The 57,484-nt window shown below is 41.6% G+C and overlaps 1 protein-coding gene across 1 annotated transcript; it reads left to right on the top strand.

The window, feature by feature from the left end:
* The first annotated feature begins 17,189 nt into the window (after positions 1 to 17,189).
* INPP5F (inositol polyphosphate-5-phosphatase F) lies at positions 17,190 to 56,989 on the top strand. Its single transcript, XM_084210194.1, has 20 exons — positions 17,190 to 17,359; positions 29,917 to 29,997; positions 36,476 to 36,612; positions 37,285 to 37,413; positions 37,972 to 38,139; positions 38,449 to 38,505; positions 39,731 to 39,929; positions 42,297 to 42,476; positions 42,848 to 42,915; positions 43,359 to 43,483; positions 44,784 to 44,861; positions 45,593 to 45,713; positions 47,611 to 47,739; positions 49,903 to 50,020; positions 50,406 to 50,604; positions 51,484 to 51,555; positions 51,653 to 51,726; positions 52,948 to 53,076; positions 53,805 to 53,892; positions 54,348 to 56,989. Exons 1-20 carry the CDS (start codon positions 17,263 to 17,265, stop codon positions 55,450 to 55,452), a joined length of 3,354 nt encoding a protein of 1,117 aa, XP_084066320.1. The 5' UTR covers positions 17,190 to 17,262; the 3' UTR covers positions 55,453 to 56,989.
* The last annotated feature ends 495 nt before the right edge of the window (positions 56,990 to 57,484 follow it).

Below are 57,484 nucleotides of genomic sequence, written 5' to 3' on the forward strand. Positions count from 1 at the left end.
CCTGTGCTTTGACCCTGGGTGACAGCTGGAAACTTGGCTTTGAAACTCAAATAGAAAGCACTCAGGAGTTTAAAGCCATAAGAATTATGGTACAATAATTCTCATTTACAGTTGTGCACAGCAAACAGCCACTGTGCTGTTGAATGCAAGGTTTTCAAATATACAGTGCATTTGCAGTAGCCATTTCAAAAAATTGAACAAATATCAAGAAATGCAATTTATTCAAAAGCAAATGATCCCCTGTCAGTGAAAGGCACTGATTCACCTCATTTGAAAGTAGCAGGAGGGATATGAAAAGTACATAGAACCACAGTAAAAGCTTAGGCTATTTTCTGATTGCACTATCTTGTCCAGCTAGTGCTATTTTAAATGCCAGTAGTGGCCTGTTCTCTATATTTAAACCTTCACAGCAGCAAGGCATTGTGTTTCCTGTAAATATAGCACTTTGACTATTTATTTACAGACTGCCAAACCCTGCCATGCCCCGAGGAAGGGGCAGCAGTTACAGTGCCCCCAGGAGCAGGGTGAGATAGGAGTTGGTGTCTAATTCCTCTCCAGAGGGAGGGACAAACCCTTTATCTGGGGTCTGTTTTGCTTTCAGCTTGATGTTGGCTCAGCTGTGTTTGCAGGCAGGGTGGGGAAGGAAAGGGGTACAAATCACACTTCACCCAGGAGGCAGGAAGGCAGCACAGCAGTTTGTAGAGGCAGATTCTGTCCCTGCACCTCAGGTCAAGGTAAGTCAAGGAAAGCCCTAATCCAGTGTCCTCAGTGAGGGTATCTCTTTTAAAAAATAATTTTAATAAAAAATTAGCTTCTGCTGGGTGGCACACAGCTGCTGAAGAGGACAAATCTCAGTCAAGGTATGCTTATGAGAAGGTTTTAATTTGCTACATTTTCAGCTTCCCTCCTTAAGTAATGTGCTTGTCTTGATCTTTTTAAAATCTCAGGTAATCAAATAGAAGGCACCACACCATTACTCAAATAAAACATACACAAACATGGGGGAAAATTGGCTTAGACAAAAGGCCTAGTAATTGGCAATAATTTTTCTTCTTTTGGTCTGTTGTGTCCAAGAAATAAAATGCAGATGTCCTAGAAATAAATCTTTGTGCTGTAAAAGTTGAATATCATAAAATTTTGGGTTTGTTACAAAAGCCAGCAGTAAAACAGTCTTTCTGACAAAAACAAATCCAGCCTTTCTGGGCCACTTGGGTAAAGGAGGCCTTCAGGAAAAACTAATCTGGGCTCAGCACTCTCTGTGGAATACAGATTGAAGCCAGAAGTTAACCATACAAAATACCATTTCCTGGAGCCTTACTGTAAATATTAAAACTCCAAAGCCAAACTTCTCTGGGCAGATATATACTGCTATTAATGAAATTTGAACACAATCATTTTAGCATTTAGCAAGTAGTGGTTTTATTGGCACTTTCACCTATTTATGTGCAATGGTACAGGAAAGCCAAATGAAGAAGTGTGTTTAAACTATTTTTTTCTTAAGATAAATATTTTGCTTAAAGATAAATGGGTGACACTGAGATCCATTGGCCTTTAAGACTGGATAATTTGGGTTCCTGAGCTCTGCCCAAAGAACCCATCTATAGGATTGTGCAGGGGATCAGTCCCTGTGCCTGTGAACCACGAAGGGACCATGGATGGTCTGTGACACTAGAGACCAATGTAACTGAATGCCAGCCCCTCTAATCCAGAGCAAGAGTTATTTTAAGATGGGCAAGAGGCTGGTTACAAATCAGGGGAACACACCAATTCCCATCAAACACCTTTCCAGGATCTATAAATATGCAGCTTAAAAGAATAAAGAGGCTAATTCAGTTGTTCCTGCTGGAATTTCCACTCCAGAAGTTGGAAATCTGCATGAAAGGAAGGAACAGGTCCAGCCAGCCTCTAGCTTCTGTATATCCCTGCACCAGCAAATGGCAGGGCAAGCAGAAGTGGAGGATCTTACATTAAATTTGAGACTGTAAGAATAAAAGCACATTTGCCACACGTATTTCAGAAAACAATTCCAAAGGGCATTGATCTCTAAGAACACAGAATTGTTTCAGAATTAAAAATGCAATCTGGTGTTCTTTATCCCTGGTTCTTTGCGTTTGACATCTATTCAAGGACTGTGCAATGTTCTCTGACGTGTGCCACAACAAACACAGAAATCACTGATAGGGTTTGCACTAAAGATAACGTTGTTGGAAGTCTTTGGAAAAAGGCTGGGGATAGAACAGAGATGAAAATAATTAACTATTTCTAGTTAATTGTTTCATTTCGAATGAAATATGGTGCCTATGTTAGGAATGAGGTGAGCAGGCAAGAAAATGTAACAAACTTTGAAATATTACTACTAAATCAGTGGATAGATGATCTGTCTGCTGTTCATCTGACTTCACAAGTATAAAATAAATCTTGAAAATGGGAGGTTAGCTGAGTTTTAAAACAGTAAAAGAAATACACTGAATTAAGCAACAAAGGCGTTATGGAACTGGCTTTTACTGCATTTCTGCAGCCCCTGACAGTGAACAGATGAGATTTGCAAAATCATCCACATGGGTTACTTGAAGCTCTGATTTATTGCTTTTCATCATTTTGTGAACTTTGAGTTCTCATCCATTTCTGTCTTGTCAGGAAAGCTCTGCTCCTTCCATTTGCAGAAATGAGCAGTGTCTGGAACAATTCCCTTGCGCGTTTCCCACAGGGCTGGCAGACAGATAATGTGGTTTTTTTCTGCAGCCCATACTGATCTGTGGCAAAGGAGTTGTCAGCACTCTGTCTCGCCACTCCAAGTGCACAGCTCAGATTGTAAATTCTGTTAGTGAGAGCCATAATGTTTAACCCAGTGAGCTTTCCTATTTTATTTAAATCAGGATGAGATGAAAGCAAGGAAAACCTAAAGCAGTTTTGCCCAGCAGCCAGCCATGCAGCAATTTTTACTTCCAAAGGAATGATGAAATGATAACACACATCCCCAGCTGGGTATTTCAGTAGGTGTTGGTGAGTACTTGGTCCCCAGGACCTTCCCTTGTGCCACAATTGATCTCATCTCCATTCCTGCTCTCCCCAGCTGCCTTTCCACAACTGCGAAATGTTTCTTTCCCTTGACCTATTACCACTAAGAAAAAAGAGCAAGACAGAGCATTTTTTTGAAGATTTTCTTTAAAAATTTAGAGAGTTTGGTCAAATAAAGTGCTGGGAGTTCAACTCTAACCTCTCTCATCAATTAAAAGTGATCTTGACCTTGAGCCAATAAACTCAAATGTTTATCAAGGTTTCTGCATGACTGCATACCCAGTATAAAGCCAGCTCTTAAGATGGAACATGCCTGGAAGAATGAAAACAAGGATTAAGGTAACTATAAATCAATACAAATTGGGCTTCTCTCCACCCTAGAGTGAAATCATCCAATTTGCTTCAAAACTTAGAAAATTTGCACTATGGCAGATGGAAGCATCTGCTGGTGCTGAAAGTGCACTGAGGCACTACCACATTTAAAATGGCCTTATTTGTTTCATTTAGTTCCTAAACTTGTTGACTAGCACCCTGACAAATATTAAATCTTGTACATCAGAGCTATCTTTTCATTCTAAAGAGTAGTTACTTCAATATGCTGCTCTGTGACAAATAAAAGTATCAGGACTGAAGTTTAGCTGTATGGATGTATTAGATTACACTGAATAAAGGATATAAGGTAGGGTTGGATAACAATATCATAAACAAATATTGCTGCCTAGAAACAGCAGGCATGGACACATTAAAATATTTAAGGTACCTTTAATATTAACTACCTAGCAACAAGTTCCTGATTACTTCAAGGAAAATAGGCACTACTGGAGAAGGCAGGAATTATAGCAATTATTATTGTTATACCTTTTTCCCCCCTCAGTAACAATTAGACACGTAACTCTTGTTGTGCAACACACAATTATCTGCGTAGGGAATCCCTGCCTTAAATAGTTTGTGCTTGACTATGCTAAGAAACAGACATGGTTGTGAAATTAGAGGATGTGGATTTGATAGAGCTGCATGAGAAGCTGCATGGCTGAGCTCTGTTTCTCCCGTGCCTCAGATTTACAGTGTGAGCCCAGCATCCCCCCTGTGTGCACATCCCTGGTTTGGGATTGCAGTCAGAGTCTCATGGATCCAGCTGTGGCACAGGAACCTGAGGCACCTCACAGGATGTCATTCGATGAGAGAACCAGGGCAGGGTGTAGGTCTTCATGCCTCAGGTTTATTTAGCTTTTCTATTTTTCAGATTCTGTGCTGCTTTAGTGTGTGGGTCTGGGTTCACATCAGGGGATGCTGAGCTCTGTGCACAGAGCAGGGAGACAAAACAATTCCTGCTCCAGCTGGGCACCAAGGACAAATGAGCCAAATCTCAGGCCAGGAGCACAAACCCCGTGGGCTGGAGAGAGAAAAACAAGCAGGGTGGGACTGCAGGGGCTAAAGCTGGGATGGGACAATGAACTGCAAGGTGCAAATGGAGCAGAACTGATCCCAGGGAGAGACCCCGTGCCCGGCCGGGCATTTTGGGGCCATTTTGCTCCACCTGGGGTGCGGCCCTGGCTGGGCTCTGGTGCTGCCCAGGGTGTGTCCATTGAGCCTTTCTAATAAATCCCTGCTTTATTCTTTAGCTCTGTCCAGCCTCTGTTCTAGGTCAGCTTTCACAAGGCATCAGTGTCACCTCCAGGGACGCTGCTGATGTCGCCTCACCCACCTGAGTGTCCCCGCGAGGGTCCCAGCGCGGCACTGCCGCCTCCCTGCTCACCAGGATTTCCTCCTGCCGTGCTGGAAGAGCAGAAGGACTGCCATGGAAAATGGTTTCCTGTAATAGTGAAGAGAACTTTCTCACCTTGCATGTGCCCACCGTGCTGGCAGGGTGCTCCCCAGCAGGGTGGGCAGGCTCTGGGGGATGCCTCCATTTCTAGGGTTTCTTTTCAAAGCTTATAAAAGGTGTCAGGTTTGCATTGGAGGCCTTGGGGTCCTGCAGTTCCACTTTTAACAAACAACATTGACATATCCAGCATTTTAACAGGGCATGCTTTCAGATTTGGCTTCCAAGCTGGGTTTTGTAGAACACTGCTTGCACATGACACTCTTGATCTTCACATAAAACCAATAAATATTTCCACTCTGGGATCTACATGAAGATAATTGCCCCAACACAGGAATTAGAGTTTGTTCAAGTTTATAAACCCCCAAAAAAGTCATTGGCTCATTTCTGCACCTCTTTATTCCATAACCCCAACTCTAATCCTCACTCCAAATCTCAGAATCATCCACAATCCTAATTCATCAATCTCGAATGAAATACAAACCTGCAGCTTCAGAAAGAACAAACCCAGAATTTTCCCAGCAGCTCTTCTGGAGTGAACACAAGCAGCAGCTCTTAATTTCCTGCAGGCTTGAAACTGAGCACAACCTAACTGAGGGAGAGGATGGTAAACTGAAGTGGAAAAAGCACAGGGGAAGGTGTGGTTTCAAATATCTTGCTCTCAGTGACACCTGCTTTTGAGATTAGTGAGCAGGTCAGCGTTGGTGTGATGGGCCTGGCTTTTCTACAGGACAGAATGAATCAGCCCTGTATCAATGCTCACCCAGAAAAAGTTTGCAAATTTTACTCACTCACTTAAATTTTTGGTTTTTATCAAGCAAGGAATGTAGAATTGAGACATATCTTAATTATTTGTGAGTGTGTATTGTACTTTCCTCTGATAAATCTGATAAAAGTTATTTCTTTACAATAAGGTTTAATTAAAATTAAACATGTGTTCTCAGATTTTTATAGAGAAGCTTAAAGCATTTTTCTTTATAATTTATTCCCATTTGGTACCATCCAAGCTACACTACTAAGAGGGTGAAGTTCTCTCAGCGTCACATGGTGATATTTTCACTTTTTGTCCCTCAGTTTTCCATTGGGAGCTTTGCATGAGTCCCCAGTAGTTGCTGCTGAAGCCTGATCCACCAGAGCAATCCCCTCCTGCTGCTTCTTTTCCTGTAACTCTCCTCTCAGGGGCAGGAGATTTAAGGAGCTTTTTGTGTTTACAATTTCCCCTGTCCTCCCTGGTGGATTTTCTGTCTCAAGGACTGGACAGCCAAAGCTGTTCAGAAGTTGGAACAGAGCCTGAGTATATTTCTGTAAATGACAGAGCAAGAAAAGACTCAATTTTCGTATTAGCTCAAATGGACATTTCCAGTGTGAGTCAAGCAGGTCATGTGCAGAAGGTGCAACAAAACAAAACCCCAAATTTAAAATCTCAACTCCTGAAGTTCCTTGGGTTGATCTGAGACACGCTCCTAACTAACATGTTTTGTTACATGATGCTTTGCTAAAGGCAAATCCACCCAGTGGAAGAACCTAACAGTGCCAGTGAGTGGTAATTAAACATTCATCATACACATTTTGAGATGGGGACATTCAGGTTAGATAGCAGAAGAATTTTTTTTCACTCTCTGGGTTCTCAGGCATTGGGAATTGGTTGCTCACAGAGATGGTGGAGTCACCATCCCCGGGGTGCTCAAGAGGAGCTGGGGGATGTGCTTTGGGGTTTAGGGGTGGACTGGATGATCCTGAAGGTCTCTCCCAGCCTTGACAATTCAGTGATTCTGTGACTCTGCGCAGGTGCACCGAGAAAATGGTCCATTAGAGCTCCACCAGCATTAACCCAGGAGGTGACAAAGCCACCTTGCCCAGGTCCCCCGAGGTTCGGCGCTGTGCGGGGACAGTCCCAGCCCCCCCCGCAGCACCTGGCTATGACGTCAGAGCCCCGTGACGTAGCGCGGGCGGCGGCCGGCAGGGGGCAGCAGCGCCCCGCGGATGGCTCGGACCCGAACCCGGCGGGTTTACAGCAAAACGGGGGTGACGTCACAACCGCACCGGGACCCGCCCCGGGGCAGGGACTGGCACCGAGCTCTGCACGGCGGGACAGACAGGGGAGCGCTTGTGTCGGTCTTAGGGCACATAAACATCGTTATGGCTCAGGTGTTGCTCTTAGAACCCTCCAAAACCTCAAAACTGCAAAATAAGAGCAGGATTTAAGTAGTCCCAATGCTTTGTATCAGTTATTTTTCCTTATACAGATTGGGAAGATGTACTGTGAGGAGCAGCAAGATATAAAATTTCAGCCTTGCTTTTACATAAAGTGCTGCCTGTAGTGAAAGGTTAGGCTAACAATCTCCAGAGGTCCCTGCTGACCAGCATTGGGATAGCTACACTTGTATTTCTGAAAAACCCATTTTGAAAAGTCAAGACATTAAAATCACAATTATCTATTCAGTAATTGTTTCTTTTGTTGAGGGTGCTCTTGGTCAAAGCCAGGCTGGGTCAGAATTCATATGAGCCACTGTTTCCCTGAGAGGAAGTGATTGCATGTCCCTTCAGAGTGATTTATGTCACCAAGAAAAGCTGCCAAGGAGCCACAAACCTCTGACTCTAAGGATTGCTCCAATCTTTATGCTTTGATAGCTGAGACAGCCTTCCCTTGAACAAATTGGGCTGCAAGAAGAGGACATGTAAAGTATAGAGCAAAAATTGTTCTTTGGATGACGGAGTAATGACCACACAAATGAATCCTATTATCACAGTTGTTGGGGATTATTTTTCACCTGATTTCCATCTCAGGGAACTTTGCATGCTCCTGTGTGTTCTTATGTAGTCTTTTAATTACCTGATTCCAAAGTGCTTTCCAGTCATGAAATACTCCATGGCATAGGTCATGTGCCCATTATTCCAGTTTACAAGTACCACAGGGAATTATTTGAGTGTCAGTTATAAAACCCAGTGGTGTTGATTCCCAGTGCTCCCCAAATCCTTTCCCCACAGGCATTATAAAGCTGTGGCAGGACATAAATTTTTCATTTTATCTTTCTTGAACTGAATCAAAAATATTAAACAAAACTGATATTTAAAATTACATACTCTGACTGAGAATCTATCCTATTACCATGGTTGGTTTTGTTAGTATTAAATTGTGTTTGCTTTTGGATGCTGTGTTTGATTAAGAGCAGGACAGGAGCTCCTATTTTTAGGATTGTTAGCAAATTTAACTGGAGTTTGTGTTTATTTTTTTCACTGTAATTAACATTGCAGCTTGAGGCAAACCAAATCAGCCAAACAGAACAATTGCTTGCGTGGTGCACCAGCTGGGCTCAGAAACATCATTTCAAACAGGTTTAGTTGAGCAGGAAAGTTATTTGGGGACTTGTTCATGTTTGCTTTCTCATTTTTTGGGGTGGGTTTCTTGGCATATTCAGGGCTGCTTTTTCTGCAAAGAGGTAAATATGTCTGAGGGGGGAGAAATGGAATTTTCCTCTCTTTTGTCCCTTCTTCCTTCCACAGCTTATAACAGCTGCCTAAGAAAAAATAAAAAAGCATTGATAAAAGTCACAGAAAGAAACAAAACTCTTATGAAGGAGGCTTTTTTTTCTTAATTAAAACAATAAATTGAGAAGCTGTGGCCCAAACCTTCTGGTGAAGTATCTACAGCCTTAGGGAAGTGCTTGAATCCACGGAATTGTGACAATTCTACAATTTCTCAAGTGGTTCTAGATGCCCAAGTTCAATTTGCACAATATTTATAATGGCCAGTGACCTCACAAGAGCTGCACACAGGACATGACATGAAGCCCATTGTTCCAAAGGCTCAGAACCCAGCAGGAAGAGGCACAGAAAGCAAAGAGAGTAGGATGGGTGTTGCAATTTCTTGCAGCTGGCAAGTATTTGCAGTTCTGTGGGATTGCTGCAGAAACGTCTACTGCTGCTTGACAGATTGGCAAAAACTTCTACTGCTGCTTGACAGATCCATGCATGAGACAAGAAAGACAGGGAATGGGGGAAAAGAAGGTTAAAGAAATTTGGAAATGGGCAAAGAGACTGAGATTCATAAAAATTAAGGGTGCAGCAAATCCTTGTAGGTTGTGACTAGGAAGAGATCACATTACCTCGTTCCTGTCTTGCCTAACCTGTTCTTAAACAACACCAGCAGTGGACAGTGCCCAGATAATGTCACTGAGCTCTCTATTCCCAGGCCTGTTTAGCCAAATGCTTTGTTTCTAACTCATTCTTTGTTTGTCTAACTCATTCTTCCTGTGGTTATGCTCAGTACTTGTATTTTCTGGAATAAGACTTGGGATTGTTTAGACTCAGAATGAAAAGACTCAGGGGGGAACATTTTCAATGTGTGTAAATGCCTGAAGGGGGGAAGAAAAGAAGATGGGGATGGATTTCCTGTGAAGAGGAAATGACTGCAAACTGAAATACAGGAAATTTCACTCAGAGTTAAGAATTTTTATTTTTCTGTGAGGGTGGTCAAACAGTGGCACAGATTGCCCAGTGTGAGGGTGGAGTCACTCTCTTTGGAGATACCCAAACCCCTCTGGATGTGAACCTGGACAACCTTCCCTGGCTGATCCTACTGAGAGCCGAGGGCTTGAACCACAGGTACCTTTCAGCCTCCACCATTCTATGGCTCAGCAACACTGGGCAAAGAAACCAGTTGTTCTTGTCCTCTTTCCAGCAATTCTTGTGTGTTTCAAAAGATTGTTTTCCTGTTTCCAATGAGAAACCAGTCCAAAAAATCCCTCTTCTTGAAATAATAAATCACAGCTTCGAAAGTTCAGATTACCCTTGATTTCCTTTGGCCTGTTTTCTATAGATAATTCTTAAAATGGTTGTATCAAACTGGATATAGAATTCCCACTGAGGTCTGACTCAGAGCAGAGTAAAAGGATTACTGCACAGGTCGTATGCATAATGCTCCTGTGTATTCATTGTAGTATAAATGGATTTCTTTTTCACTTTTTTGTTACCGGCTCCTCCATCAGTTTATGATCTAGGATTACCCCAGAACTCCTGATTAACCAACTGTTCCTGAGTTTGTATTTACACAGATGATTATTATTCTTGAAAATTTTTCCTCTTGCCAGGCATTTAATTCATTTCAGGTAATTTATTCAGCTTGCCACAATGAGCTCACGATGGAATTCTGATACACAGCAGGCTTTCTGACCCCTCCAGCCTGGTTTCCTAAGTGCAGTTGTTATTCCATTATTTGGGCCATTGGCAAAGGTCCAGAATAGCACCAAACTGGAGCGTGAACAGTTAGTAACCAGTCTCCAGGAGAAAATTCCCAAATGTTAGGACTGTGGAGGTGCCAGAAGGGGACCATATTTCCTTACGTAGTTACAGGGAAATCACAAGGAACAGGATCAAAAATCGTATAAAGTGCAGACACAACTATTGGCAAGGTCTGCTAAACTTCCATAAGAAGAAAGGATGTTGACTCAATCTCATGTTTATTATCTTAACTGTTCACACTTCGTTGTCATGCAGGTATTTGAAAGTACATACTTTGGGGTTTTTTTCTGTTCTTTCTTTTCATTTAAGAAAAGATCTAAAATTCTGTGACTCTTCCTACTTTCCCTTTGTTAGGATCAGGATGGTGGCACAGATTCCTCAATATATAGGAAGTTATAACTGCCCAGTGGTTTCACAGACATTGGGAAACAATAGGAAATTAGAAACCTGAATACTTTTCCTACTTTCTGGGGCCTCATCCTCTGTCAGTTTTCAAAGGTCAGCACTTACTTCTCCAAGCTGATTGTGTCTCCAGCTGGCTCTACCAGACTGATGACCTAGTGTCACTCCTGCAACAACAACACATGCTTGTCATTTTCCCTTCAGGAATCACTCAGGGATAGTTCTATTTCCTCCTACATGCTATATGGTGTAATGGTGTATATGGCCTTAATAAATAAAAGGGTGCCTTGCAATTCTTCATGTGTCTCTTCCCCCAAAGAGGCAATTGACCATTTGTAGGCAGTTTCTAGGATATTTTAAAATTTTGTTTAGGAATGCCTTTGGCCTTATCTCAGAAACATCAGGTGAAGCTGAGTCATTTGTGTAGCTCCATACCTGTCAAAGTGTTACAGCCCTCTGATTTATTACAAATGGCCATGGAGCCAGGGTAAAAACCTATTACAGAAATGCAGTATATAAATTGTTCAGATAGGTAGATGTTGGAATATAATTAAAATACCAAAGTGAAAAGCACATTGCCAAGTGTTTCATGTGACTCTTATTCCACTTTGCCCCACACCAATCTTGCTTCTCACTGGCAGTCCCCCCTGTAAATGCAGAACCTGACTGACTCCAACAAAAATACAGAACTTCCCTGATTTGGTTGAGGTATGACAATACATAAATTCTATTCTATTATTATTACCATAAAAGATAGACCTTGCTTTCATTTATCTGCATATAAATACGAATGTAAACTGTCGCCATGGCAATTTAAAACATTTTACACATATCAATATAGTCAGCCTATAAGACTTTTGCACAGTAGGAAACAAATGTTACCTTTAGTCATGAATGTAAAAGTGTGGTGCAAAGAACCTGCTATGTGTTCAAGGACAAGGACTCGCACTTTCTGATTTTCAATCCTCTTTTTCCCTCTCATGTCTATCTTCTTCCCTAGGTTTGACAATGACCTACATAGCATTGCACAAGGAAAGCAAAGCCAGCAATAAACACTTTTAGCCTGTGTATGATCATCTCTCCCAGTCACTCAAGTATAGAACATATAATCTCACAGGAAAATAAAGTTCTTTTAATCTTCTGGTTTTGTCCTTTGAGAGTCATAAGAATTCTAATTACCGGCACAGTACTTAACTGAGCATCAAGAGCTTGAGGATTGCCAGATCTATACAGGACTTTTTTATCCACATGCCACAGATGAAGGAAAAGCTGATAAGTGTTTTTTGACCTAAATTGTTGCATGGCAGCTAGAGATTCTGCTCTTGGAAGGAGAGGGTTGAGTGTCGCTTTCTGAACTTCACACGTCCCTACTCCTCTTAAACACTGAGGTGTATCTGCTGTGCAAATGCAGCATTATGGAGAGGCTGAGGTTCTGTAAATATGAGTTCTCTTGGAGACCCATGGATATGAGTGTCAGTGAGGTTTTTTATGGCTCCAAATTTCTGCCTGAGTAATTTCACTTTCAGTGTTAAAAGCAATCACCTCATCTGTGTTGGTGAATCTGTCTGAGATATAGCAAGGCTTCCAGAAGACCACTCTTACTGTTCCACCTCATGGCATTTGGGAAAGGTGATGGAGCTGAAAAAGCTCCTTTGGATAACACTCTCTGAGTCTCATCCCAGGGCTCTGCTGTTCCATATGTGAGTACATGAATTGAGTTCCTTAAGAGCTGCAACGCAAAACAGGAGATGTACTTCAGAACTGCCTCTGACAGGCTCCAGCTGCTGAGGGGTCTGTAGGACAAAACTAGATCTAATCTTAAATAAAGCCTCTGAAGTGTGCATGGTTCAGAAGGTGGATCCTCAGCAGCATGTGTCTAGTTCTCCAAACCCTTTCCAATTCTATGGCACTGCCTCCTAACCTCGGCATGGCTGGCATTAACACACCTATAGCATGGACATGATCTGATTCAGCTCAGTGGGACTCTGGCACTGTCTGAGGGACACTAAGGTAAGTGACCCCACAAAATCAGGCTCCTTCTGCTCAGTAAGGTCAGGTAAATTTGTTCTGACTTCAGTTACTGTGATATCCAGTTTCATAAATAATATTTAATAGGTTATTGTGTATCTGCAAATCCAGTTGACAATATGCTGCACAAATGCTTGTGGCTATCCAGCACAGGCATGGGACAGGAATAGAAACACACAGCTGGGAAGGAGGCAAGGATTATTTAAGCTGGCTTTAGCAGCATTCAGTATTGTTGGTGAATGTCACAGCATGTCAGACCTTACTCTGCAAAGTTCCCTCTGGAACAACTTCTGGGGTGAGGAAAGGAGAGTTTGACCCCAAGTTAATTTGTTGCATAGGCTTTTGCTGCAGCTGTACAAGTGCTATTTTGAAAGCATATTATTCTCAATATAGAGAATGGAACATATAAATGTTTATGTTAAAACTGTATTAATTGAATGGAGTAATAAAGTAATTTTCCATCACAACTCGGTAACGCTTAAATCCTGGAATGCTGAAACCACTGAGTACCAAGCTGATGAAAAATGCCTCATCATCTTACCCCTTAAACACCTCATTCTGTTATTGACCTTGCCTTTTGTAATGGCTCTAAATCCCTGGAATCTGAGCAGACACTGCTGGCTCTGCACAGCACCTCGCACAGTGGGGATCCTTATCAGAACTGGAGCTCCTGGGCATGACATGAATGTAAACAGTGCATAATCATTCATAAATATTGTATAAATAATGAGTGCCAGGAGGACAGGGAGCAAGAAGAATGTGATTCAACCCCTCCCTCCCACTTTTCCCGCATTTATTTCCATCACATATGACTGACAGATTTTTGCACTGAATAGCTAATACATTTCCTTTTCCTAGGGCAGCCAAACCAAGGGAAAAGTGACAAAAAGACATGTATAACACTTCAGCACTTGGCATCTACTGTGTTCTTCAGGTGTCATTTGATGCTTGAGGCCTCCACAGTATTCCCAATCATGCAAAAATAAAAAGTTAGTTATGCAAAATTTGAATATATATATATACATATATATATATATGCATATATATATATATACATACATACATATATATTTCAATTGAATATATATATAGTTATATATATAAACTATATATTTATAGTTTTTTATATATATATATATATATATATATTTACTTTTGATGTTTTACTGTCTAATCTACTGATACATCTTGAGGAAGAAGCTGGATCCAGTAAACACCAGTAAAATTACAAAGATGATGATGTTTTTTGTTTCTACAATATTAAAATGGAAAAAAAACCCTAGGGAAGTTAAAGCAACTTCCAAGAAAGCTAATTGTAAAATGAATTCAAATTGGCTAAATGGTATCAGAAAAAAAACCTTTTAAAAATCTTTTTTTTTTCCTAAAAGACAAAATCCAGTGATCCTGAAATTTTACTTTTTATCCTTTTTAAAGGCAGAATTTTTCTTTATGTGATGTGAGCTATTTTGCTCTTTAGAAAAAAAACCCAAGCCCAAATTAAAAGTAAAGAAAGGGAGAGAAGTTCTTCCAAAGGGTAACAAAACCATTAACTTCTTCAGACTGAGGAAAAGCGAGTAGAATCTGTTTTAAATGAGATGCAAATTTGATTACAATGGCCGTGAAGAACAGCCTGCTGTTTACTTCGGAGAAATGATGAATTAAATGTGGCCTTGGTATAGTATAAACCATATTTTGACTGAGGAAGGCAGCCCAACAACACAGTAAGGAATCTCTTTGTGTGCACCAGCTTGGTAGTTGGCAAAGTGCAATTTGCAATTCCAGAATAAAAGAATCGTAGACAATCAAAACATTCTCATTTATTTTTGAAAATGGTCCCATTGATTTGCTCTTAAGAGCCAGTGCAACAGAGGGAAATCAATACACTGTCCATAAGCCATAGAGTGTATTGCAGATATTAACCACATACACATTGCTTTGAAGGGAGAAGGTTGTTCTCTTCCTAGTGCTCACTGAAATAGAAATATTCCCATTGCAAGTAAGAGATTTTCATGGCGAAGGAGGAAATACCAGGGTTCCTCTTCCTTTAGATATAACTCCAGCTGCCACAAAAAGCTTCTTCAGTGAAAAGAAAGCTAAAAATAAATTCAGGCAAAAATTCTTATGCAGAGCTGCTTTCCCCGGGTTTTGAGAGTTTTCATTTTCTTGCCAAAAAGCTAATGTTCATGCCAGTAGTTTTGTATTTTTCTGTTATAAAACACAACGCACAACTATTTTTCAGTAGTACATTTACAGGCACTTCAGAAAATGTTCTAGTCCCAAACAAATCTCTTTTATCCACTATATTGCCTGCCAGGAGACCCTCTTGTGCTACTCTTGTTCTGAGGACGTTCCTTCACAAAACAGACTCTTCAGTCTCTGTTTAATGCACAACAGACCCTCTCTAAAAAGCACACAAAAGCTTTCTCAAAAACATATTTCAGAAGAGGAAAGAAACCTCACTAAGAGAACCTCCCTAAGCTCCAAAGGAAAACAGAAGCACATGGAAGTGGGTAGGGAGTGCCAGGGAGGAATACAGAGGTGTTGCCTTGGACACCAAGGGATGGAAATAGAAAGGACAAAGCACAGGTGGGTTAAAAACTGGCAAGGAGTACAAAGGGTAACAAGAAAGGGTTCTGTAGTTACTTTGGCATCAAAAAAGATGACCCAAGAATTTTCTAATGTTTCTCTGGAAGCTGCCAGGAGCATTGAGCTGCCAGGAGCATTTTTAATGGCCACCCTTTAGAAATTAAGTTCCTCCCCCTGTCTACAGTGCCATTTCCAAATCTGGTACCCTTCACCTCAGGAAGAGTGATGTATTTGTCCAATCTATCCAGTCAATTGTACTTCCAAGTGTGGAGTGTCTCTAAATCACATCCCTTTCTGTTAACCAACATTTAAACTTGAACTCAAGCTGCTGGCAATCAGGTAATACTGAGAGAGTGCAAGCCTACGCATTTCCTTACCCTCAGCTAGTGACAATGAATTGCAAAAATGTAAAATTAATCTTTCAGGTTTTTTCCCCTATGGTAACTAAAGCTGAAAGGCTCAAAAAAACAGCACCCAGCTGTGAATCTATGGAATGCAAACAGAAAACTACCCACAGGGGGGGAAAAAAAAAAGCTCTGATCAAAGCGGGGAAAAGGGCAAAAACAAAAGTCTGTCCTTGAAATTCCTGCAAGCATTTTAATGGTGATCCTATGCATTGTGCTACAACACTGAACTGCTTGGGAAACACAAGCAGAATAGAGATGATATTGCAAGAGAGAAATATTTAGTCAATGCTAGTGCAGACTAAAGACATGGGAGCAAAAATGATGCTTGGACCCCCTGAGAAGCTCAGTTCCTAGTCCCAAAGCAGAAAAGTTCTGAAGTGCATGCTTATCTTAAAAATGTTAATGTTCAATTAAAGCTATTTAAATTATACATCTAAAGTAATGCCTGCACTTAAATGCTTTTTTTAGACTGGCTGCTCATTACCTCCCAAAATCAAGCTCTTCCCTTGCTCTTGAATGTTCACATTTAATAATGAGATTTCTCATTTCTTAATGTCCTTTAGTAATTTAGTGTTTTCTAGCATCACTAATATATATCAGTGGAGAAATGTAGTATGAGAGAAACCCATCTTTTCAGAGAGTGGTTTGAAAGTAGTGTTTTTCTCCTTCTGTAGGTGGTTTAACAATAACTGGTAAATGTTTTAATTTGCGAATTGAAGCCGCCAGCAGCCCTTCACTGGGACGCCAGGTGCCCACCAGAGCTGCTCCATCACTGCCCGGGCTGTATGTAGGACAGAATGCCTTCTGTCTGTGTCCACCTCTTCCTCAGTTTCACAGGGAGTGGGACTTCAGCATCTGTGAGCAAACAAAAGCTCTGGAAGCTTGTGGACAAGCCCTCAGTAAGGCTGGGAAGGGTCTGTAGCAGTGACAAGTTTGCTGGTACATTTTCCAGTGCTGCAGAAGAGACAGAGGGAATGATTTGTCTTTTCATCAGATGCCGCCTTCTGGATAAATATTTAAAATAACGATGAGCCCTGTGCTATGGTCCTGAGATTTCCTTTTACTACTAGTTATACGGTGTATTACCTTCTGAAAGCTGAGGGGAGCGGAACTGAGGGGAGAGGGCATGAGAAGATCCGGACTGAGGGGAGAGGGGATGAGGAGAGAGGGAATGAAGGGAAAGGGGCTGAGGGGCGCGGGTATGAGGAGAAAGAGCTGAGGGAAGGGGGGAGGAGGCGAACGGGCTGAGGGGAGCAGATGTAAGGGGAGCCCATCTCAGCGGAGCCGGCTGAGGGGAGCTGATCTATGGGGAGCCGGGCTGAAGGGAGGTGATCTGAGGGGAGCCACTCTGACGGGAAGCGGCTGAGAAAACAGCCAGACGACCTCTGAGGGCCGCCGGGCAGGCTGGGGCACACAGCCCTTCCCCACACAGACCCCGCCTCCAGCGCAGCCCCCGCCCCCTCTGGCCCCGCCCCCTGCTCTGTCCCTTTAAGCGCGCGCGGGGCGGGGCCGGGCGCTGTCACGTGCGGCGGCGGGAGCGGAACCCGAGCTCGCGCCCGCTCCGCCCGCTCGCGCTCCGGCTCCGGGGCAGCGCCCGCGTGCGCGCGCCCCCGCGCGCGGCTGCTCGGGAGCGCGCGCTCCCCGCGCCGGCCATTCCCCCTTCCGCCCCGGGGCCGCGCGCGGCGGCAGCGGCGGGAGCGCCCCTTCCAGCCGTGCTGCCCTCCGTCCCCCTCCGCCGGCGGCTCCCGGCGCGCCAGCATGGAGCTGTTCCAAGCCAAGGACCACTACATCCTGCAGAGCGGGGAGCGGGCGCTGTGGTGCAGCCGGAGGGACGGCAGCCTGCAGCTGCGAGCCGGTGAGACCCCCGCGGCCGCGCCCGCCGCCTGCGCGGGGAAGGGCGGGCTGGGAGCCGGCCGAGCGCCGGGGGCGGGCGGGGCCGGCGCGGTGTCCCCGGCGGGTCGGTAGCGCTGCCCGTGGCCCCGCGGGTCGCAGGAGCAGCCCCGTGTCCCCCGGGCCGCGGGAGGTCACGCGTGTCCCGGTGTCCCGGCTGCCGCGCCTCTCCGTGCGGTTGTTTCCCCGCTTATAAAGCAGCGCTGCCCCCGCCCGGGGCTCCGCGCTTGGTGTGACCGGCGAGGTGCCGGTGGCAGCGGGTCATCCCCGGGCAGCATCGCTGGGGCGAGGGGCCGTGCGGGGCCGGTGTCCGCCTTACATAAGGGATGCTCCCCGGCATTGCGTCTTTGGGCAGATGGGTCCCGTGGTGGCCTCTTCCCGGAGAAATGAACAGGTGGCTACACTGGGCAGGGACTGGGTCATCTGTAGGGCCCATTCCAGCCCTTTCACGTTCTGTGATTCTGTGGCTTCTAAAGTGCTTCTGAATTTTTCAGTGATTACGGGCTGTGTAAGTGACAATTGCACTGTGTGTCAGTTTAAGTCTGAAGGGAAGGCAGCGCGAACAAGAATTGAGCTGGAGTTGTGTAAAAGGGAATTTTGAAACGGTGGTAATTATCCTGTCCTACCTTTAGGAGTAAAGGTGTCTCTAAAATAAAATGCCACGCTTGCTTTGTGTCATGTGTGCTCCCTGCCCATGGCAGGTGCCAGGTGTTCTTTAAGGTCCTTTTCAAGCCAAACCATTTTATGAGTTTTTGTCATTCTCTGTGATTCTAATATGTAGCTTTCATGTAAAGGACCCCTCTGACCCTGATTGTATGAGAAAGAAACTCTAGGTAGATGGGTGTTTCACCAAACATGTGGCAGGCTGCACGGATGTTACTTACAGCTTTCTAAAACTGGGATCTGTGTTATGCCAAAAGAGGTGGCTAAACATGTATTTGACCAGGCTGGCTATCTGAGTACAGTAGACTTCCTGAGCTTCTGTGAAAGGCTGGGCAAACTTTAAACATAAACATTAAATACCGTTGTTATCTGTGTTTTTTCAGAGAACTGTTTTTCTTGTTGCACTTTCTTGAGTTATGTTTTCATCCTTGAGTTGTGTCTTCTCAGTGCAGTTTATGTCTCTTAGATAAAACTGCAATCTGTGTCAAGTTAGCGTGGCTAATTCTTGTTCATCAACTTCACTAATCCAGCAATACTTTGATTTGCAAGTGACCTTACAAAATAATTGGTGTTAAGCTAGCAGACAGTACTGCTGGTCAGTGAAATGTGTGCTTTCACAGGGGAGAAAACCCCTCAGGTTTAGGTTTGTGATGGTTACAGCCATCTGCATGGGCTGAAAGCTCTTCCTGGACGCACAGTAATTAAAACAACTAATGATCTCTAGTTCTGGAGATTAGTGTTTGATAACTTCAACTTTTAAAAGGATCAGTGCCTTGCTTTCACGCAGCCATCGCTGTGTTTTATTTTTTCTTGGTGTCCCTTAACCTCCTGGAGGCTTTGCCAATGCCCAGCAGTTTGTCTGCCTGCTGTTCCAGCAGCATTTTGTCCTGTGCCTGCCTCTGCATTTTCAGGCAGTTTCCATGTGATCCCTATTGTGTGTGACCTGCAGATTAACTAAAGGTAATGTGATATTGAAGTCCCCTGGCCTGCTTGAAACTCTCAATTGTTAGCAGTGCTTTCCCATTTCCATGTGTTTGCAGCTTTGTTTTTCTAGCCCTCTCTGTGGATCATCTTCTTGACAGTGGACTCCAGGTCTGTGAAATGAAATACCTTAGCAGGTTGAAAGTAAGCCCAAGAAAGAAACAGTTCTCTCACAGGAAGAGTTTCTTGGATCAATAGCTCTTTCTTGTATTAAGACAAAACTGCATATCCTCAAGTTTACAATTTTATTACATTTGACCATTTATTATTGAGGCCAATTTCATGCCCGGAAATGAGTGAATGGATTTCTGTGTGATGAGTCACTGCCATGTTAAAAAAAAACAAACAACAAAGTCATAACTTGTGTTCATTGACATGTTTAATAATCTGTCAAAAGGCTGTGATCTAGCTCTGTGTCTCTGCTTGGTTTCAGAGGCTTGGTTTTAAAAATTTTGTCTCACAGAGGCTGCTCTGAATTAATCTTTGCACATTCATAGGTTGAAATAGAGAATACTGGTAAACCTTGCAAGTCATTACTTGAGGGGGTATGTCTGAATCTAAAGAGCTGATGCTAAGTTTGAAAGTACTCTCCTCCCTCAGCTGTAGAGGCATGTTCAGCAATTTGCCAATATTGAGAGCTGTATTTCTGACCTCTTTGAATCATGGAGATAACAGCTTGAATTAAAAAAAAAAAAGGGCAAATAATCTTCGTAAATATTTGCCATAAGCAGAGTCTGAGGTTGGCCCTCGTTTGAAGGATGTCAGCCTGTGTTTACAAGATGTTTCTGGTTTTTTTTAAATCTCTAAAGTGAAAGCACTAATGAGTCACCTGCAGGAAATCCATGAATCACTTTGGCATCATAGACTTTTTTTTAAAAATAATTTGGCTGTTGAGAGTGTACATTTTTTAGTGTAGTGAAAAATCATGTGCTGTTCAACCATGCCTTAAATGCCTTACATCAGGTCTTGGTCAGGATTTCACTCTTGGATTACTCTGTTTATGCTCTCTGGGGCTGCTCCTGACTGGTAGTTCCACACAGATTAGAAATATTTTTTATTGATGATGTTTGTATAAACTGTGTTTGTATTTGCATGTGTATACATATATATGTGTGTGTAAAGGCTAAAAAGTCTTAAAAACACCGAATCCTTCTCAGCATTTTTTAACAGCAGTAGAAGGAATGAGACTGTTATGGTGTAAAGCTTCTATTATCACTGAGTTGGACTTGATCCAGGCAGTTATGCCAAATAAGATTGGGAACACTTGCTACTAAAACTATTTCTTGTAATTGTGCTGATTCCCATTGCTCTGGAGGAAAAAACCTACCAAATATTTTGAGGGATACACAGATTAGAATTAATCTAACCCAGCTTTTGGGGATGTCATACTCAAAGACTTCATTGCCTCTTCTTGAAAGAGTAAGATGGATTAAGCTGTGTTTTACCTCTGGAACTGTAAACTAGAGGCAGATGAGCATTTGTTTCAAACAAACACTTCAGGAATTTATTGTTACAGAATTCATTTCATCTGTTGAAATTGGTTGTGACTCAGCAACTGAAGCAATGTACTTTAAATACTTTCAGTGAGGGATGTGTTACCAAACAGTATTTTCAGAGTAGCAGGGGACACATTTCAGGTTAGGTGTCTTAGTCTGATAGTGTGAAGTCATCTCTGAATCACAGATCATAAGGCTGTCTAATATTCCAGCTGTGTGCTTGCCTTCCTCCTCCAAGGCATTGCAGGAGTCATGTTGAAGTGACTTTCAGAATTCCTGAGCTGCTCTTCATGGCTGCAGACTGGAGGAGCAAGAGCAGTTCCTTTGTGTGAAGGCCTTGAGCTAATGATGATGCCACTGCCACCAAAAGGTGTATTGCTAAGTTTTATTCTGCAGAGCAGTCCCAGACATGGCCCTGAGGGGTGACAGCCTGAGTGTGAAGTCATGCTGCTGAATGATTTCATACAAAACTGCCTTCCTGAATTTCAGTAGTACGTCTTGGAAACTGCCTATCTATTCTGGGCAACGAATTCCACAGGAGGCTGGAGCTTTAGTATTTCAAGTTACTTCAGAAGGAACCTCAAGCTGTTTTTTGACACCTTTTTAGCTGCAGTGGGTACTGCACTGTTTCTCACCCTTGCTTGCTCATTCTGTTCCTCTGTTCCCTCCTCTCTCTTGGTTGTCAGCACCACGTCCTTGTGGCGGCTGTGACAAGCCAGATGTCAGAGCTGATCTGCATTAGCTGGAGAATGTAGGCTGAAAAAATCTGCAGCACTTGGGTCCCCGGTGCTGCTTTTGCCTTCCTGTGAAAGAGAACAGAGGGGACCAGGGGAGTGGGCTGGGCTGCTCTTTATCCTTCCTCTGATTAAATATTGCATACATTAGTCACTGTTTTGGTTTCTGACTCTGAGGCGAGATCTTCCTATATATTTATCAGAGAGAAATTATTTTCTACTTTTTATAAGTAAAATCTACTTTGTAATTCCATTTGCAGCTCTTTTTATAGAGTGTAGTAAACCTAAAACTGAGACTTAAGTGGGTTGGTAGTGTGTTAAAGCCTAGCCTGGTGAGAATTAAATACACCTTGAGGTGTTTCTTTACTTTCCTGTAGAGTCTTAGCAGGTGATGAGTTGAATATGACAAGGGTGTTCCCCTCTCTTTTTTTTTCTCCTTTTCCCTCTATGAAGAATTCTGAAAATGCCAAACTTGCCCCAACTCAGTTGTGTCAATTTCTTGGAATTCCTATCCATGCTGAAATGGCATGAAGTTTTAAATACAGGAAAAACTCCTAATTCCTCATATCTTGATATTCTGGTGTTGCTGGTTCTTTTTTGTTTCTGTTTTTTTTTTTTTTTTTTTGCCTTCTCCCCAAGTTAAAATGAATCAAATTCAAATGGATTTCTTTGGCTTGTCTTTTGCTGGCAGAGGTGACTCATCTTTGATCTCATCAGTTAGTATTAACTAAATATTGAGTAGGAAATTGCAGACTAACTGCAGCTAAAATACTTAGAATATTTAGAACAGAGCACACTGATTTCAATTAAGAAAGGTCTGCATCTGTACCAAGGGCTTGTGGTTTTTTCATGAGAACACTGCTCTTCTTGTTAGCTTGTTTCATAGTTTAATGGGTGATATTTTGATATTTCATCTATATTTGTAAGGAAACATGAAAACCTTTGTGATTTTAAGTTTTAAAACTCTGAACTGCAGGACAAGGCAGCCACTTGTTGGATGTGCTGCTTGTGTTCTTTCAAAACAACTGTTGCAGATTGGAATGGGATAAAAAATAAAGTAATGGGAGTGGAGTATCAAGAAGAGGAGAAATTATTGGTTGTGTATCAAGAGGAAGAATTTGGAAATAGTGCAGAAACTGGTTTTTATTAAAGCTTGGCTTTAGTAAACAGGAATATAAATACTTAATCATCAGTTGTATTTTCTTGCTCCAAACATCTTCCCCAATAAAAACTGGGAGAGGACTTTTTTTCCTGAAAAGCTGAACCCAAATGAATGAAATAGCACTTGAACACTGAGGTTTTCCTTTTAAAGCAGAAACCTCACTTGAATAGAGCCCTGGAGCAGTGTTTGCTGAGTCTCTGAAACACTGAAAACAAGGCCCTTGAAGATCTTTTGAACTGGAAAACAGAATTCTGAGCCAAATTTAAAAGTAAATGACCTTGCCCAAGAGGTAGTTGCAAGATGTAAATGGTAAAGAAGCTGGTCTGTCATTAATTGTTATCTTTGAGTTTTTTTCCCTGTCTGTTTCTCAGTTAAGGAAAACTAGTAACTTTTGTACATAGAGGGGATGGTTAAGTTTTTCCCTATATTTGCCTGCCTTTCAGTAACATTTAAATAATATGTTGCTGCTTGTTATCTGAGTAGTCAAACTGTCCCCAACAATTAAAAGAAAATAGAAATAAAGGGAGGAATATTGGGGGGAGGGGGGGTAGTGGCTTGAAATCCTGTCTGTTCCTGAAACATTTGCCAGATTTTTGAGTATAACTCCCATATTTAGTGTTAGAAATAGTTGTTTTCAATCCATAACTCTTCTTGTGCTTTGAGACTGATGAGTTGGACAGTCAGAGAGAAAATTTAATTATGGCATCAGAAGAACAGTGAGGGAAAACTTTACCTTGCTTCAACTTGGCTCACACTGTAATTCTCCCATGGCTCTTAAGGAGCATTAGCATAAGTCAGTTCAGTGATTAGTAAAACAAACTAATTTCCATAATTGTCAAATCCTTCTGCTCAGTAAATGTTTATATTTTAATTTTTTGAGCATAGAATAGCTTTCTTGTGTTCTTCTTTCAGTATGGCTATAGCTGAGCAAACTTTTAATAGACAGTTTTCAGAATGAGTGAACATAGTGTTTAAGCTGTCAGGTCTGTAAGTAGGTTTGAATAAAATCTTTCTCCTGCCTGATTGATAGTTTCCTTCTTGCAGAGTAAATAGGATTTTAAAAACTGCAGACAACCTACTGCTTTCTTAGCTTTAAGGGTATATCCTCAAACAACTTCAGCTTTGTTGAAATGCCAGCTAAAAATGGGGATAAATGTGTGTTGGTGTGGAATAATATTAATTAGTGCAGAGTTATTGCTTTTGGAAGGATAAAAGATATTTTTTCCTTTTCTGTTTTACTTCTGAGAAAATGTGTTTGCTAACAGAGTTCAGCAATGTGAAGAATAAAAGGAAGCTCTAAAGTTCAATGTAAAAAAAAAAAAAAACCAACAAAAAAAACCCAAACCAACCAAGCAAAAAACCAACCCTCTGAGCTCCAGTGGCTTGGCACTTATTTGCATTTTAAGAGTCCCTGCTGGGTGATTTTCTGAGTGGTATTTACAGGTTTGTGGAAGGGATGTGAGGAGCTGATTCTTATCTCAAAGGGTTGAGGTGCACATAAAAGTATGGTGAATATATTTAGCCATCAGTGGTCTCTGAAGTGGGGTGCACACACCTTGTGGGTGCTCAAGGCAGTCCCCTGGGGGTGTGGGAAGAAAATACTTTGTACCATTAATAAAAATAAACACTGTTTTAAAACAATGCTTATTTCACCCATTAAAAACCTCTTATTTTTTGTACGTTCTATAATACATGCAATAAAAATGATTTACATGTTCTACTGGACAAATAAACATACATATTTGGGATATGTGCTAATTTTGTTTTTCTTGGTGTGGCATTTGATAAAGAAGTTTGGAGGCCACTGATGCAGAGGGTCAGACTCTGTTTGGAGCAAACACTGGTGGCAGCAGTTTGTTTCCACTTCTAGCATAGGGGTTCCTTGTGCAATTCCCTGTAGCACTGGACACTCTCCAGACAACTGAACATTTTCAGTATGTTTTCCAGTTTCCCAAGCAATGCCTGGTGACTCAAGGGATTTTCTGAGTGCACCAGAATACAAAGAAGTATTTCTTTATCAAGATGAGTAGTAGGGATTCATTTTTGGTAGTTGCTTTTTCCTGCTTTGGCAGCAGCACTATAAATGTCTGTTATTGTGTGCAGCCATCCCCACTGCTTTAAATCTGTCACTAAATTGTACTTGACCTGTTTGTGTTCTTCTCTTTTAATGCAGAGATATTGAAGGGAAGTGTCCCAATAAAGCAGGTGATTAGCTGAAGGGATAACTTGCTTAAATTTTGGAGGAGAACATGCAAGTAACACTTCATAACAATTAAGAGCTTGTAATGCTCAATGTCTTAATGCTTCATCTTTCTGCAAGTAGCTTAAAGACAGTTTTAGAAATCTGTGTTGAAAGGAAAACTCAATTAGCCTAAGTTTTATTTGCATAAGTAGCACTTTATTTCCTCCAAGAGAAAGAGGTTCAACTTTATATTCTTAAGTCTTCCCAGTTAATTTGTAATCTCTTAATCCCGGCTAAAATTCCAGAACACTATTCAAAGATGAACTGGAACTTGGAAGCAGACTTTCTTTTGAGAAGCCATAGGAGGTCATAAAGGTCAAATAATGCTAATAATAAAGTCTTGCAGTTGTTTTTGATCTAAGGCAGACACAATTTAAAGAAAAAAAAAAACAACCCCTGAAATCTATTTTAAAATATTGAAGCTTCTTCCTGAAAATTAACACTTCTGGTGTTAAGATTTACATTAGCAGAGCTGCATGATTTATTTTGGCTGTACGTAGTGAGTCATTCTGCTTTTATTTTTTCTGTATAAATATCTCTGGCTTGTGTTGAATGGCAGAAATGATGGAGAAGCAATGCTCTGTCAGACTCCAGGAAGACTTTTTGAGAATTGCCACATGAATGTCCATGCTCATTCACTTAGGTGTAGCCTGAAGGAACTCCAGTGATGATGTGCATGTTTTATATTGAACACACTGTCAGGAAACACTTCCTACCTGAGGTTCACTCCCAAATGCCAACACCAAGGGAGATGAGAGGTGTGTGTGCCCTCTGAACTACAGCAGGGTTGGAAGAGAAACAATTACAGCTATTCAATGGATTGAGCCAGGCAGTATGGGCTGGATTCAAATGATAGCTAATTAAATCTTCTTTTCTTCCATGCCTTCTCCAGAAGAAGCTGCCAGCCTTGCCTCCCCAGCCTTGCCTCCAGCCATTCTGTGTTGAGCAAGTGGTTTATCCCAAAGCAGTGGTTTGTTTTCTAATCAGAGTTTGGGCCTGACCTTGGACCAACTCAGCTGGTGGTAGACTGCAGAAAAAGCCAGAAAGCAGTTTTGGGTTTTGATGCTCTTCCAAGTTGCTTTTGTATCATCTTTATCAGGGTTATCTTGGTGTAAACACAAAGAATTAAAGAGACTTTATCTGGTGCTGCAGGGCTCTGTGTGCTGCTCTGAGGGTGGTGGTGGTGGTGGAAGTCAATCACATCAAAGCTGGTTTTGTTCTGAATTTGTGACTGATATTCTGTTGTGCTGCAGCTGAATGCTGATACAATCACTGGGAACGGTAAATGCATTGCAGTGGCCATTTATCTCTGACAGGAATCAGCAAAAAACCCCAACATTTGTTTCAGTAGCTTGAATTTATTTAGTAGGATGAGGGAAAGAGAGAATGAGCAATTTTGTACTTCAGGAAGCTTGGTGAGCGAGTGTATACATCAGAGTGTTAAGGCCTGTCAAACACTGGCAGTTCTCAAATTTAAACACATTGAGGGCAGCAGAGAATTCCTCAAGTCAGGGAAGATCTTCCCTGGGACTCATCTCGCTGCTCGCAGTGAATCTTTCTGGACTTTCTGCTTTCATTGACAATGACTGTTTTGGCACTGCTCTTTTATCATCAGCACAATACTGTAAGAAGTCTGTTTCAACATCCCTGTGTTGTAGTGTAAAGCTGATAAGTTTTTATTCCTGGCTCTGTGAGGTTCAAAAGAGGACTAGTATGACATTTATAGAAAGTTAAGTTTGTGTTGGGAAACAAGAGTGATGATTGATAAGTTGTATTTCACATTATGTCTGAGAACATTGTCTGTGTTGTCTCTAAGGAAAGTTCAGAGTTTCCTTTTGATAGGGCCTTGTGGTGGTTAATTCTTACTGATAGGCATTTCTTTAAAAAAGAATCAAACTTGTCATGAGTTCTTTCACCACTCAGCAGTCAAATGTGGCCAGGTCTCATGTCTGAAAACTTTGAACTGAACATTTTCAGTTTTGTTTTGTTAGGGTTATTTTTATAATCTTAAAAGGATGTGGATACCTTCTGCAGCCTGTATCACTGTCTACCATCTTAGGCTGCCTCTTAAATTCTGTAAAATATGATACAGTTAAATACTTATACCCTGCAGGCTTGCAGTTAACATTTTTGGATCTCTGAATCTTTGCTTATGTAATGATTTTAAATATAGAGTGGTTATAATTTTCAAAGATACAGGATAGTGACTGGAGAATGCTGCTGCCTGTTTTACCAAATGGCTGCAAGGAAACAGTCTTGATCAATTTTAGTGTTAGGCAAAAGTTGGAGGCAACTTTTTCCTATACAGAGTGAAAAGGAGTGCACCCAGCTTGGAAGCCCATCTTTGGGGATGGCTGGGGAAATTATATTTAAAGTTTTGTTTTGTTTGGTTCATCCATCTCTTATTTCCAGAGTGCACTCATCAGGAGCAAGAGGTTCATATTGGTATTTTCTGTAGTGATATTTATTCAGCATGGTTGGGTATTGGCTCTGATCTGAGATATGGTTGTCACACAGGAAACTGAATTCTAACCAATAACAAAGATCTAATCAGGTTGGAACCAGGTATGCTTTATTTAATTTTAAAAAACTGCCTTGCCTCTGTGCTGTCACACATACTTTCCTATAGAAAGTTCTCTAGAAACAGTGTAAGAAAAACAAATTTTGTGATGCTGTCATCAAAAGGAAGTCAGTGTGATTCCACAATTGGTGTTTTTTCATAGCCTACAAACATCTCTCCTGTAAGGCTTCTTTTTTCTAGGACTGAGAAAAACATGGTAAGCCCCTTATATATTGCTAAGTATTTCTTTTTTTCCTCTGTGCCCTGCCTTACCCATGGAAAATTTTCTCCAAGCAGTCAGCCTTTACCATGGGTAGCTTGATAATGACACTGACCTGAGAGCCAGTGCTGCCCAGCTGGTGGATCTCTATTTGCTGCCTTTTAACTCTGAAAGTGGAATATTTGCATTCCAGATATTCCAGAGTGGAATATTTGATTCCAAATGTATTCTCTTCTTTTCCAAAGCTTGTCTGTACTTAAAGTTTAGAGCCATTTCTCATTGTGCCTCTGTTGCTGGGGTAGGAGGATTCCTGTAGAACACTTGGATTTTTTGGTGCTGCCTCTGTCACAGGAACCCACAGTAGTTATAAAACATCTGTGTAAGATGTTCTATTTTCTTATGTCCTTTTACTGGTGGGTCTAAAATTTTGTTTCCTTATTCCTCTAATTAAAACAAAATCTTTTTTCCTCATTTTTTTCTCTCTTGTAAACTCCTAGAGGAGGGCTCTGGATAGCAAGTGAGGTTTTCTTTCTAACAGTTTTATCACAGCAGGAAATCAGAGTTTTAGAAAGACAGAATGTCTTCTAGATTACCAGGCTTATAGTAGCCATGGTAAACCTTCACTGATTTGTTTCTTTAATTCCTCCTGTGTCTGGCTCTGTTTGCTGCTTGATATCACTGGCTGGTGGAAATGTGAATTTAAGGCTAATTACAAAGGGAGCAATAAGTAGATGAAGTGTGAGACAGTGCAGCTGTAGAAGAGTCCCAGGGTTTAGACAAAACTGGGAAAGAAGGTGGAAGGTTTGGGAGTGAGGAAGGCTGCCTGCATTCCTCCTTGCTGCCAATGCAGGTTTCCCACTCAGCACAGAGATTCTCCTGTGTGTTACTTGGAGTGAAACTGAGCTCAGGCTGTTCTAGACTTCTTTTATATGAGCACAAATCTGCCAGGAGGATACAAGATGTGTCTAGGTGCTTCAGCAAGGATTGAGGGCACATCAAACCTGTCATACTCACTGCCACTGATTCCCTGATGCTCAGCTGTGTTAGTCTCCCCAGGAAGTTCATTTTATTCTGCCATGATTCACACGAGGTTCTGTGCAGCTCAAGTCACTCTCCAGAGAAAGGAAGAAACAGGAATTTGGTCCAGCATGGTTACAGACATTAATTGCAGCCCTGCATGCTGCTGCAAACATTGCTTTAAATTCTGCTGCTGTGGGCTTTTAATTCTTGCTTGTCTGTGTCCAGGCACATGTGATCCATCCCATTTAATGAGTTTATTCCACATCTACCCTGACTGCAGCCGTTGCTGCTGCAGCTCATGGAAATGCTTGTATTTAATGAGGAAATTAGCTGAATCTTGTACTATTAAATCTTATGCTGGAAGCTGGGAAAACAATGTGTGTTCTTGGAATATCAAGGCCTGAATTGCAAATGTTTCAAGGAGAATTCAGTGTTTTAAAACAACTGTAAAAAAAAAAAAATCATACTGTCACCTGCAGATGTCAGATTTATGCGAAGAAACGAAGGTATTGTAGATAAAGTGTTCATGTAGATGATTTGTACTCTTTTGTGAGTTTGTTCTTTCAAATATTCATCTTCTTACACCAATAGATAAGATACTCAGTTTGTCTGGATGTTAAAACTGGAGAAGTTATTTTACCTTGGAACAAGTGTGTTCTGGTAAATAATAACAAGCTTGTCCTTCACAGTATAGAAAAACTTCTCCTTTGAGATTTTTCTGTCCTACACAGATACTTGCTTTGAAGTATTTGTTTTCACTTTAAAGATTTGCATTAGGAATTTCCTTCTTTCCCCCACTCTCAAATCCTTGAACAGGTACTGCAGCACAGTTAGAAACTATTTTTCTTCCTGCTTTCTCTTCTACTTCCTGTGTGTTTCTCTGGAATTTGTTAAGAGTAGGAGAACCAGAAACCTAAACCTTCACTTTGTGTGCTTTGGTATTCCATGTGCTTGTGGAGGGTGTTTTAAGAGAAGGGGAAGTGCCTCTGTGTGTGTGTGTTTATAGAAAGAGGATGTGAAAGTAATAGTAATTGGATACAAATGGGAGGGAGCTGGGGGGGAAAGTCAACATCTGCTGGGTTTTTGAAGCTGTGCTGGTAACTCAGTGACCTCTATCCAGTTTCACTACAGCCATGTAAAGTTTTTGCTTACATTAAAAATTCTACTGGATATGAGAAGAATTAAGCCTCCATTGAATTTAATTACTGCTGCCTAAAGCTACTTTTCCCCTTATCTGTGGTAGGGCTTTATGTTGGAAACTTAGTCATTTTTTCATAGCTACTTGGTAGCAAGCAAAAATGGACATATACATCATCTTATTATTGCTGGAATTATTTTACATTTTCTACCCTCTAAGGTGGGGAAAGTGGAGAGGGTGACTGTTCAGTTTAATTGTCCTGTTTGATTTACTGTTTAAAAACAGGAGCTTTGTTCTTTTTTGCAGCCACTGATCTTCTTTTGGCTTGGAATCCCATTTGTCTGGGCCTGGTAGAGGGAGTCATTGGGAAAGTCCAGCTTCACACAGGTATGTGCTTTGTTCTCTTCTGATGGGGTTTTTATTTGTTTACTGCTGAAGCTCTGTGATATTACAAATAATACTGCTTAGCTCCACTGGAGCAGTGTAGTGTTCTTTGGACTCCCCAAATGGACTTGTCAAGGTGATTCTGTTATAGCTGCACATGCAAATTCACTCTGCTCTCCTGTGAGTGTATTGTGGTTTGGCACTGTTTTGTAAAAACAGAGACCTGCATTCACAAATAGTAGAAACTTGTATTTGAAGTTCTATCTGAATCTCCATGTGAGATTTATAAAATTCCTAAATCTTTTGGAATAATCCTTTCAAGGAGATTCCTGTTGTTCTCCTGTGGTACAGTGCAAAAAGTAATAAAGGAAGCTTTCACAAAAGTATAAGGCCTGAATTCTCAATGCTGTATGAAAACCTGAAGAAAAATTGCTGCCTTGGTAGAGGAATATTTGAAAGCAAGAGGAACACTTAAACTGTTTCCAGTTAAATGACAGAGCTGTAAAACTCAAGCAGGTGTAGAATTCATTGTTATTTTAATGATAAGCTTGTCTCTAACTGATAGTAGTAATGTTTTCCTGTAAAATAAGGTCAGTACTCCTTTTGATTTATCAGCTGCAAATTCCTGTAGCCATAATAAGTATTTATTGTGATATACAGCAGCTTTGTCCAGCAAGATAGCTCTGCCAGTAGGCAGAGCTCTCTGGCAGGTAGGAAAGGTGACCATAAACCCTTGCTGTGTGCCATTGTTTTTGTGAGTGCCTACACCCTGCATTTAAAGTAGTGCTGGCAATATGATCAATACAGGTAAAGTTTCAAGTGTGTTCCAGGAGGGCAGGATGGATTAAGTGCTGAAATGGATCAGATGTTTGTGGTGCCTTGAATAGAAACAGATTGCTCAGGGTGGCAATAATGGGATGGAGAGCAGGGACTGGGACACCCTGGCATGAGTGTAGGGCACATAAATCCTAGGAATTACTGTGGGTGGCTCCACAGGTACTGTGACCCCTGCTGCTGGTTCTGGGAGTAATAGTTCAGAGCCCACCTCTCCATGAAGTTCATGGCCATGTCCTCCTTCTAGTCACATCACTTCATCTTCTTTGAGTTCACCTGATATTTTTGTCTGTGTGCTCATTCTCCAGATTTATTCAGCCACCCTTTTTCAAATCTGGTGCTATGAAGTGGTTCAGACTCTGCCATCTCATTTTCTCTTCTCTTCATCCAGGTTGTCTGTGCTGGTCAGCATGTGCTGTCCATGATGAATGATGGCTAAACTCCAGAAATGACCTTTTTCTGCTGTGGGAAAGTGCTCAGTGATTGGTTTTTACATATGTTTTTTGTGTTTGTGTGGGGTGTGGTGTTTTAAAACCAGGCCCTTGGGTACACAAAAGCCTTCCCCCCTTTTCCCTAGGGAGTCTAGTTATAAAAGCCTTTGAAAAGGGAGACTTCAGATTCTTTCTGGAAGGTTTTTTAGTGTGTTGTGGCAACTGAAGATCTTTGCATGTGTGTTTATTGTGAGCTGCTTCCTCTGCTTATGAAATCTGAGTTGAAACTTTCCCCAGAGTGTGATACTTCAAGGGGTGTCATCTTGCTGTTGTCAGGTAAATTAAGATTATCAGGTAATAAGCCTGATATCTCTTCTTTCCATGTGTCCTATAGAGCTACTGAATCAATTAAGCACATCCAAGTATTCCACTCAGCTGCTCCTTAGGTCAGTGGAAGTGTTTCCTTTTATCTCTGCCTTGTTCAGATGCCACCATCACAAACTGTTCATCCTTTTTGCTGTAGATATTCTGGTATTTAGTGATGCAACTGTCCTATAAATGGTGTCTTGTTTTCTACTATTGAATGTCTAAAGACAGCCTCCAGCTATTTATCCTTACTTTTCTTTTGAGAGCTGCTGGAATTTGCTGCTGTTTCCTGATGAGTGTCATCCATCAGGCTGCAGTGACAAGGAGAGGGCTGACTGAGGTGTCTCACACAGCTCTCCTCAAACCTGCTATTTTCAATGAACTTGATCATATTCCAGTGTAGCTTGATGTTATCCTCAGGCTGAATCATCTAGCAGTCTGTAACAGTAACCTGTCTTCATTACTTATTCTTGTATCAATCTTTGTCACCTGGAAACTTTATCAGCAGAAGTTGTATAAATATTTAACATTGCTGGTTGGTTCTGTCCAGGCTCAGCAGGAGAACTTTGCTGCAGGAGCTGGGTGAAATGCCTGACCTGCAACAAGAGGACTTGCTGCTCTGATTTCTTCTCCTCTGCCCCCAGGTTATCAGGATCAGAAAAATTAGTTTGAAGCTCTTTTGGTGAATTTGGGCTTGTCCTGCTCAGATCCTTGTTGCCAGCTATTGTTAAAAAGAGGTTTTAAAAATCCTTGGCACACACAAGCACTGGGAACTTCAAATGCCTTTTAAAGTATTGGACTTGCTACCAGTGCACTCTAGAGCTGTGACAAAGCCTGTATGCACTTGAATGTCTTGGACATAGATCCTCGTGTGTTCTTGAAAGATTTGTTTATTGCAGGAAGGCTGGAATTGTCTAAGATGACTTTGAAATGTCCCTGTAATCAGTCATGGGCTGTCTGTAATTTAGCATTGGAATACCCTTGCCAATGAGCTGTAACTAGGGATGGGTTTTAATTTACTCTTAATCTTGCTGGTTTTATTGCTTGCCTCATACAGGAGAATTTGTAGGAAAGCTGCTGTGACAGGGAAGCTGTCACATAGAAACCAGCTAGCCAATATTACATGGTCTAGTTTTTAATTCTTCAAAGAATTTTTGACATGAGGGGGCCAGTACCTCTGAACATAACTGTACACTTGTACTTGAGATTCAAATCTATTTAAAGCAATATTTTCTTCTTCCCCAAAGTGAATTTTCTTGAACATTCAGATACTTTATTTTTGTGTGTGTGTGGGGAACTCAAACCCAAACAATAAAATGTTGGTTAAATATCAGAATGTGAGAATATAATTGCTTACCATTTTCTGGCCTATCCCTTGAAAGAAAATGCAGAGTAACAATGGGAATAAAAGGAAAAGGGTTTTAGGATGCATTGTGGAGATGTTACTACAACAGATCATTGCACATTTTCTTGGTAAGATGCACAGTTAAAATTGTCTTTGCCTAATCTTCCCTTATAGAGGCAAACACATCTCTTGCATAAAGGATCTCCTTTTTTGTTGTCCAGACTATAACCAAAGCTGGATTTCCTAACCAGTTCCAGCAATTACCAATTAACACAATCATTTTTGCCACAGGTTCTTCTGTTTCTTGGTCAAAGCACACCCCTGTGCAGTGCAGTGTCTGTACTTGCCTTCATTTGGAGTGTTCCAGTGCTGGTTAATTAAGACCCAGGTTAAATGCTGCTGGCAAGAGTCCACAGACTGTAAACAGGAGGGAAATGGAGTTTTTCCTTCCTTATCCCCAGCTTTTTTTTTTGTTTGCATGCCTCTGAATTTTGATAGAAACTACAGGCTGTTCTGAAATCTCCTCATTGAGATCTAACTGAATTTCATAGTCAACAACCCAAAGCATTCTTTTTGCATGCAGCCAATTTTGAAGCTGTTCAAGTAACAAAAAGTATGAAATTGGTGGCGTAGAATTTCTTGGCTAAAATCAAAATCCTTGCAGAAAGCAGCATTTGTAATAAACTCATGTACAGTTTATGAAAAGTTACTGCAAAAAGCATTTTGGGGAAAGTAAATGCTAGATTGTTGGGGAAGTGTTAGAGAAAAACAGCAGTGTTGTGCTGACAGTGTTGGAACAACAGAGGAGTAAATTTCCATTTTAGTGAGGAATGAGAGGTAATAGCTTCCTTTGGATGCAATACTTCAAACTAGTTGTCACCATCTGCTCTGCCTTAGTTCATAAAACACTGAAAATGAACATTATATCCTGAGAGATGACTTGAAAAGTGCATTTTTCTGGGGTGGCTTGCAGCTGTCCTGTTCTGCAGTGCACACCATACCTCACACATTGAGCAGGCTGTGCTAATCTGTGGAGCTCCTTTTTTCCTCCTGACTGCAGAAGCACCTTCTCTGTATTTAGGGATTCAGTTATTTAGATATTGCTGGCTATTATAATGTGCTGCTTTTGTGGCTATTGTTGAAGCTTTAACTTCAGGGCACACTTTATCTGCATAATTACTTCCTGACTGTTTACTTTTGATCTGCTGGGGAATTCCTGTTTTCTTTCAGTGTTCTGTGGCTCTGGCTATAATACAAAGGGTTTTGCAGCATACACCAAGATGACATTTCAGTGCTTTTTTAAAAATGACAAAAGGGTATTCAACTCACTTGTCTGTATAAAGCTCTTAAGTTCTTGTTTACAGCTGACAGGATTTGTTAATATAGGTGGGGGGAAGACTGGGCAGAGATTTTTCCTTTTTTAGTTTTTTAGTGTGGCATACCTGCTCAGAAATGCCTTTACCTTGCACCAATCTCCAGTAGAACCCTACTGATTAATTCACTGGAGCTCTGGATGGTCGCCTTTGTTGGAAGAATATCTGTTTTGTTTGTTGACATACACTGGTGATCTCCTAGGAGTAGATTGTGTGGCTAACCTTCTGCAGGTGGGAATTGATGAGATTACAGGACTGCCCAGCAGGATTACCTGCCTGGATGCCTTGTAAAAGCTTGGCTTGCCCTGCCTTTCAGCACTGCTGGGTTTGCCTACTGGAAATAGCATAGAAAGGGTAGATCTTTTCAGATGAACTGATGGGCATCTTTATGTGCTGCTGGTGGGTTTGGCAGCATTTCAGTTTCTCCTTTGCAAAAGGATTTTTTTAACCTGTTCATTTGTCTTCTTGCTGTTACATAAAATTTGTAATTTTCCTCAGCTTCCTTTTCCCCATGGCTGCTGGGTGGGATGCTGGGGCAGAGGCAGGAGTTCTCCAAGGCATGTTCCTACAGCTGCCAGAGGAGCTGCTCCAGCCCCTGATGGTCACTGGGGATCCCTGAGTGGCATTTGCTGTCACTCTCCTCTCCTGGTCTGGTGTCCTTCGACCAGTTTGTGCTTGTGGGACAGCTTGGATTGTTCCTGTGGCAGCCCTGCTCCAGCCTCAGGGCTGACTCTGCTCCATCAGGGTGACATCCTGAGCTCCCTCCTGACCTGAGGTGTCTCTGATCCTGCAGAGATTAGGATTCTGCTGCAGGGTTCAGGAGCAGCACAGGGCTCCCTTTACAGGACTGTGCATATTAAAGAAGTGGTGCATGTCTTCATTCCCCTTCCCCTCCTGCCTTTTTGGGGGGCACCCTCTGGCTCTCACAACCTGTCTGTAACTATGAAATTTTTAAAGGCTTCTTAATACCAACACAAACATATCTCTGTTTTAAAGGCAGTAGTGCAGAATCCAAGGGAGGAGTGCAGTGTCACAGCACACAGTTGTCTGTTGGCAGTGACTATTCCTGTTCTTTAGATAAAAGGAACTACTGGGGTTTTCTGTGTTTTTCTTGAGCATTCAGAGGATAAAATACTGTTTAGAATTTACTGAGCAAGGAGAACAGGGTTTGTATTTGCTATAGAGCTGCTAAATAGATTTTTCAAAGGCTGTGTATGGTATTCAGAGGCACAATACATGACACATTCTGCCATCACAAGTGTGGGAGCGTATTTAAGTCTATCACAGCAGGCTTTTTATGTCTTTATGTCACCTTTTCAGCTGAACTCAGTTGGCTGCTTCTCAGCTGGGAGAAGTAGTGAGTGTCTATGTTTGTCTCTAGCACTTTCTCTGCCTTTTACATCTCCCTTAACAGAACTTTTGCTTTTGGCTCCTGAAGGCCCAGCACACAACTCCTGCTCTAGCCAAGGCATTGAAATCTGGGAATGTCCAGGCACTCCTCAGCAGTCACTGGGAATGTTTGCTGTGTTTCCCTGTCTCACTAAGTGTGGGTGCTATAGGTGCAAGTGCTGGAGGCTGGATGTGTGCCTGGAATGCACCTGTCACCGATACATTAATTAATTTTTATCTCACTAATTTCTCCACCACTTTATGCTCTTCAGGAATGCTGTCATGAGCCTTTAAACATGTGTAAACTGCTTTATGTGGTGCAGTCCATGTTTGCTCATCAGATTTCTTCACTCATGGATCTTGCAGTCAGGTGTTACCTGTGTCTGTTTGCTACATGACAGGAGGTACAAAGGGAAATTGTTAATTTGCTGTTTGACTTCCAGCTGTCCTCAAATTGTGCTGCCATCAGTGGGAATGTGCATCATCCTAGAGATTAATTGCTATAGGTGAAGCAGGCGTAACTTTGATGTAAGTCTGTGAAATAGTTAATCTCCTTATCATTTTAGAGACTGAATAAATATTTTAAAGTATTTTTAAAATTTTATTGCAATGCATTATAACAAAACACAACAATAACAAATCATCATTCACTGGGTTCTTCCAGTCAAATGGTTTCTGGCACACTAATCAAAATAAATTCCTGGCACAAATGAAAGCATCTACTGATCTCTCTTTTTTCCCAGATTTACCATGGTGGCTGCTTTTAATTCGTCAGAAAGCATTGATTGGCAAACTTCCAGGAGATCATGAGGTGTGCAAAATAACCAAGATTGCAGTGATTCCACTTTCTGAGACAGAACCTCAGGATCTGGAACTGGAGGTATGGCCATCCTCAAGGAACTCTGACTGTCCCCTTCCTGCTTCAGTGAAATGAAAGTCAAATGCCTCTTGTCTCTTTTTCCTGGTATAAGCAAATATCTGGAATATTTTGTGCTTTTTAAAATACTATTTTTTTAATTAAAAATATTTTTTAAACAGAAATCACAAGTTCTGTTGGGGAGGGAAATTGCAATAAAATAACACCTAAATTTCATAAAGATCATTGGGAATACCACACAAGATTTACTGAACCAGGAGCAAGTATATGTTTTAATGGATTCTCTTGTTTTCGTCCCATTTTGGAATCTTAATTTTATAACTTGGCTTGAAGGGAAAACCTTACTTAAAATGTTGCAATTTTTTCTTTCCCAAAAGAGAATGGATAAAGGAATAAAAATAAAACTGAGTAGTGCTGATTTAATTTGGGTGGGAAGTTGGGGTGGGTCTGGGTCATGTCAAATTGAGGCAGAGAGTCTCACAATCACAGGAGAAAATGACTTTTATAAAAGAGTGAGAATTAGGCTATAGATGGAAACCTGCATGTTCCCCCTCTATTTTAGTGTCTCCCCTAGGTCTGTGGACATCAAAATCTTGCTTTTGTAGACTTTTAGTTTTCTTTAACCTTTCTAAAGAGTATTTAAATGTTGGCTTTAATTCAATGTCATTATTTTAGCTTTGTAAAAAGCACCATTTTGGGATAAACAAGCCAGAGAAGATAACACAGTCCCCTGATGATACAAAATTCCTGCTGAAGACACTTACTCAAATTAAATCTAATGTGTCTGCTCCAAATAAAAAGAAGGTAAAGTTTTCTACTGTTTCTTTCTTTGTTCCAAAATGTTGAGCTTATAATTCAAAAGTTTTGATGGATGATCAAATGGAATACAAAGACCTTTAAAAAATAGCAGAATGTGGAGCTAGTGTCTTGATGCCCAGTTTAATTTTTTTGATTGCTTAGCTGTGGCTCTTCTGTGATTTTTTTCATTTTGTAATTACATAATTTTGGCACAACTGCTAATAGAGTTCTTTTTATGTAGGATTAGCTTCCAGTGAGATTCTAAACTTCTGGAAATTGCTTTGCATAAGTATCTCTTAAAATATAGAATTGGACACAAAATTTGCTTCCTCAGAGAACACGATACAATCTCATCTAACTGCTTTTAACCAATAATGGCTTGGATAAGGGAGTCAAAACAATAGTTATTAAAATTAGAATTATGTTTCTCAAGCTGCTGTCCCTTGTGTTTTTCTTTGCTGGGAGTTTTAAGGTCCTGCTCATCACTGGGAAAGTATTTATCCTTCAAGGTTAGAAATGGAAAATATGACGGAGAAAGACATGACAACCATTATTTTCTTTCAGATTAGAGAAAGCAAAGAGAAAGAGAGACTGGAGAAGAGATTATTGGAGGAGTTGTTCAAAATGTTCATGGATTCAGACTCCTTTTACTACAGCCTGAGCTATGACCTGACAAATTCCGTGCAGAGGCAGAGCGCTTGTGAGAAAACCAACCTCCCCCTGTGGCGCAGAGTGAGTGCTGGTGTTTGTTTGTGTTTGTTTCTTTCTTCCACCTGGGGCAGGAGCTTCCAGTAATGATTGTGGTCCAAACCTGGCTGGTCATACTTTACAGCAGCTGAACACCTTGTCCTGTAACCAGCTCAGGTGCAAGGAAGTAAAAGTCTGCAGCAGCATGACCCTGAACTGAAGTGTTTTATTTAAAGCTCTGACTTGTCTGTACAGGTGTGGTGAATAAACTGCTGGACACTGGTGTCCTTCCCACAGATATTGCCAAACCTAACTTGTAATACTGCCAAAACTGCCCTTTTGTCTTCTGAACAGGTGGATGACAGATTCTTTTGGAACAAGCACATGATAGAAGATCTCATCAGCATTGATGTGAGTTGTATTTCTAAGATGAATTATGAGAACCATTCTTTAGTTCTTTTTAGTTGAGATGTTTGCTTAAGGCCTCGTAGGAGTTTGGTTCCAAAGCTGCTTGGCAGACAGGTCAGGATCAGGGCTGTGCCTTCTGTAGCTGAGCAGCTGGCGCTGCCTTCTGCCCCCAGCCAGCCTGTGGTCATTGCTAAGGAGGGAACTTCAGCTGAAATAAAGCATTAAAACAATAAAGCAGTGTAGAATAACTTGGTGTGATGTGTTTGTGCTGATTTCTGAAAGTAAAATTATCTCTGAACAGAGCTGGACTTGATAATGAGGAGGAGCCAGGAAAGAAATAACCCCTGAATTCCAGTTTTCCTGAGATAAGATTTTGGTCCTCCACAGTGGAGGATAGTGTTTTGTCCCCTTGAGCACAGTAGCTGATCAGTGTAAAAACAGTGTAGAACAAGTTGTTCTGAACATCTGTTCAGAGTAAATAAAACATTTTCCTGGCAAATGAGCACATAAAGAAACAGCAAGCCACCACTTTTTCTTCAATGTATGACCTTCCATCATTTTAAATTAACCTCCTAGACCAAGGACTAAGTTACTAACTCCTGTGCCAGTTTAGGCCAAGTCTGATTTTCCTTAGGGGTGACAGCAAACATCTTGCCTTATGCCCTGCTCCTCTTTCATGGATAATTATACATGAACAAATGGTTATGGAGTCACAGCAGGGTAAACCTCTGTCCTCTGTGAAAAGTTGTGTGTATGCAGGAGTTTAATGAGTTGTATTTTTCATAAGATATAAATGGATAACCCTGAGTTACTGGGGAATTTGGGTCTCGATTCTGTTTGAGAAATCAATGTTTAAGGTGCAAAGCTATGAACCAATTATATTGAGGACTAAATTAGCCCATATGAAGTTTTATACTGTTATGTGTTGCTGAAAACAGTCTAACATCTACCTTCCTGTATAAATGTGATACAGTATGTGTCCACACAGAGGTTTTAAAACTGCCTTAAAGCAGAAACAGGGTCAAAAAATTGCTTCCTTCCTCCTGATTTAAAAGCCCTGTGACTGATGGAGGAAAAGTGCTGCTATCCCTTACAGAAATAAGGATATGGCAGAAATTAAAGCATGAGAAGCATGTGGAGCAACTGCTTTATTAACATGAGAAATGGCAGAAATAATTGTAGCTAATGCTGGACCAACAGGAAAGTAAATGTTTTTATTACCCTTTAGAATGCTGAAGTGGACTTCTGGATTATCCCCATCATTCAAGGATTTGTGCAAATTGAAGAACTCGTAGTAAACTACAGTGAATCTTCTGATGATGATAAGAGCAGCCCTGAAACTCCTCCTCAGGAATCATCTTGTGTAGATGACATCCACCCCACGTTTCTGGTGGCGCTCATCTCCCGCCGGAGCCGGCACAGAGCTGGTAGGCAGAGGCACTCCAGGCTGCTGGGGCTGTGCTGAGCACTGCAGGGGGATGCAGCTGCTGGACAGTGCTGAGCTGTTCAGTCCTTGCTTCTTTTTTCTGCCAAGCTCAGGGTTAAATGCGTGAGATTGTGTTTCTTGTTCGGACTCAGATGTTTGTTAGGTCTGGTCTCTGTTACGGTCCCACAAACCCTGAGTTCTGCAGCACTTCACTCTAATAAACTAAAAATGGAGCCACATCTCTCTCTACAAGGCCTTTTAAGGATAAACTGTCCAATCAAGAAATGACACCTGAATTATTTTTACTTTTAACCCAATAACCAACCACCCATGGCCTGCAATGTGGACTTTTTTATCCAATTACACAAAACCACCCAAACCCACGGAGAAGAAGGACCAGCCCCCATCCTAAAACCTCCATCTTGCTTTATAGATATTACTATATTCTAAACCCTTAAACTCTTAAGTTTTCCACCCTGTGATGTTGCACACTTCTATTCAAACTCCACACCCACAGTCCCAGTTCTGTCATTCCATTTGGAAGCTTCACCACAGCCTCAGGTCAGTGCAGTGTTCTCCTGGGGTCAGTGCCTGCTGTCAGCACAGAAAATCTGAAATTCTCAGCATGCAGGGCTCCAGCACTGAGTTGCTCAGCAGATGGCCAGCCCCTGTCAGTCTGCACTGCAGCCTTCCCTGCTGGGAGGAGGGAGAGGAGAGGCTGCAGTGCCTACAGCTCTGTGCAGCTGCCACTTGGGCTGGCTGACCAGTGAGCTTCACTGGGCTGCTCAGGAGCACTGAAGGCATCCTTGGAGGTCACATTCCTGAGGTAGGGTTCCATTTTTGCAGAGATCCCCCTGATTAGCACCTTGCTTATAACTCTTTGCTGATGCATTTCAGTGGGCTTGGATGGAAGTTGAATTTTCAAAGGTCTTTGAGGGCTTTGGCAGCAGCTGGAGAGGTTTGAAAAGCCACTTGTGTGCATGCCTGTGTCCCAGGAGATGTTTACTAGGGACAAGGTGTGAAATGTGACCATGCTTTGGTCTTGTACCTTATTTGGCTTAGAGTAGCAAGGCAAACAGAAATTACTGCCTGTCCTTGGGATCTCAGAAAGAAAGATTGAATCACTTTACAGCTTCATAAATCCTGTTCAACTCCAGGCTTTTCAGTCCATCTGATTTTTATGAAGACACACTCTAATGTCTCCAACTCCTTTCTTACACAGTTGGGTTTTTAACCTGTCAAAAAACCCAGAAAAAAACTGTTGAGCTTACCCTGCTATAGGACTGTAGCATTGTACCACAGCTCCCTTGGATGCATTTAATTCAGTTCCAAGGAAAATGGTTTGTCAGAGCAACTTGGAGTAAATACTTGGGGGTTTCAGAGTAGTATCTAGTTTGTAGCTGCTTTTTTCATACTAAATTGTTACACAGATACAGCAACTGAATTCTGGAGGGAAAGATTCTTATTGATTCCTTCTTACTATGAGTATCACTTTGCTCATTTGATTTCTAGTCCAGAGTATAAACTGAAAAATTTTCTCCCTGTCTGATTAAAGGCTGTCATGCTGCTCTGACAATTTCTCTCTAAAGATCCCTATTATAGGTATTTTACATTCTTTTCCCTTCCCTAATTTTAACCTCTTCCTGTCTGTGCTGTCAAGGTTCAGCTCAAAAATTTGGTTCAGTGCTACTTCCAGACATGGAACTGAATTTCCATGGCCTTGAATATTTTTCTAAGTCTCCTACTCCTTCCCTGTCCCTTGCTACCACCTGCATCCTTTCTGAAATAATGATGTTCTCCCCTTTGAGTCAAGGATATGCAAACACATTTCTGTTTAATGAGCAGTTCAGAGCTGGGTAGGCATAAAACTGCAGGCAGAGGAGCTGTATCTCTTCTTAATGTGCAGAATTGCTTACACAAGTTAAAACAAAGAGGGGGAAGGCTTCTGCCTTGTGGAACATGCAAATCCTCTAGGGCTGCTTGTGGGATCTCTGTGAGAAGTGGAGCCTCTGCCAGTAAAAGTGGCCTTTAGGCTCATGGAAAATACTTGGCACTAAAACTTTGTGCTAAATGTGACAGAACAGGAAGAAATGTGTCTTTTAAGATGGACCAGAGGTATTGGTGACTTTAATCTGCCCTGTCCTGTCCGCTTACATTCTGCTGCTCATAGTGTATCAGTAAATAAACTTTATCCATATAGTCAAAACAACTTTTGAGGAATAAACTAGGATTGGAGTGACTTCTACCATTGATCATGGATTTGAGCTTGAACTGTTGTCTTGAGCTAGCATTGCCAAAACCAGCAACATAAATGATTAATGTTTAAGGCAAACACTTTAATGTGACTTGACCGTTCTCGTTCCCCCAGGAATGCGGTATAAGCGGAGAGGTGTTGATAAAAATGGAAACGTGGCAAATTATGTTGAGACAGAGCAACTGATCCATGTCCACAATCACACCCTTTCCTACATCCAAACACGAGGCTCTGTGCCTGTTTTCTGGAGCCAGGTTGGATACAGATACAACCCACGACCCCGGCTGGACAAGAGTAAGTGTTTGGGTGAAAAACCTAAAAATCAGGATTCCCTGGAACTCTTCTTCTGGAAGAGATGTTTATGGGGGTGTGGTGCATATGTAGAAGGATGAAGCAGGCTTATTAAAAGTTAATTTTTTTGTCCCGTCTCCTCTGCACAAAAAGCAAAATGCAGCAAAATTCAAGAACGTGCTTGCTTATAACAGCAGTGTTAAAGCTGAGCAAATTAATGAGAGACCTTTAAAAGCAATTTTGTACTATGTGTTATTATCTTTAAGCTAAGGTATCTGAGTTTTTTAGGGCACAAACTTGGGCATGATTTAATACATCAAACAGGATTTATTGCTGAACAGGCTGTTTCTGTCTAACACTGCTCTGCCTTGTAGGTGAAAATGAAACAGTGTCCTGTTTTCGTGCACACTTTGAAGAACAGCTGAAAAATTACAAAAAGCAGGTGAGTGCTACATGACAGAATAGTAATCTCATGAAAATGTAGGGTTGAAAGTTAATGTTTTTAGGTTGTTTTTCTTGTTGATATGTTGTGGGTTTTTTTAGAAGCTTGTTGAAAATTGGAAGGTTGGTACATAAGTAGAATTTTACTTCAGGTTTTTCAAATATTCTTGTAAATAACCAGTAAAACCCAGGAATAATATATGGCAATGTTTAAAACTTATTTCTGTGTACCTGTTCTATGCATTCAGAGCTTCTCTGTATTTAAATTTGTGTGGGCAGGGAATTGTTGGAGCTTATTTGTCTTAGGTACAATCTATCAAAAGTTGTAACTTCAGCAAGACTGCTATCAATCTCTAACTCTGGAGCTATTTGTTATTGCATGGTGTAAATCTAAGCAAGTTTTGTAGCAGATGATGAGTGTTAAATAATTAAACTTTTGAACAGGTTATTATTAACTTGGTGGACCAGACAGGCAGAGAGAAGATTATTGGAGATGCTTACCTTAAACAAGTTCTTCTCTACAACAATGCAAATCTGACTTATGTTTCATTTGACTTCCATGAGCACTGGTAAGAAACCTTTTAGAAATGTCACTTTGCATCTTTTTTATTGCCATGAAAGGCGAGTATAAATGAGGAGAAGACTCATTATTTCTACTTCTGCACAAAGCACTGTTTTTTTAGACAATAATACAGTTTTTAAACTACAGCACTATAAAATTTAAAACTTGGGTAAGCAAGCACTGCTGTTTGTGATGTTTTGTCCCTGACCTGGTAAATATGCAGTTACTTCTTGGGCAAAGCTTAACTGTCACACATTTTAAGAGTTTCCTTACACATGCCATCAGTGTAAAGCTGTGGCTGACCTGCTTTTTCAAGCTATGTAGCATTTTGCTTTTAATTCTCTATTTCTGTTTCTCTTGCTTGTTTCCATAAAAGCATGATGGGTTCTTTCAGGGCCCTGATGCTGTTATTTCAATATAAAATACAGGGATTTTATCTTAATCCAGTGTGAGTAGTTGCTGTTTTCATGACTGCCCTCTGATGCAGCCATGCTCACATGCCCAAGCATGTCATCTGTCACAGGCATGTATTTCTCCTGCTCCCTCAAGCAGGCTGCATTTGTGTGGGGTCTAAACTGGTTTAATCTTCCCTTCCAAACCTAATTGAGGGATTGCAGCCTGGGAGAGCATTACTGGCTGAGTATGGCATTAGGAGATACTGTCAGAGGGGGTGGTGGGAAGGGAAACCCCTCTCAGAGCAGGATTGGCCTTTGGGAGTTCTGTAGGACTGTTGGCACCCTGGATTGATTTGATAATTAATCTTTTGTTTAGAGGAATTTTAATTTTCCTTCATTCACTTTTCTCCTACAAACAGCTGTAGTGACCAGGACTGTTTCTGCACTGTGAGCAGGAGTGAATTGAGAACAATCCTGAAAAATAACCAGATGGGGGAGGAGGGGGGATGTGTCTCTAGGTGGTTTTCTCTGTACAATCACTGGCAAAGCAGGACTCACCATCCCAGTTCCAAATCTACTGTAATTACTTTTCTTGAGACTGAAATGAGAACAGAATGTTGCACGTGCCTGAATAGCTGCACACTTACTATTCCTAATGGAAGCAGCATTAAAAAATGCTAAGTCCTGAGAATTTAATGATCTTTTAACCTCTTGCCTTGGATTTGGACATTGAACTGCACTGCAAAATAGCTCTGAATCTTGGCTCCTGTTTAAAGCTCATTGCAGGAGGGAATGTTGGTCTCTCTCATTTAGCCAAAACACCATATTTGTTAACAGTACAAATAAGATACAGTTTTTAAGTAAAGTCACTGCTCTAGTTCAGACTAACTTTTGTGAAATTCTGTGTTTCAGCCGAGGAATGAAGTTTGAAAATGTCCAAACACTGACTGATGCCATTCATGATATTATTCTGGACATGAAGTGGTGCTGGTAGGTCCTTAACTGTTTTTAGACTAGTAGGGAGCATCTGTAGAGGAAAACACCAACAAAGAGTAGATATTAATTAATTTTCTCCAAACCAATATGTTTTCTATATTTCTCTTCTGGTGTCCAGCTTGTTTGTCAGAGTTTTTGTCTTCTGAAGTGTTGGTGTTCTACCCATGTGACAGCAGAAATTCTCAGGTGTTGTTTCCTGCCCAAGGTTTACTGCATTTCTGCATTTCACACTTTTAGCGTCGCTCACATTTAATGTGAAACACTCTGTATTTGACCCACAAACCCTAGGATGGCAGCCTTACTGTTGACAGCAAGCAGACATTAGTTTGAACTGATTAGAGTTCATACATTTGGGTAACAAGTGTGGCTGCAGCCTCAGTCAGTTGCTCTCTATTGTTCTGTGTTGCTGTCATTATCATTGGCTTCTCTGTTCTTGAAATTAAATGCTCTTGAAAGTTTATAGTATGTATGCATGAGTTGAATTCAGCATCTGATTGCATCTCAGGTTTGTGGCCTCAGTAGGATTTATGTCTGATACCCAGCCTAGATTAAAGAGGAGGATGAGCTGGAACAAGAGGAGTTAATTCAGCGTGGGGTGTGGCTGGGGTGTGAGTGCAGCCATAAATAGTGCTCCATGTGTAAAATGTTCTACTGTTTGTAGCAGCTGATGAATTCCACTGGATGTTGAGTGTCTCAGTGTGCCTTTGTTCTCTCCCTGTTGGCAGGGTTGACCAGGCTGGGGTGATCTGTAAGCAGGAGGGGATTTTCCGGGTGAACTGCATGGACTGCCTGGATCGCACCAACGTGGTGCAGGCTGCCATTGCCAGAGTGGTCATGGAGCAGCAGGCACGTACAGCTCTGCCAAGTGCTGAGCCCCTCACACCTTTTTGTTGTTCACAGAGAAATCTGTGTGTTTGAAAAATGCCAAACTGACCTCTAGGAAAAAATCTTTGCAAAATACTTGAAGAGCCATGAAGCCGAGAGGAATGATATATGCAAATGCAAAACTTGAAATAATTACAGAACAGCGATGCCTCCTTCTGTCCTCCTTCAGAAAGGACTGACTGTCCACAACTTGGAGAGGATTGTCTTGTTTGGATTTAGTAATTTCAGTTTAAGTTGTCTAGGAATACAGAGTTTAGAAACAAGACACCTTCTCCCCCGAGTGCCTCACTGAAATGATGTTAAAGGACTGAAATCTAACAAGTTGGGTGCTGTTTTAGGAGCTTTGAAGTGAAATACTGTGATGCAGCAAGTAGGGAGATAAGTTGTCCCTTCTGTGTGTAGAGGAATAATTAATTTGTGATGTAAATAGCCCTTATGGCTGTGACTGTTGTGCTGTGGAATAGTTCTCCCTGTACAGAGGAGGGATTTCCAAGCAGACTGAGAGTACTTTCTTTTGGTTTTCCTCTTTGCTCTGGCCCTCACTTGTTTTCTAGAAGCTCAGTGGTGAATCTGTTCCCTGACACAATACTGCTACAGACCTAATGCAGAATTAACATCCTGTAACTGGAGCATCAAAGCCCCAGTCACAGCCCAAAATGAGCAAACCTGATGATGGTTAAAGTGAAAGAGAAAGGATGAAGTGGGTACTTCATTAGGGTGAAAAGTGATTAGATCTGGCCATTGCACCTGGCAGTTCCTCTTTGTGATCTGCTGTTGTGAGCTCCTGACATAGGAGTGCTGAGGACCAGGGGAGGGATCAGCAATCCCACAGTCATTATTTTAGAAGAGTGTTTCTATCCAGGGTAACTCTTGAGTTCCAAGGCAATTCTTTCAAAAACAAGGGTGTTACAGATTGTTGTGAAGAGGCTTAATCATTGCTGAAGTGTGAGCTTGTGATGTGCTGCATCATTCTCATCCTGGAGCTGAAGTACTTGGGAATCATTAATGACTGAGAAATTGCAGGGTCAGTGGCATGGAGTGAAGGACTGAGGGGTACATGTACTTCACACTTCTTCCTTGGAACCACTGGACCTGCTTTCTCTCATCTGGAAACTTGAGAGGGCTTTCAGAGTTGATGAGCAGCTCTGTGTTAATTTTCATCTAGCTTGCAAAGACTGCTTCAGCATTTGGTTTCAGTTGTAAATGGAAGTTTTCCTCTGATTTATTCCAAGTTATCCCTATCATTTATTGACTGCATTGCAGTTGTATGTGCTGCTCTACCCACCCAGTGTGTGTACAAAGCCTGATGTTGGTGTTGTACCCAAGGCTTATCTGGGGAAAACTGGAGGACTGGGTGTTCTGAGAGGGAGAGATCTTACTCTAGTATCAGTGACAAACAGTAACTGTCCAAAATGTGCAAACACTCATAATACACCAGCATTAGAAGTTATTTTTATTTGTTTTCAGACCCTTAAGGTCATGAATGCCTTTGCAATAGAAGACATATTAACTTGTTTATTTTAAAATTGTGATGTCTATTTTTTTTATGGCTTTGTATTGAAAAATCTCCTGTATCTTGAGAATCTACAGTAACTTGTTTTCCTTCAGCTAATTTTTTTGATGATTGACTTAACATCCATAATTAATGTTACTGCTGCCTCCAGTGATTTGATGTTTAGCAATAAACCACCAATTCATTAATCTAATCTGACAAATCAGCACAATGGCTTCCTCCCCCCTGTCATACAAAATCTAACAATTAAACACTTGGCAAGCATTTCCATTTACTTCACCGAGCTCTGATACTGAGAATGACTTTTACTTTGGGCACTGAATTAATACATGTGTCAAATTCCAGCTCAAAAAACTGGGTGTGATGCCACCAGAGCAGCCTCTGCCAGTGAAGTGCAACAGGATCTACCAGATCATGTGGGCCAACAACGGCGATGCCATCAGCCGGCAGTACGCGGGCACGGCGGCGCTGAAGGTAGGGTAGGGGGGAGCCTCACTGCCCCCAGGGCTCATCTGCACTGCAAAACCCTGGGTTTGAAAAGTTTCCTGCTAAGGAAGGCAGGAGGCTCCCCTGAAATGGAAAGTGTAATGCCCTTCCCTCTGAATTATTATAATTTTGAAATTAAGGGGCTCTCAGGCAAAGATATGGGAGTAGGAATAACAGTTCTTTAATAGGAAAATTAAAAATGCAAATTCAATAGTACAAAAAAACCACTCACGGGCTGTCAGGGCATGTTCTGACTCTGTGTGTCAGGGTGGGGGCACAGCCCCATCCCATGGGGGCTCAGCCCTCCTGCAGTGCCAGCTGTGGCTCTGCTGCAGCAGGATCCTGCACAAGGGGGGAGTTTTCCTCTGCAGCTCCAGGGCTGCTGGAGATGGGCCTGCTCTCCCTCTGGGAATGCAGGGCAGGAGAAAGCTGCTCCTCTGGGAATGCAGTGGGCAAAGGCTGCTGTGCTGTTCCAGGGCAGATTGTATCCAGGTAGGAATGTGTGAAATCTCAGATTGTATCCAGGTAGGAATGCTTGGCTCCTGCCCTGGGCACAGCATCTCCCCATGGGATGATGGAATTTGATCAGCCCTGCAGGGAAACTCACTGGCCATGGACAGCAGAGATCTGCTGGAGGGAGGATGGGCTGTGGGAGAGATAAAGAAAACTGCCCAGTGAACAAAGGATACCTGCCCCACCTCTAACAGATGGCAACAGAATACACACCCCAGCCACATCCTGCATCTCCAGCCTAAGACAGATATTTAAAAGCTCACCAAGTTCTCTGTGTGGTTTTGCTCTGGAGAGATGAGGCTTTACAATGGAAGAATGTTTTGTGTTGTGCTTGGTGTGAGTCCAAGAAGAGCTGAGTGCTCCCTGCACTTCACGTGCATTCTGTTCTCTTCAACAAAAACCACAGCAGGGATGAGAGATTGAGAGATATTAATTATTACATCCATTTATATTTTATCATGGTTATAGTACTTCTAAGCAGTTACAGTACTTAAAGAATACTCTAAAGTTCTGGAGATCAGGCTATGTAGGTAATAGGGTGATATTAATTAGCTATATTTTCTAAAGACTCTTCTTAATTAACTGTAATGCACTCTGTGTACCAAGATCAAGCATGAAACTCCTTGCTCTGTACTTCTACTGCTTTGAAAAATCATAGAATTTGAGGTATTTGCTGTGTGTAACTGGTGGAACAAATTTTAGTAGTATTTGCATTTGGCATAAGAAAAAACATTATGGTGGAAATGCTTAAGACTTAAATCTGTCTTTAAATATCTCTACTGGGCTTTGATTAGTTGATTGCACTAATATAAAAAAAAAGCCTAGCATGCTTGTTTTTATTGCGTATATTAAACTTTGAATCTGAAGTGCAGACCTCAGTTTATAGATCTAAATTTTCAGGCCTTCTTCTGGAAGATTTCTCCACTCACTGTTGAGGTTCATGGATTATATGAATTAATTTTAATTGTGGTATTTCTTTTAATTTGAATGTGAAACACACTTGAAATATTCTTCATAGGAGTTTGTGTGCCTTTTAGAAATGCTCTGTGCCATTGTGTCTCTGAAAATAGAATCCTCTAATGAAGTGTAACTACAAAAACAACTTTTTATTCAAATTCTAAGCCTTCCATGGCCTAGAAACTTTCTTTTGTTTCTGAGGTTGTGAGGCTATGTGCTGCTTTCCCCCAGTATGTTGTGTTTGTCTTGTTTTGGTAGCAAAAGCAGTGAGATGAAAACCATTTTTCAGTAAGCTTCAGTCTTCTCTACTGTTCCAGTTGTGTTCCTTTTACATTAAAGGCCAATAAGTAAAGGGATTTTTTCTTTTGGAGGTATTGAAGCATCACAGTGTTTGATGTATTGAAAGTCTGTTAGCTGGCTTATATGTCCAGATTTGTCTTCTGTTGGAATTTCCTACTGAAATTGTAAGTCTATCAAAAACAGAGGATTCTCTGCAGAGTCAATGCCAGAAGATGCTCTTTGAAAAAATCAATTTTTTCAACTTCTGTATGAAATAGTTACTTGAAGATTATTCCTGAGTTGCCATCTATTTAGTTCTGAGTTTCAGAGTGCCAAATCCTTTCAGCTGAGCCTGCTGCTCCAAATTTTGATGTAAAGAATTTTGCATGTTTTGTGTGACAGGGTGACTTCACAAGGACTGGTGAAAGAAAGCTGGCAGGGGTGATGAAGGATGGAGTGAACTCTGCAAACAGATACTACCTGAATCGTTTCAGGGATGCTTACAGGCAAGCAGTCATAGGTAAGAGCACAATTTCAACCCATGTTGGTTTTGTCTTTCTGACTGATTTGTTTTTTCTCCTGTTGCTTAAAAGCATTGTGGGGGGGTACATGTCTATAAGGAACAGTCTCATTTTGGAATTTAAGTAACACTCAATTCAGAGGGATTGCATTAAGAAGTATTAAGCATTAAGACAAAGTTAAATTTATGTAGCAAGTATCTCTTAAAATCATGAGGAACTCTTGTTTTTCTCTACTGAAAGTAGAGTTACCCCTTCTGAGTTTTCAATTAAGGAAAGACTACCCAAGAGCATCATTAAAATGCAGCATTTGGAAGGAATTTACAAACTCTTGCCATGTATCACTTTTAACTGTGTCCTGCTTGATATTTCCTGGGGTTTATTTAGATTTGATGCAGGGCATCCCTGTGACAGAGGACCTGTACTCCATATTTACAAAAGAGAAGGAGCATGAAGCCCTGCACAAGGAGAACCTGAGGAGCCACCAGGAATTGATCAGCCAGCTGCTGCAGAGCTACATGAAACTGCTCTTGCCAGATGATGAAAAATTCCACGGAGGTTGGGCACTCATTGACTGTGACCCAAGGTTTGTTGAACAAAGTTAAAATTGATCAGCTGCTACTCTGACACCTCTGTTAATTACTTCTGATGTTAAAAGGTTTTGATAGCTGATGTGTGGACAGTTCTGTAGAAAAGGACAAGAGTGCTTGAAGGGTTTGAATACTTGGAGTTGTAGAGGGAAAAATCCTCTAAACATGTGTTTTTCCCAAAGTGCCATAAAAATGGTGCATGCTGAAATGACCTTTGAGAGATCAGCTGGAAGTGGATGGATGTGGTTAATTTTGCCAAAATGTGGCAGGTATCATGAAGAGAACTTGTGGAACTAAGGGTGGTTAAAAGGGAGTGCTTGAGGAGCTGTTGTTTCTTACTGCTTTATAGGGAAAGTGTAGCTTAACTGATCAGATTGAATCCTTGGGGAATGAGTCAGCAGTTGGACAGTCTGGATTTCTGTTCATGGAAAGTAATGAGCATAAACTCTGAACCTCACTCCATATCAAGTTCAGAGTTCAGGAGCTTGCAAGAGAAAAATAGTGTTTAGATCTCCTGCAGGTTAAACTTCAGCATCTAAAAATAGCAGAGCAGGTTGTTATGACAGCTATTCAATTCAGGGCACAGACTCATCACCCTCACTGAGTCTGAGGTATTTTTCCATTTCTCTGGTAGCATTTTTAATAGCTTGTGGCCTTTCTATTTATTTTTGGACCTTCTGCTGACGTATTTGAGCTGTCAGGTAGCTTCAGGTTGGAGAGAAACTGTTGCTTACATGGATTTGATAACACAGTGTGATTGAAACTTCTTGTAACTTGTGTTCAGCTCCTAAACAGTGTCCCCAGAACACACTGGGCACAGGTTACAGCTCTGCAAATAAAACCTTCTACCCTGTATTTATTTTCCTTCCCTTCAGTCTCATCGATGCCACTCATAAGGATGTGGATGTGCTGCTTTTACTTTCAAATTCTGCCTATTATGTGGCCTAGTAAGTTACTACTTTCCCTTACTATGTGTAGTTTATTTTAGTAGCTCTGCTTTAGGCTAGTAGGAAGCACTAAATTCTATTTTGTTTTTCTTTTCAGTTATGATGATGAAATCGACAAAGTGAATCAGTACCAAAGGTTAAGTCTCGAAGCTCTGGAAAAAATAGAAATAGGTAGGAAAACAGTCACCCTGTCTTTTTTTGAATGCTCTTAACAATGGCTTTAGCACCTATCAAAGCATCCTACAAAGGTATTGAAGCAGCAGTCATTGCAGTGTGGCACATCCCCTGGGCACCCCACCCAGAAATGGCCCCTCTGGCTGGTAACAACTGCCAGGCTCTTCCTGCTGCTGGAAATGGAAGCTTTGATCACTGGAAGGGTTCTAAAATTTTCCCTCTTTCAAACTCCTGAAAGAGCCACAGAGTCATCCAGACAGATTTCATTATTTATCAAATGGCAGTAACAATTTTGCCAACTTCTCTAATGAGTCACGGGTTTGTGCATTCAGGGCTCTCCTCCTTTGATCCAAACACAGCAACTGGCTCGGAATTGTACTTCAGATCTGCTTCACAGCTTTGGGAAACTTCTTTCTCAAGGGCTGATAACAAACATGCTGTTACAAAAGCACCTTGTTATGCTTATTTAACTTATTTGCTATAGAATGTAACATCTGCAGGCTAAATCCAGCATTTTCTGCTGGAAGCATTAAAGATGTGATGTCTTTAAATCATGAAAAAGGTGATCCAGTTGGGGAGAAGGGAGCATGTGGTGGCCTCCTGATGGAATTTAATCCTCCATTACACAACACACAGTGATTTCATCATCTCCTGACTAACTTTCACTGTGTCTGTGCAGTTCCTGAGCATTGAGGGGAAAGGTCTCCCTCACTTGTGTATTGTGGAGATTTGTGTCCTGAGGCACAGAACAGAGTCCAACATCTCCATCCCCACCTCGTTTAATGCTGTAGATTATGCAGGGCACTGAAGAGTTGAAGTACTGGTTTAAATCTTGACATTTCAGTTACATCCCCCTGATAAAAATACTAGCTTTCCCTTTAATCCTTGCAGGAGAATTCCCTAAAAAACCCACAGGATGTAAAAAGTGTGAAGTTTTTTTTTGCCTTCTATTTGAAAGAATGATCTGCAATAAACAATCAGGCTGGATTGTAACAGACACACAGAGAGTCTAATTGCTTTTTGTAAGTTATTGATTGTTTAGTTAATGTGAAAATCTTTCATTTAAAGTGTCAGTCCTGCTCTTATGAAAACATGAAGCATTTTAGGCTGAAAAAGACTGTCAGCACTTACTTAGATAGCCTTAGGTGCAGGCTCTGCAGTATCTCTTTCAGTGTTTGGTTAAAGATTTCTCAAGATTTCTCCTGGTTTCTCTCTCAGGGCCTGAGCCTACTCTCTTTGGCAAACCCAAGTTCTCCTGCATGAGGCTGCATTACAAATACAAAGAAATGAGTGGATATTTTCACACTCTCAGGGCTGTGGCTCGCAGCCCAGAAGAAGATGGAAAAGGTTTGTGTCCTATGTAGAAATTTTAGACATAGAAGTGTATCCAGTGTATTGGTGTTTCTCTAAAAAACACTTGTTCCGTTGCTCTTAAAATTTATCCTTCTTTAGAAATCACTCCAATAAAATCCTGTTGTGCGACGTCGGAAAGCAGTTTAAAAAAGCCACTCAGATGTTACTGTTTTAGTAGAAAGAAAAATAAGTTTCAGATACAACTTTAAAGTAAAACATCTCTCTAGAACTTGAGTAATTTCCCTGTCCAGGTCTTTACTGCTCCAAAAACTTAGAAAATGAAGTTAAAATTGACTCCTAAAGAGGGAAAAATCGATTTCTTTAGTGAAATCAGTGTCTGGAAATGTTCTTGCTTGTTGTTTAACTAGATTAAACAAACACTAACAAGGGAAAAATACCACTTCATTCCTGGAGCACTGAGTTTTGTCAGCAAGGATTAGAATAAATAAAATTGCTTCTCTTCCTTCCCCAAATGAGGCCGTGTGGCAGTGATTTGCTTCAAGCTGAGTATTTACAGCTAAAGGAGAGTTTATTCTTTAGGTTTGTTTTGTAAGTTTTAAATCAGAATTGCAGCTTGAAGGGCACAACTGCAGGGTGAAAGAAAAAAAAGCAATAAAACCAAACAAAATTACGTTTAAATTAGGCCTGTTCTTTGTAGATTGTGTAATATGGGCTTTTAAGGGTGTGTTTAAGGGTCTGACAGGCTGCTGCTTGGATTTCAGACACTCTTCAGTGCATTGCAGAAATGCTGAGAATTACAAAACAAGCAATGGGAATGGATGTGCCCATTATTGAGAAGAAGCTGGAGAGGTGAGTACCTAAATGATGTGATCCTTCTGTATCCCACCTTTCCTCTCAACTCAGCCGCTTCTCCCAGCGGAGGAGAAAGTGTAGCAAAAAAACATTGTTCTTTTTAAAGGTATTGCAGACTGAATATTTGCTAAATCTGTCTACTGAGTATACACAAAGTCAGGGGTGAAAAATGGAGAATTCAAATCCTTTTTCATCAAAAACTAAAGTGCCTGCAGAAGCTGACTGTTCCCCTTGTTTGGCTAGTGTTGTGTATTAACCCTCCTTTGTTGGTTTCAGCTTGATTAGCTTATATGGGTACAATCCTATTATGCAAAAAAAAAAGGATTAAATTTATTATTTATGTAAGAAGAGGGTAAAGGAACTGAAATGTCCAGAATGTTACAGAAGTGGGCTGGAAGACAATGTTCACTTGGTGCTTTGATTGTACATTAAAGATCTTCTTCCTCTTCTAGGAGAAGCAGCAAACCTCATGAAGACATCATTGGCATTCGGTCTCAGAACAGAGGGTCCCTGGCCCAAGGCAAGAATTATTTACTGAGCAAGTTCTCCTCCCTCAATCAAAAGGTGAAACAAACCAAATCCAACGTAAACATCAGCAACCTTCGGAAGCTGGGCAGCTTTGCCAAACCTGAAGTGAAAGTCAATTTTTTAAAGCCAAATTTGAAAGTGAACCTTTGGAAGTCAGACAGCAGCCTCGAAACTCTGGAGAACCCAGGGGTCGATCCGAAAGCCCCGAGTGAATCTGACACAGAAGCCTCAGACAATGACTCCTTCCACTCCGATGACTTCCTGAGCAACTCCAAGTCGGACGAGGAGGAGCAGCTGGGGGGGTCCTTGGAGAACATGGGCCCCACGGACTACGTGCTGCCCAGCTGCGGCATCATCGCCTCGGCGCCGCGCCTGGGCAGCCGCTCGCAGTCCCTGAGCAGCACCGACGTGAGCCTCAGCGCGGCCGTGCCGGCCGGGGGCCAGGACGCCGCCCTGCCTGCTGCAGATGGCACAGAGCTGGAGCTCGCCAAGCCCATGGATGTGTACTGCCAGAGGTTCGTGCAGGATGCCCAGAGCAAGGGCTGCGATGTGCTGGAGCCTGAGGCCGGTCCTCAGGAGCCCCATCACGCACCGACCCACACGGGCAGGAGCGCAGCCAGGAAGGCGGAAGCCAAGGCTGGAGCTGTTGCAGACGTTCCTTCCAGGCCATCGAAGCTGGATGTTCAGTCTTCTGAGCCAAATCCTCAGCTCTTGGCTGTTGGTGGGCCTGACTTAAGTAAATCCCACAGGAGCCCGGGCTCTGTGTCTGGGAACCACGAGCCAGGACTCCACACCACTCCTTCCCCTGCTGACGGCAGCAGCAGCAGGGCCGTGTCTCCCTTCGCTAAAATCCGCAGCTCCATGGTCCAGGTTGCCAACATCACCCAGGCAGGATTGACTCAAGGGATTAATTTTGCTGTGGCAAAGGTCCAAAAGAGCCCTGCGGAACCAGAAGCTTTAAATGAAATCAAACAAAAAGAACTGAGAGAAATGTTTACGCAATGCCAGACACGAATAATTCAGATCTAGTTGCTCATTTGGGAAGTGTTCTAGCTGTGGCTTCTAATAAAATAACCCAATGACATCAGGACTATTGTGGCATGAACTGCTGCTGGATACTGGGATTGATAATAGGTAATTTGTTTACAAGCAGTGAGAGATGCAAATGAATTTGCTTCTGACCAAGCTTCAGAATTCCCTCAGGCAGGTGAGACAGAACCTGTATAAACCTTATTTAAACAGGTAGCTTAGACACTGGGATTCAAATAAGCATGCTGTCTATCTTAGATGTGTTGCACAGTTATTTTTTTGAGACTAATTTTGTAGCTCTTCTGAATTATGTAGAAAGTATTTATACTCAAAGGATGATACTGCACTTCTCTGACCTTACTTACCTTGCACTACACCAGCAAAACAAAGTACCAGTAAATTACATTTTATTTATTTTTGGACTAGTATTTTTACTTGTTTTCAATGAAGTTCTAGATGCAGCTCTCTGAATTGTGCCTCTACAATGGGAACCAATGTGTTTTTGTTGAATTTAAGTATGTTAACCAGAAAGTAAGATTTCTTTGCTATTCTTTTTTTTTCAGACATCCTGGGACACTTTCATTATAGATAAAACTTAGAGACCCAATCTGAAATACCCACAAACCTGCTGTGCAAATTTCTTCAGTAGATTGGTTTTTTTCCTCATTTGTTCTGAGTTGAGGGGAAATGAAGCAAATGTCTTTGAATTGTCTTGCCCATGTTAAAGCAGTTAATTTTTTTTAAATTCCAAACTGCCAATTTGCTCTAGTTTTTTTGTCTCTGTAAAGCAGGACGAGCCAGATACCTGCCCATCAGGCACTGTGTCCCTCTGTGCTAGGATTCTCTCTGAGGATGAAAAATGATGCAAAATCCCAACTAACATCTAAAGCAGAAGGCCAGTGCACTGCTTTGTAAGATCAGGGTTGCATTAGAGCATAGCTGTCAGCATCTATTCAAGACCAAACTCCTGACCAGCTCCAGCTTTGCACCTCACAGGGTGGAGCATGTGCTCATGCTGGGAACTGGATAAAAAAATCCCTTTTGCTCTGTGTGTCCAAGGATTACATCTCTTAAATCCTCCTTCCCAGGAATGCCTTGCCATGCCATTCCAGTCTAGGACCTTGTCCAGAAGCTGCTGTGAAGCAGGACCTTCCTGTGCTGTGGTTTGTGACTGTAAGCACCCTGACAGACCCAGTGCCTCTGTCCTCGTCCCTGTACTGTAGATAGGCTGCACGTGGTGTCCCCACAACGTCGTGTCCTGGCCTAGGGTAGCTCTGTGTCTTAGGACTTGTACTGTGTCTGAAATCATTTATCACCTGAAACTTTGATAAACAAATTTGGTTTATTTATTTTGTTAAAGTGATGTGGGTTTGGGTTTTTGTTCTTTTTTTTTGAGTGTCTATACTTGTGGCTATATTTAAAATTAAACTACTGCTGTATTTTAATGTGAGCAATATACATGAGATATTTTAATAAAAAAAGTGGAATCAAAAGATTGGTTTGGTATGTGATGTCAAGGGATGTGGGACTGCAGGGCTCTGGAGGCTTCTTTCAGAATTACAGACACAATCCCCTGGTAGTCAAGGGACACAGCCATGACTTCACTTCTTTATCCTCTTAGAATGGTGCTGCTTTTCTGGGCAACTTGTGCCAGGCTCCTCACCACCCTCACAGGGAAGAACGTCTTCATATTTTATCTAAATCTATCCTCTCTTAGCTTGAAGTCATCACGCCCTGTCCTGTCCCCATCCCTCTCCAGTTCAATGTCCTTCCAGCTTGGGAACTGTCCCATCCCTGGCTATGAAATACTAGAGATGGCAGTGAGCACAAAAACAGCCCCTGAGGCAATCTTAGAACCCAACCCTGCATTCCAGCCCAGCTGCCTTTTGAAAAGTGTTAATTTCCTTCCTCATTTGTTCAGTTGCTTCACTTCACAGTAATGCAGCACAAGTCAGATGAAACCATGAATATTCATTTTTAGTGATCAAAAAAAAAAGAGAAAAGAAATAAGCTCTTAGTGATTTGACACAGC

The sequence above is a fragment of the Fringilla coelebs genome (assembly GCF_963513975.1).
Source record: "Fringilla coelebs genome assembly, chromosome: 8".
Taxonomy (NCBI): Eukaryota; Metazoa; Chordata; class Aves; order Passeriformes; family Fringillidae; genus Fringilla; species Fringilla coelebs.

Excerpts from the sequence above, each read along its gene's own strand:
- INPP5F (XM_084210194.1), top strand. The coding sequence starts at position 17,263 with ATGGAGCTGTTCCAAGCCAAGGACCACTACATCCTGCAGAGCGGGGAG. Across the intron at positions 37,414-37,971 it reads CTGCTCCAAATAAAAAGAAG|ATTAGAGAAAGCAAAGAGAA; the intron begins GTAAAGTTTTCT and ends ATTTTCTTTCAG. Across the intron at positions 43,484-44,783 it reads TTTGACTTCCATGAGCACTG|CCGAGGAATGAAGTTTGAAA; the intron begins GTAAGAAACCTT and ends TCTGTGTTTCAG.